The 72089-nt window shown below is 41.3% G+C and overlaps 1 protein-coding gene across 3 annotated transcripts; it reads right to left on the bottom strand.

Moving 5' to 3' along the window:
* Positions 1-2937: 2937 nt before the first annotated feature.
* Positions 2938-52527, bottom strand: MTMR9 (myotubularin related protein 9). Of its 3 annotated transcripts, none has more exons than XM_017963645.4 (10): positions 51994-52527; positions 42434-42542; positions 36433-36558; positions 31802-31975; positions 30442-30659; positions 27172-27333; positions 21285-21426; positions 19395-19615; positions 15997-16148; positions 2938-3430 (listed from the first exon to the last, which is right to left on the bottom strand). In XM_017963645.4, exons 1-10 carry the CDS (start codon positions 52173-52175, stop codon positions 3342-3344), a joined length of 1575 nt encoding a protein of 524 aa, XP_017819134.3. In that variant the 5' UTR covers positions 52176-52527; the 3' UTR covers positions 2938-3341. The 3 variants fall into 3 exon arrangements, with proteins under 3 accessions (XP_017819134.3, XP_002756817.3, XP_008977285.3); XM_002756771.7 differs by lacking the exon at positions 2938-3430 and adding an exon at positions 7552-12958; XM_008979037.5 differs by lacking the exons at positions 2938-3430; positions 36433-36558 and adding an exon at positions 7552-12958.
* Positions 52528-72089: the final 19562 nt, after the last annotated feature.

Raw genomic sequence — 72089 nt, forward strand, 5'->3', positions numbered from 1 at the left:
CTTGCACAGGGAGCATATAGTATCCTAGTACCTAGACACTCTATGGCCCTACTCTAAAAACAGTCATGGTGGCGTCAGGGGTCCCAAGGCATTATCAGTTCAGATGCTATATCTAACAGCCCTCAAAAGAGCTATAGAATCCCTTATAAGCAGAAATATTCCAAAGAACTTTAAGGACATATTTCCTCACTTTTCTGGCATTGGAGACTGTAGGGAACCAGCCCTACATCACCTGTGGTAGCCTGAGTTCAGTGGGACAAAGGAATGAGAAAAAGACAGGTTAAGAGAGGAACGTGGGACCAGGGGGCCATCACTTTATTACTCTGGAGGAGACAGTAAAGGCACCGAATTCTGATCCACAGTATTCACTGGTTACAGTCACTTTGATCAACAGGGTCCGGGTGGAGTGACAGTGGGGAGAGGGTAATCAGTGAGTGAATCAGTGAGCCAGAACTGGTGTGTCATCCTAAGGATTGATAACAGTGCCAGTTTGGGAGTTTCACAAAACAAGAACATTTGGTTATCTTTAGCTTAGTATCTATGTACAGCTGGTGGAACACGGGCCTTACAAGGAGCCTACAATTCTGGCTACGTCATAATGCTATGAAAGGGTTTTATGTCCTTGAGCACAATGTTTACGGTAACAGAGCCTAGGTCACTCTACACCAGAACGGGAGGCATGGAGAGGCCTTCCTCCCCAGAGGCCTCCTGCAGCCTTCCAGGGTTTATTGTTCCTGAATTCTTTTATACATATAACCAGGTTATGTAGGCACTCTGAAAGTCCTTTCTCCTTTGCTGCTTTTCCCAGCGAGAGATTATCAGAAGCACTTACCTACATCAATTCATGGACAGTCACTAATGATTTGGCTGGCTGGCCGGGAAATTGTAAAGAACAAGATTGGAAGGATAATGTGAAGGAAGACTAGAGAAGTATTTAAATATACCTTTCAGACTTGGCATAGAGTGTGAAGATTTTATAGTCCTGTGTGAATATTCACCAAAGGGAATCTAATACAAAGGAGGTTTTCAATAATCAGGTGGACACACTGACACATCCTACCGATCACAGAGCCAAACCATCAGTCAGCCTCTTTCTTCAGTCACCCCAGGTCCTAGTTAATGGAACAAAATACTAAGTAGCCATGCTGCAGGGATGGAGGCTATGCACAGACTCAGCAACACAGTCTTCCTCTTGGCAAGACCAATCTGGCTACTGCCACTGCTGACTACCCAACCTGTCAACACCAGAATCTAATAATGCTGACGTCTTGATATGGCACTCTTTTCTGAGGGTGGGAAGCAGCCAGCCACCTGCTGGTAGGTTGATTACACTGTACCTCTTTTTATCATGAAGAAGTGATTTGTCCTCACCAAATGTATACATTCTGTATACAGATATGCATTCCTTGTCTAATACTTCTGCTATATGAGGATAGAATATCATTCACTACCATGGCATTTCTTACGAGTTTGTGTCCTCCCCTAACTTCACATGTTGAAGTCCTAACTCCCAGAATGTAACCTTATTTGGAAATAGGGTTACTGCAGATGTAATCAGTTGAGATGAGGTCATTAGGGCGGGATCTAATCCAAGAAGACTAGGAAATAAAAGGGGAAATTTGGACAGAGAGACGTGTACAGGTGGAGTCTGCCATGTGTAGATGAAGGTAGCGATCAGGGTAGTGCTTCTACAGGTCAAGGAATGCCACAGACTGCCAGCAAAGTACCAGAAGCTAGGCAAGAAATACGGTCTTGATTAATGTGACTTTTTTTTTTTTTTTTCCAATCAGTTTGAGCTTATGAGGTTGCTCAGGTTAGCCTTGAACTCATGACCTCGCCTTCGCAAGCGCCATGACCTCCAGCGGGAGCCACTTTGGACCCCCCTAATGTGACTTTTTAATAAATCCTGAACTTGAGTATTGTTGGTCCTCAACTTTGTTCTTCTCCTTCAAAATTTGTTGGCTAATATGGGGTTTGCTTCTCATAAACGTCAGAATCAGTTTGTCACTATCCACAAAATAACATTTTGATTGAGATTGCGTGGAATCTAGATCAAGCTGGGAAGCACTGATATCTTGACAGTATTGATTTTTCCCATCCATGGACATAGACTATCTCTTTATTTAGTTCTTCTCTGATTTCCTTAATCAGAGCTTTGTAGCTTTCTTCATTTCGATTTTGTGCATATTTTGTTAGATTTATAACTGAGTACTTAATTTCAGGGAGCTGCTAATGTAAATGACATTTTTACATGTCATATTTCACTTGTTCATTGCTGACAGATAGGAAAGCTGTAACTGCTTATTCGTTCTAGGAGATTATGGTTGTTCCTTTCAGACCTTCTGCACAGAAAATCATTTCATCTGTGAACAAAGAGTGTTTTGTTTCTTCCTTCCCAATTTGCATACCTTTTATTTTCTGTTTCTGTCTTATTGCATTAGTTAGAACTGCCCACAAAATGTTGAAAGGAGTGGTGAGAGTGGACGTTCTTGTCTTGTTCCTGATATTAGCAGTCACGCTTCTCAACATTATGTTAGAATTTTTTTTAGATGTTCTTTATAAAATTGAGGGTTACACTCTATTCCTAGTTGCTAAGAGTTTTAGCATAAAGTGTTGGATTTTGTGAAATGCTTTTTCTTCATTTACTGATATGATCATGTGGTTTTTATTTAGTCTGCTGATATTATGGACTACATTAACTACTATTTAAATGTGAAATCAGCCTTGGATACATGGGACATCATTGTTTCTTCCATTCCATCATTTGCTGCTCGGACTGAAAAGTGGTTACACTTAATGTAATCACTGTTATGGACTTACTTGTGCTATTGTTACTTGTTTTCTGTATGTTTTGTGACTTTCTTACCCCTCATTTTCCCCATGACTATCTTTTGTGTTTATTTATTTTTTATAGTGATATCTTTTGATTCCCTTCTCATTTCTTCTTGTTTTCCATAAATATTTTCCTTGTTACCATAAGCATTACATACGACAACCTAAAGTTTAAACAATCTAAACTGATTCCCAGTTAACTTCAACAGCATAGAAAAACTTATGCCTATACAGCTGTCCCACACCGTTATTGATGTCCCAAATCCTTATACATTGAGTGTTCAGTAACATAGATTTATTTTTATGTCTTTATCTTTTAATTCCTTAGAAAATAAAAAGCAGAGTTACAAGCCAAAATTACAATAATATTATTTTTGTTTTGGTTTTTGTTTATATTTGCCATTGTATTTACTTTACCACTGTCTTCGTCTATTTTTCTTCTACTATAACAGAGTACCACCGACTGGATAATTTATAACAAAACTTATCTGGCTCAAGGTTCTGGAAGCTCAGAAGTCCAAGAGCACAGGGTCAGCATCTGGTGAGGGCCTTTGTGCTGCATCATCCCGTGGCAAAAGGTGGAAAGACAAGAGAGTGTCTGAGACAGAAAAGAGATCAGGGCTGAACTTCAGAATCTTTTTTATCAGGAACCCACTCCCATGATAACTCACTCACTCCCATGATAGTGGCATTAATCCATACATGATGGCAGAGCCTTCATGACCTAATCATCTCTTAAAGGTTCCACTTCTTAATGCCATCACAATGGCAATGAAATTTCAACATGCATTTTAGAAGGGACATTCAAACCACAGCCACCAGAAATATATTTCTTCACTCAGGTTTGAGTTATTGTCTACCATCCTTTCGTTTCACCTTTAAGGACTCCCTTTAGCATTTCTGTCTGGTATGGCAAATCTAGTGGTAACAAGCTCCCTAACAATAGATTTACAATTGATTTATGATTTTAACTCCTATGGAAAATAAAAAGTTATGAACTGAAGTTACAATAATACTGGTTTTTATATTGCCCTAGAATGTATCTGTCCTGGAGATATTAATTTCTTCATATGGGTTCAAGTTAATATCTAGCGTTCTTTCATCTCCCTGAGGGACTCCCTTTAGAATTTGTCAGGCACATCTCGCAGTAACAAGCTCACTAAGCTTTTGGTTTTAATCTAGGCATGTCTTAATTTCTCCCTTATTTTTTGGAGGACAGTTTTTCTGAATACATAATTCTCAGTTGACAGGTTTTAAAATTTTCTTTCAACATTTAAAATATATCATCCTATTGTCTTCTGGTCTCCATGTTTTCTGATTAAAAATTAGTTGATAATCTCAGTTAGGAACGATTGTATGTGATGAGTTGATTCTCTTGCTACTTTGAAAGTTCTTTTTGATTTTTGATAGTTTTCATATAATGTGTCTTGGTGTGAATCTCTGAGTTTATGGTATTAGAAGTTGAGTAGAAGCTTCTTGGATTTGTAGACTTACATATTTCATCAAATCTGGGATGTTTTCAGCCCTTATTTTTAAAATATTTTTTTGCTTTTTTCTCAGACTGACTCTCACATACCATATGTTGGTCCACTTAACGGTAACCTACAAGTTTTTTAGTCTATTCACATTTTTAAATTTTTTATGTTCCTCAGACTGGATAATTTCAGTAGTTCTATCTTCAAATTTGCTGATTCTTTCTTCTCCCTAATCAAAAACTCTATTGAAGGCTGGGAGCAGTGGCTCACACCGGTAATCCTAACACTTTGGGAGGCTGAGGTGGGTGGATCACAAGGTCAGGAGTTTGAGACCAGCCTGGCCAACATGGTAAAACCTTGTCTCTACTAAAAATGTAAAAATTAGCTGGGTGTGGTGCAATGAGCTGAGATCACACCACTGCACTGGGCGAGAGAGCAAGACTATCTCGGAGGGAAAAAAAAAAGCAAAAAAACCCCACCACCTCTACTAAACCCTTCCAGGGATTTTTCATCTCAGTGTTGCACTTTTCAGCTCCAAAATTTCTACCTGGTTCTTTTTTATAATTTTTATCTTTATTGATATTCTCATTTTGTTCAAACATCATTTCTCTGGTTTCACTTAGTTGTCTTTTAACTCTTTGAGCATATTTAAGATAATTGTTTAGTCTTTGTCTCGTAAGTCAGAAGTCTCCAATCCCTTAAGGATAGTTCCTTTCAATTAATTTTATTCCTGTGAATGAGCTACATTTCTTTTTCTTTGCATGCTTTGTGATATTTTTGTTAAAAATTGAACATCTGAATATTATAATGTGCAACGGAAATTAGACTTTCACCCTTCCCTAGGGTTTATTATAATTATTGAAAGATGTAGTCGTCTATACATTCAGTTACTTTTCAGTAATACTAATTATTACTATTATCAAAGGCTATAGTAGTTCATGTTTATTTTCTAAATTATTTTTGCAGATTGTATTCTTTGTCAAGTGTGGTCACTGAAGTCATTGTTCGTGTGCAGTTAGTTTTGAGAAAAATTTCCTTTAATTGCAGAAGCTTTATAAAACACACAGACACACACACACACTTCTTCCAGTCATTATAGATCAGTTTTGTACTGGGATCCTCCTTCAACACTTATCCAGGCTTGCACCAAACCTCGGAATCAACCATAAGTAAAAAGCTTATGGTCTGCTCAGGACTTTTCTGAGCACATGTTTTGCCCTGTGGCCTTCTAAGCTCCCCTGCACATTAGTTATTTTGAATGTCTTAATTTCCCAAAGAATCTCCCCCAGCTTTTCTTCCCAAGCTTTAGGTGATCTATTATTTTGACTGTAAAGTTTGGCCCCAGTTGTCTGCAGGTTTTCAGTTCTCCTTAGAGCATTTTTGAGCAATGCCCCAAATGCATATTTCCAGCTTGGGTTCTGAGTTAGAAGGAACAGAGATGAGCACATTTTGTCAGTTCCTCAAGAAGTTCCCTAGACAGGTTAAAACAGACATAAGCAATACTCTGTGAGTAAAGTCTGATCTGTGAATAAAGCTTGATCTGAACCAGACACTAGAGTTCCACACTGAGAAAACAGGCTGGAACTGCCTCAAGACTGCCTCTATGCTAGAGCTGATGGGGCAAGACCAGGTAAAAAACGCCACAAAGCCTCCTCAAGTTTTCAAGTAGTCTTTTTGTTGATTTGCTTGGTTGCCGTAAACCTCTGACTGTTTTCCAGAGTTCTAACAGTTTGACAATTTCTGCTTGTTTTTTTGTTTCTGTGTGGGAACAAGCAGTTGAATCTGCCTGTTCCACCATTTTGCTGATGTCACTCTATATACATTCCTGATTAAAAATACTTGAAAGTTGAAAAGTAGATGTATTAAAATTCACCTTAAAACATATATATACATATTATATAATGTGTGCGCGTGTACACACACACACACACACACACACACACTCCTGGGCTCAAGCAATCCTCCTGCCTCAGCCTCCCAAAGAGGACTACAGTCATGCAACCCCATGCCCAGCTAATTCTTTTTAATTTTGGAGAGATGGGGTCTTGCTGTGTTGTTCAGGCTGGTCTGGAACTCCTGGCCTCAAGTGATCCTCCTGCCTTAGTCTCCAAAGCACTGGGATTATAGGAATTAACCAACATGCCTTAAAATATTTAAAGTATTTTTTAATTGTGGTAAAAAAAAAACAAGTGTAATATAAAATTTACCATCTTACCCATTTTAAGTGTAAAGTTCAGTAGTGTTAAGTGCAGGAGGCTGGTGAGGGAGGATCACTTGAGCCCATGAGTTCCAAGATACAGTGAGCTATGATCATGCCATTGCATGCCAGCCTGGACAGCAGACATCTGACTTAAAAAAAAAGAAAGATGAAAGAACAAAGAAGAAGAAGAGGAAGAAGCAGAGGAAGAGGAGGAGGAAGAGGAAGGAGGAGGAGGAAAGCAGATCACTTATTTTGTTTTTAGGTTTGTCTGATGCTTCCTCATAATTAGATTCAGGTTGTGCTTTTTCACTCCAAAAGTGGTGCTGTTTCTGGATGGATCATCTCAGAAGGCACATGATGTTGGTATGTCCCATTACTAATGATAACTTTTTCTTAGATTAAGGGTGGTATCTACCAGTTCCTTTCACTACAAAGTTAGTATTTTCTCCTTTGTAACTAGTAAGTATTTTGTGGAAAGCTACTGGAGACTATATTCTGTTCTTCACAAACTTCCACCTTCTAGTTTTGCCATTCACTGATGGGCATTGTCTAAGTCAATGATTACTGTGATAATTTGCCAAATAGTGGCTTTCTAATTCCAGTTTCTTTCTACATTTAATAGCTGGCATCCTACTCTAAGAAAGAGCCTTCCTTTTACCCTCATTGATTCATCTGTGTATGTTAATGAATACCAATTCAGTAAGATACAGAATACATACTCCTAATTCATACCTGTGAAGTATGTGGAAGAGTCACAATGTCTGCAGCTAATTCAGATATTTCAGCAAAATAACAATAGTGTAGACACACACACACACACACACACACACACACACACACGGTACGAAAGCAAATGTGGAAAATGTTACCAATCATTCAATCTAGGTGAACAGTACATGGGAAATCAGTGTACTATTTTGCAACCTTTTTGCAGATCTCAATTTTTTCACAATAGAAGGTAAAAAGTGTATAGCAGTTTTAATTGAAACACCATCCAAACCTTCACCAATATTTACAGAAACAAAATTAAAATAAGCCCACAGATTTATCAGCACAAATATATTCCAATTTTATTACCATTGTCTATAGAAATGTAACAGTAGCCATCTCTGCAACTGTCCTCTGAGGCAAGGGAACACCACACATGAATATCACACACTAAGAACAGTACCACATTCGACAAGACTGTTTCTTGATTCAGTAAATTCAGTTGACAAACCGGCCAACTCAAGGTGAATGATTACAGTCATAGGATATAGGTGAAATTATCACTTAGTGAATATTCCAAACAATATTAAAATGTTACACAGACTTACAAAAGTTCAGCTTTTTTCCCTAAGACTATATATGTATGTGTGTGTAGACAGGTTCACAATATAGAAACCTGTACCTACAGCACTCTTGAAGTTTTAGCAAATCATACATTATAGACACATTCGCCATACAGTGCAATTTTATTGTGTAAGCCATGAGTTAATAGTGCACTTAAATCCAAGAGTCACATTCAAATATATCACGAGTACAGTCCAAATGCCCGGCTACTGAAGAAATACACATTCTTTTTTTTTTTTTTTTTTTAAATAAACTAAGTTCTGCAAGTACAACATTTTTTGTGTAGATGGTATTAGATCGATACGGTTTTTAAACAATGAGATTTAGGGCGTATTTGGTAGAATAATTCACCTCTCCAAAGAAATGTACATTTTAGAAGTGAAGCAAATGTCTTGGCCAAACAGACACAGGCAGTGTTGTACAGCTCAGTTTTGTTACACATCACAAATACAGTTACTCCGTAGACCTGCAGACAGTCGAAGAGAAGGGCTCTAGAACTCAGTAGTCTCATCAGAATTACTCTGCAGGACAGTGTAGTGTTTGCAGTGAGCCCCACCATCTTCCATTAAATTGGGTGCAAACTACTGTTCCACAGTGTAGTTCAAGAGCTAGGACGTCGGGTTTCTTAAAAAGGACTTAGTAAGTTCAGACATTTCAAAACCCAGTCCTAGAATTTCAGAGGGTCTCTTCTGGGACTACTGGTTTAAAGGAAGATGCTGTGGACAGCGGATTATAAAGACCAAGTGAAGGTAGACGTAGTTTTATTCAAGAAAATAAAGAAAACTGATACTATAAGAAAATTATAGTATATATCTCATCATCTGAGAATACATATAAATGGAGAAATCAGTCTTACAATATTTTTTAAGATGATGGGTAACATAAAAATACCATCTGGTAATAACTTAGAATACCAGGTCTGGAGGAGAACAGGCCTGGCCCATGTGAAATAAGCAGTAGCTTACCTACGTGGTCTTGGGGTATAGCACAAACCTGGGAGCTCTCTGAACCTCTTCAGTTCTGAGGGTTGCCCAATTTAAAAAAACAAACTGTATTAGATGTACTGAATGACTTCATTCTCTAATAAATTTCAAAGCTTCCAGAATAGAGGATAGACTACTGTTAACTATTGCCCATTTTGGGTCCAGGAAATACCCTTCTGATAAAGAGTGTCCATAATACCCTTGTGCTGTTTTCATTCATTCTGTCTAGAAGTAGGCAAATACCAAAACCTTTCTCTCAGATTAAGGTCTGACAATAACTGAACCTGATGACCTACTTCTGACTGATTATTAGGACAGCTATTCCTGAAACCAGATAACTACAAGAGTTATGCCTTTAAGCAGGTTTTTCAAAGTGCAACTAAACATTATTCCTGTTTTTCACTTGAAGAAAGTAAATTATGGTCAAATCTTTTCCATGATACTGATTTTTTATTTAACATAAACCAAATACTGACTGAATCAAAGACTAAAATCTCATGAAATTTCATCCTTTAAAACAAAAAGCAATACAATCCCACCTCTAAAGGCCTCAAAGTTCAAAGAAATGTTTTAAAATTCCCCACATGGGACTTGACATGAATGTCTATTATTGTCCCCCCAAGTCTTCTCATAAATCACTTTAAAATCTTGCTTGGAGATCCTAAGTTTTCTTGGAAACAAAATACATTTATAGATTGTTTTAAACCTACCAAATGTTACTATTTCTGCTTGTTTCTTCCCATTTAATAAAATCAAAATAAAAACTTGGGCCAAATAAATACTTATTGAAAAGTCCTGCCACCAAAAAAGCTTCAGGTTTTGAAAACTGTATAATCAGCCATCAACGCTCTTCTGATTTAAAAAAAAAGTATTTATTTGAATCTAAGGATCCTTATATGTTCGATAGAGGATTGTGGTGATCCCTTGTATTTTAAAAATATCCTTTGTGGGGCCTACATTATGTGTCTCCAAATAAAAACCAGCTTTCACTCTACATGAATAGAGAAGAAGCTGAATGTGCAGGAATCTGGTTCTCTCTCGTGTGATTATCACCGGCTCCCCGGGGCAATCTGCCTGCTCACTCACCATTCTCTTCATTAAAGTGTTTAATACCACATTTATCAAAGGCAGCTCTCCAAGTGCAATGTCTGACAAGTGTCTTCTCGTGAGTGTATCCATGTTATTTACTCTTATCCAAGAAAGGACAAACTTAACAGTACTACTAAAAACCCTCTTCCAATCGTACTGATAATGTACTTTTTTTTTGAGACGGAGTTTCACTCTTGTTACCCAGGCTCACTGCAACCTCCGCCTCCTGGGTTCAAGCAATTCTCCTGCCTCAGCCTCCCAAGTAGCTGGGACTATAGGCGCGTGCCACCATGCCCAGCTAATTTTTGTATTCTTAGTAGAGACAGGGTTTCACCATGTTGACCAGGATGGTCTCAATCTCTTGACCTCGTGATCCACCCGCCTCAGCCTCCCAAAGTGCTGGGATCCACTGCGTCCGGCCTGATAATGTACTTATTTTTGACAGAGTTTTTGGCTTTGCGAAAACTCCAGTATTTGCATTACCAAATGACACTTCTGAAGATGCAGTGACACCAAAGTTTATTTTTACAACCTGCAAACAGACCTGAAGTTTGGACAGCCTCTATTTATAAATTAATACTAAAATGCAAACTTGCCAAAACAGTATAGATTATTGTCTCAGTAAGACAGAGAAGACGAAGTGCAAATTCCGTGCTATGATTATACTCTGGCTCGCACAGCAAATGTTCATCAGGAAGATGGGTCTAACTTGATGGCACAGAAAGCGCTCCATGACCAAGCCTAATACAAACTCCCTCACAAGTTTCCACCCATGGAAGTCCTATGGGCCTATCAATATAAGCAGTAGGAATCACTTCCGGTTTTTTCTTTAGAGACAGGGTCTCGCTCTGTTGCTGAGGCTGGAGTGCACTGATGTGATCATGGCTCACTGCGGCCTCAACCTCCTGGGCTCAAGGGATCCTTCTGCCTCAGCCTCCCTAGTGGCTGAGACTACAGGCACACACACAGCTAATGGGAGTCACTTCTAAAGAAAACTCTCTAGATGGTTTTCCTTACATGCCTGTTAGCTGAGAAGAAAAAGGCTCCTTCACATACAATCTCGAGACAAAAAGAGGAGAAAACAAAAGGGTGAGCTGTATTAACAGACATAGCAAGCAATTCTGAGGGACACAAAAAAGCGAGGCTGTTTCTTTTTTTTACAAAACTAAGACGGACACTTCACACAATGCAGAGATATAAGAACACCTCTTATGCTCCTTGCCATGGGGTTTTAATGCCTCAAGGTTCATAACTACAGCAAAGAAATAAGTCAAGAATAAACTGAGCTTAAAGAAGGCAGCAGGCAAATTCTCCCAAAGAGACTGTGGACTATGGGCTGCTGTCCAGCCTTTGCTACGAGGCTGAGGAAGCAGAAGAAAGATAAAACTTGGGCAACTGGTGATGAAAAAAGTATTTGCCATTTTCAAAGGCTCTCAATGTGGCCACAGATTTTACTAGTCTATTTAAAAAAAATTACGTTTTTAGCTTAACACACAGCTCTAAAGCAGGGTTCAGTGTGGTGTGTTCTTTACCAAAATGGTTATATACAGATGGTACAGAAATGGTTTTAAAGATTACTCATGACTATCCTTTTAAAGAAAAACTAGAATTGGTCGTATTTATTAAAATGAGCAATGTCACCTAACAGAAATGTAGGTGCGAAATACCAAACCACAAATATTTAGAGTTGCAGACATAAACTAGCAGAGCATGAACACGGCCATCACTGTTTCTGTAACACTGAAACACTCCAATCTGTCCTGAAGTTGGAAACACAGAGTTACTTCATGTTTATAAACTTCCCCCTTCACTTAAGCTGTATTTGCTTAACACATAATGGACAAATCAATAGAGTCAAAATAAATCTGCAAAAGGCTCAGGTTAACATGAGAATTTTAACGTTAGTATTAGTAAACTCTTAGAATACTTACAAACTAAAACCACACACGCAGTAAAACACACATACACACATAAACCAGTGCAGTAAGAACTTTAGACAAGGGCAGTGCATCACCTCTGGTTTAAGAAAACCGTATGTGTAGCTTGATTATAACAAATTAACTCTATTCTAGATGATGATTTAATTTTACAACCAGCATTTGATACACATTGTCTATGTATGGTCAAAACCTAAAATAAAAACAATTCAACAGTAGCAATTCTCAACCAGTAACAAATTCCTACTTTACTTCTGTATTGCACATACTTTTAGTGTCTACCTGAAAATAAATTTCACTCTTCTCAATGTAAATATCAGAGGGCCGCACCTGTTGCGCTTGAAGAAATAATTTACCTTCAACAACAGATTTTCCTTTCTTGACAAACAAGAATGAGAACAGATTCAGCTTCGTTAGTCCAAAACGATTTTGAAGAAAATAGGTATTTTATGTGGCAAAGACACTGGAAATGGTATGTTAAACACAAAATTCTTGCTTTATCAGTCACTACTATTTTGAGAAACATTTCTATGCTCAGAGTGTTTAAAAGTCTGACCCTTTTTTTAAACCACCAAATAGTCCCTAGAGAGATTAACTGTCTCCTTGACTGCTCTAGAATGCTGTTTAGGGAGTGGACACAGAAAAAAAGCTTTGGATAAAATGGCGTGAACACAAATGGCATTAAATAGGTCATCTATTTCACGTAAAAATAAAATGACTAGCACCTCCTTCCTGCTCCAAGTGACAGGACCTAACAGGCCACATGAAACATGAGTTATGATAGTTTCATTATTCATACAGTATTGAGAAATCCGTTACATTAGAGGGGACCCACGTCTAAAGCCTTCACTTCAAGGCTACCGTATAAAAGTGAATTGAAGGGCACAAGGAGAGAGAGGTGGACACAGGCCCAGGAAGGTCCTTGCGAAGGGTGTGAGGAGACCTTTCAGGGACTCTCTTGCATCTCATCCTCTGTTTCCAGTTCTGCCAACTGCCTTCTAAGGATATTGACTTTTGCTTGTAATTCCTTATTATATTCAATGATGTTAACCATTTCTTCATATGCTTCATCCAAATACTTAGAGGATCTATTCCAACGTAGGAAAATACCTATTGAATCCAGGAATGGAAAACAGAAGAAGAAAGGTATATACAATGGATTAAAATTATATTTGTGGATAATATAATTTATGTATTATACATCCTTTTTCTTTTTTGAGATGGAGTCTTGCTCATCGCCCAGGCTGGAGTGCAACAGCACAATCTCGGCTCACTGCAACCACTACCTCCTGGGTTCAAGCAATTCTCCTGCCTCAGCCTTCCGAATAGCTGGGACTACAGACATGTACCACCACACGCGACTAATTTTTTACATTTATAGTAGAGACAGGGTTTCACCATATTGGTCAGGCTGGTCTCAAACTCCTGACCTTGTGATCTGCCCACCTCGGCCTCCCAAATACATTATTTTGTCTTGTTTCCACAACTCACATCTGTGTCTTATTATACTCTAAAATATACAGGAATCTTGAGGTACTGAAAATAATGCAACTGAACACAATATCTGAAAAGTCACTACTTGTATGCACCTGCTCATTGATTCTTTGGAAATATCCCACGAAATTATCAAGTAGATCCAAATACCATTCTATGATATATTCAGGAAAACAAGTTGATAATTTACAATGTCATAAACTTTCCGATTTCCCAATACAAATCCTTTATTTTTATAATTATAGAATTTTACTCAGACATGTAAGATCTCTTAAATGTGTGAAACCATTTTCACCAGGGAAGTGACAACTCCAGCACACAGGCTGTCATCTGAAAGCCTAAGCTGTAGCACATGTGCTCACAGACTCTCTCTCGGTTACTTCAGAGGCAATCTTTCCATACTGCAGCCAACCGCTTCTTTCCCAAATAATAACAATTATCCTTTTATTATGAACTAGAAGGAAATATGTTTCCACTCCGTAGCCCTATGTTAACTGTATCATACCAAAATAAGGCCTTACAGATACTCGAGTAAGGAGGCATGAAAACTTGCCAGGCCATACCGTGTCAGCAGATGGCAAGTGTACGAAGGTTTTATGATTCATTAAAACACTTTCTACAAACCAAACTGCCATGGGTCCTAATGAGCCATTCTATGCAGGTGCAAATGTCAGGCTCTATCAGAAAGGGGGAGCAGAACCACAGCCTAAAGCCTGACCCACCCATGCTGATTTTTCTATTATATGAACCTATATTCTCAATCCAGGAATTACTAAATATTAATGGTTATCTGTGATGTAAATGTAAACAGCAGAGAGACATTTTAAGGCCGAAGAGCAGTCTCATTCAATATATATGCCTACTGTAGGATTTTACCTAATAGAGAGCTTCTCCCAGCTCTAGGCTGAGGAGCATGGAACCCACACTGAAACTCCAGTGTGGCAGGAATTCTTCCACAGAACAACAAGGATTGCATCCCATCATCTGTCTCTAAGCTCCCAAGACTTGGTACAAAGCAGTGAAATCATCCGTCAGGCCACCCAGCTGCCAACGTGGCTTTTCTCCCGAACAGCTACTCTCATCAGTTATTAAACCTGACAGTCGCTTTTAGGTACATTGTCCCAGAAGTCTTGAATAGGAAGTACACCTGTAACCTCTCATTTAAGAGCTCACGAGCCCTACACTGTGACTGTGACAACAATCACGAAAGCAAGCAGAGAGAAGTTCTGAGCAGCCACTGTCGCTGCACAAAATCAAAGCACTAAAGCTCACACTTAGAACCGCAAGATCATCTAAGGCCATTTCCCCACAACGATAACTAGGGGACGCCTCAACAGATAAGATTAGAAGTGAACTGAGGTGGAAGGAAGCCACTAATGGCAGATAAGCCAAGAGGAACTAGATGTGACAGCTGACATCCAGAGAAGAGACAGAAACTGTCTCAGACTGGGAAGGCAAAGCAACTTGAGACCTGTTTCCACAAAGGGCAAATAGTTTTCTACACAGGAACTCCCTCTGAGAGCATAACATACTAGAACACGGCATAACAACTGGCATTAATGGTAATTCAGCCTAATTTATCAAAAAGTTACCGTTCTTATATGTACACTTTATGCGATTTAATATAAACATGAATAAATATGTGCCTACTATCTTCAAAATAACTTTAAAAAGTTAAATGGTATTTTATAGTCTATGTTTAATGAACAACTATACAGTTTAGATAGATTTTGGTTAATTTTGTTTTGAAAAAGTCTTGCTGTGTTGCCCAGGCTGGAGTGCAGTGGCATAATCTCTGCTCACTGCAACTTCCACCTCCTGGATTCAAGTGTTTCTCCTGCCCCAGCCTCCTGAGTAGCTGGAACTACAGGCCTGCACCACCACACCTGGCCAATTTTTATATTTTTAGTAGAGTTGGGGTTTCGCCATGTTGGCGAGGCTGGTCTTCAACTCCTGATCTCAAGTGATCCACCCACCTCAGTCTCCCAAAGTGCTGGGATTACAGGCCTGAGCCATCACACATGGCCAGATTTTGGTTATTTTTTTTTTATTAACAAGCTTCAATACTTAAAGGGATAAGCTTTAGTAGTTGGAAAAATCAGTATATATAAAAAACCTACTTTAGAATAGATTTAAAAATTAAGTATAGATTATTGTCCCATAAGAACAATGAAATATCTGCATTACTGCATTTTGGTATTTTGTGTCCATTTATAGAAACTTACTGGAATCCCAGCCATGTAACTCTTTAATAGCATTTAATACAAGAACCTATGCTAATGACTGCTTAATAAATGGATAGAAACCCTCCCTGAGGAGCTTACAATTTATTCATGTCCCAACTACCTACCAACTCTCTTAGGCAAAGAATAATATACTTTCTTATCTAGAAAAAATATCCAACATAAACAGCAATGTAAAGAAACACTGTCAATTTCTCAATGGGAACTGAAAAATAAAGTGTGGCTAGATAATTGATTTGAAAGAGAGAACCGTGCCACATTGAGAATGACAATTCACACGGGTCAGAAGATCACTCAGGCATCTTCATATGGTCCAGCTCACCATCTTCATATGTCACCAACAGCACAAACACACAGGCAGCTGGGTGCACACCTGACCATGAAGAAGTTTGCAAAGGATGCGTGGTTTACCTTCCCACAGCAGAAGACTCTGCGGAGCAACTGAAGGCCAGATGACGAGGTTGTTGGCTTCAAAGAGGGGATTGGTGTATTTACTCAGCTTACTGGGCTGATTGACCCAGGACCACAAAGACATTGTCTTCTGCTGTAGCTTCAACTTACATCTGACCAAGAAAGAACACTGCTGTTAAAGTCATTAATTTACAACAACCATTAATGAATGCTCCTCTTAACAGGACAATTTCTTCTCAGTATGAAAGAAGACAGAAACACAAGACTTGCAGTAGAGAAACAAAATGTTGAAAAATAAACAGGTTTGTCAAAAAGCTTAATCAGCATTAGAACTTAACAGCAACAAACCAAAAAGTATTTTACAGGCTTCCAAGAAGCTGGCAGGATGATAAAAGCAGAATCTGGTCACATCACATTTGGCCTTAAACCTTAACCCAGAGAACATTACTATACAAAAGTCCTTTGTTGAATTTGGAATTGTATTTTAATTTAAAAGAGTAAAGTATGAAAATACTTTCTAATCCTTTTGTTTGCTTCTGAGAAGCCTATAATAGAAATACAAAAATTGTACACATTTTTTTGACATTTATGTCCTACTTATGGTTTCTGTAAGAAAGGGCTTGTTGTAAGGAAACCCTGTTTTGAGACAGGGTCTTGTTCTGTCACCAGGCTAGAGTGCAGTAATGCCATCTCAGCTCACTGCAACCTCCGCCTCCCAGGTTCAAGCGATTCTGCCTTAGCCTCCCGAGTAGCTGGGTTTACAGGTGCATGCCACCACGCCCAGCTAATTTCTATATTTTTAGTAGAGATGGGGTTTTACCACGTTGGCCAGAATGGTCTCAATCTCTTGACTTCGTGATCCATCCGCCTTGGCCTCACAAAGTGCTGGGATTACAGGCACTTTGCCCACCACCTCGCCCAGCCACATTCTAATTGTTTTTAAGTTTTTTCTCATTTTAATTTCTCCCTAAGTTATTGGGGAACAGGTGGTGTTTGCCTACATGAGTAAGTTCTTTAGCCATCGGTGAGGTTTTGCTGCACCCATCACCCGAGCAGCGTACACTGCATCCTAATTCGTAGTCTTTTATCCCTCATCCCCCTCCCCACTTTCCCTCAAGTCCCCAAAGTCCACTGGATCCTTCTTATGCCCATATTAATATTAAAAATGGAGGTTGAGCCAAATCTCAAACAAAACTTAAAATTTTTTAGAGACTCAGCTTTTAGGGAAAATAAATTACATGTACATAAAATACAGATTGTCACAGAAGAAATATCAATGTGACTCGATATAAATACATATTTAATCTATATCCACATACAATGAACAGGCTTCATAATAATTCTAAAACTCTAACACTTTTTATCAACTAATAAACTGTTAAAGAAAGACAGTCAACTGACATGTTTTAGAAAAAAATACATTTTAACAAAGATTGAAAGATAGTCACCTTTCATCAACCTAAAAGATAGTACATTCAGTTCCCATAAGAATCCGTTTAAGCTGAAATTTTATTATAAACTCAGTTTGGTCTCTGAAACCACTTGATTATTTATGAGCTACATGTGACTTAGTGCACTGCTTTTACTCTAGCAATAAAAGTCATCCACATAATCACAGAGCCTATGTGGCACTGGGCTTTAACTGCTGGGGTAGCATGTCCATGCCATGTTCCCAGGAGCCAGGGACGGCAAGGACAGGATATTACTGCACCCACTGCCTCTGGCCCTGTGCCCCTGCCCATGGCCAGCCAACCACTGAGCTTGTTCTGGCCGAGCCTGACAGCACTTCAGAATCCTTCTCAATCAGTATTACTGGCAGCTCCTACCACTGGGAAGCAGAATGGGAATCTATTTGTGATCACTTTCTTGAAAGCTAGTCCTGAAGATATTAAGACCAAAAAGAAATCCATAGTCAGACACATTTCTTAAATATTGAATTAAAGTTATAGACACTGCTTCACTGAAGGGTGTCTTAAAGCTTCTGACGACTATGTGTTTGTGACCCTCTAAGAGGGACGGATATTATGCCACATTCGCCAAACTTCCTTGGCTACAGAAATTGCCAATCCCTCCTCCTGTCCCTCCCTGCCAGAGTACAGTCCAGGGCTTAATAGCGCATACTCTAGAAAACAGTGGCTGCCAGCCATGAGACAAGGAAGCCTGATGATTGTACCCACAGAGACTACAGGGCAAGCTCCCTATAAGATCATTCTGATGCAAATCTTCTAAATGAACCTATACACTTGATGGTGCCTGGCTGTGAGGTGAGCTTGTCACTCTGGGCCCAAGGACAGTTTCTAGGCATAACAAAGTCTAGAGCAGGAGGAGGGAGACCTGTAGTCTAAGCCAGGGATCCCCAAACCCCAGGCCATGGACCAGTAAGGGTCTGTGCCTGTTAGGAACCAGCCACACAGCAGGAGGTGAGCAGCGAGTGAGCGAGCATTACCACCTCCTGTCAGATCAGCAGCCGTGTTAGATTCTCACAGGAACACAAACCCTACTGTGAACTGCACATGCGAGGAATCTAGGGTGCACTTTTATGAGAATCTAAAGAGAGAATTATGAGAATTCTCCTTATGAGAATCTAATGCCTGATGATCTGAGCTGGAACAGATCCCCAAACCATCACCAGTCCCATACCAACCCAATCCATGGAAAAGCTGTCATCCACAAAACCGGTCCCTGGTGCCAAAATGGCTGGGGGCTGCTGCTCCAGGCCATACTTTTGATGACCAACTGGCTGTATGTCCTGGGAAAAGTCACTTAACTTCTCTGGATCTTACTTTCTTAATAAAATTAGAGGGAAGAGCTGAATTATAAATTAAGGCTTCTTCCTTGTGTAAGATACTATGATCCTATGTAAAGAAATTAACATTTAAGATGGTTGCACCATTTAATTCATGTATGGACTAATTTTAATCTAATGGGAAAGTCTAGGACATACCCTCACCTAGCATGAGACTGTCTCATAATAAGAATATACTTCAGGGAGGCCGAGGCGGGTAGATCATGAGGTCAAGAGATCGAGACCATCTTGGTCAACATGGTGAGACCCCGTCTCTACTAAAGATACAAAAAATTAGCTGGGCATGGTGGCGCGTGCCTGTAATCCCAGCTATTCAGGAGGCTGAGGCAGGAGAATTGCCTGAACCCAGGAGGCGGAGGTTGCGGTGAGCCGAGATTGCGCCATTGCACTCCAGCCTGGGTCACAAGAGCGAAACTCCGTCTCAAAAAAAAAAAAAAAAAAAAAGAATATACTTCAGGTCATTTAACTTATAATTAACTGTAGCCTCCACCTTCTTATAAATAATTCTAATAGAGAGCCAAATCGTGGTCTACTTTAGGAAGTAGCGAAAACAGCGAAACCGGAAAGGTCCCCGTGCGAGCAGTGTACCTACCTTTCACTTTCACTGTTGCCCAGAAATGTTCCAAATTGTGAGGCATAAGCATGCTCAAAGAGCATGATGAGGAAATTCTCATTAAATTCAAAAGAACAGGGAAACTGACGAAGGATCTGCCACACGCAGTCCAAGAAGAGAAGAAATACAGGAGCCTCCCACTTCTGCTTGGTGTTACAGTAGGCTGACTGTGCACAGCGCTGCTGGAACGGGTGACCAGCCTAGGGGGAAGATGGAAGTGTGACCGTCAAATCCTGGTGAGCTCACATGGCAGCGCATTCTACCGACGACACCACATACAATCATAATAGCGACACCACTACACACAATCACAGTGACAATCCTAGTACCTGGAACATCATATATTAGGGTAGCTGTTGTACAGATTAATGATTTCTTGGTATCAAACAGACAATTTCAGCAACTAAGGAAAAAAGACACTTCCAAATCCTTAATGAGGCTCTGCAGCTAAAGTGTGACCATAGGAACTGCAATTGCCCTTAGAATATCCTATGGAAGAATAATGAACTGAAGTCCTAATAAACTTACAAAATAAATCTTTCTAGGTCTGCAAAATTTGGAGAAAGTCAAAGAACATAAGCTCTCAGTACAAACAAACAAGAATCATCACCTTCTGTCGAACACTGGAGATCGTGTAATACACAAGCCTCCCCTAAGCAGAGACAGATATGAAATTCTGATCAACCTTATAACATCAGCTCTGACAGTAAATCCCTAATTACACATGAAAAGTTATTGCGTTGAAAGATCTTTATGAATACTATTCTACTGGAGATAAAGTTATCTTTACTCTCTTCTCCCAAAAAGAACAGCAAGAGTCTGCCATCTACTGACCAAAGTAAAGCTTCATTTGACTCCTGTTAAGAACCCAAATCACACTCTGCTAGGAATTTCACAGATCTGCTTTGTCTCTGGGTCCTTCTACTACTGTATGTGACAAAGGTAATGCCTTAGAAATGTTACAGTGGCTCACAGAATTTTGATATCCACTAAAATAACAATGTAACTAAGTCAGCCATTTATTTGTCTATTACGCATCATGAGGAATATAGCTCAACAGACTTTCACCAAATACAAAGCATAAACTTAGGATGGTCTGATTTAAATAGAGGTAAGGTCAGTTGTCAGGCAGAGTGGACGTGGTGTATGTAACAGCATGAGGACATAATAAATGTGAATTGTAACCAGAGGGGCCAGAAATTCTTTCTGCCAGAAACACGTCTGCTTTCAAGATATCTAAGCGTTTGTTTTCAAATACAATTATCTACCAGGTTACACAGTAAAACTGTATTCATAAGTAATCTCTGATTTGGAGGATATCAATCCCTCTTATGAGTGAGACCTTTATTTCAGGTAGTCATCCAACATTACATGATTCAGTTTTACCTGTGAAGGAAACTAAAGTTTCAGACTTCGTGAAAATAGGGGCAAGAAGCTCATCTTAAAAGCGGAGATGCTTCACCTGGGTGGGCATGAGGGCAGAGTGGAGCATGGGAAAAGGCAGAAAGGGCTAAAGTGCTTTCCCCGTAACTACAGCCCCACTCCTCCTTCCCCGACTGCTGACGTCTTTGATCTGTCGAGACCCAGCTTCTGGGAGACGGTACTATCTTCCACTTCATTCTTTGTATTTCTCCTGTGTGTGACAAAGCACAGCCAACCAGAGTTTGCCAAGGGAAGGAAGTGTCAAGTAAGGAATATAGGCAAAGAGAGATCCAGAAATGAGGAGAAGATACATTAAGTGGCCTGCAGAAAATTCAACCCACAATTTAGAAATGTTGATCAAAATTTCACACATTATGTCAGTACCAGACAAACCAGGATCACAGCATCAGTTAGTAGTTCCTCTGAGAATCAAACAGCTCTTCTCACCTGCAGCCACTCTCTCTCAATCAGGGCCTCAAAACCACGAATGGTCCTGCTTCTTGGCTCCAAGATGATCTGGGCCAGGGAGGTAACCTGGAGTGTGGAATCAGTTCCTTCTGTCCCATGAATCAGTACTGACGCTTCTTCCCTGAAAGGAAAGTCAGGGAAGAGGACAAATGGAAAAGGCCTGACATAGTCAATGAACTCTGTTTATAACGAACATTTATTGAGTATAAGATTTTAGTCTATTCAGTTTATTGAGTGCAACATTCTGCTCTGACTGGTAGCGTTTAGAATCTAAATGAGGCATATGATAGATAAGAGTTTCTCTTGGGAAAAAAATACGACTATAATGAACCCCAAATTTCACATGGCAAGACCTCTTTAAATTGTAACAAATTTCACATAACTTTTTAGCTGAATTTTTCTTTCCCTTTACAAAACCAAAAAGCAGCTCTTATCACAGAGGGCATTTACCCTTTGTGTTTTAATTGCTGGTTAAAGCCTTTTCTCAACCAACCTATAAACATACATTCAAATGATCTTTCTGACTTTGACTCTACCTTTCCACCATCAGCTGACTGTAAGAACACATTCATAAACTGTAGTGGATCTGGAAAACAAGACCTAGACCACACTCTCACACGACAACAGGAAGAAAGCAAACACAAAACTGTCCATCCAGAAAGTCAGTGGTAAAGACAGCACTGCATCATGAGACTCACGAGTGTCTGGGACCCCGTTATTCTAAAGAGAATGAAAGGAAACACCAAAACCCAATTTACTACATCTTCTCCCCTCTCCTTCTTCCACCTTTTCTGTTGAAACAATGAAGGAAATTTTAGAAACAAAAAAACAGCTTCACACAACAGCTTCAGGTTTGGTTACTACTGCCAGTTTTTTTCCATGTACATATATACTACACCCAGCTTTCACAGGAGGCAGTCTCCTCTGTTCTCACTCCTATTCCACACGCGTGCCCTTCCACGTTTGTACATCTTCAGAGCCAGGATATGAACAGTCTCAGGCACAGCTCGTTCACAGAGCTTCCTTCCGCTGCTCTTCAGATGCTGCATTTTCCACACATGGAAGGTGTGCAGCCATCCTGTGTCGAGCAAGTAGGCTGACACCCTTTTTCCAATGGCATGTTTTACTTTGCGTCTCTGCCTCATTTTGGTAATTTTCACAACATTTTTAAAGTTTTCATTATTATTACCACTGTTATCGTGATGTGTGACCAGTAATCTTTGATGTTACTACCGCGATTTGGGGGGCATCACAAACCCAGTTCATATCAGAAAGTGAACTGAATTGATAAATGCTGTGTGTGCGCTCACTGCTCCACTAACCAGCTGTTCCTCTGACTCTGTCTTTTCAGGGAGACTCTATTTCCTGGGTCACAACAATATTGAAATTAGGCCGGCCAATTAACGACCCTACAATGGCCTCTAAGTGTTCAAATGAAAGGAAGAGCAGCATGGCTCATTTTAGATCTAGAAATGATTAAGCTTAGTGAGGAAGGCATGTTGAAAGCTGAGACAGGCCAAGACCTGGGCCTCCTGCACCAGTTAACCAAGTTCCGAATGCAAAGAAACAGTTCTTGATGCAAATTCAGTGCTTCTCCAGCTAACACATAAATGAAACAGTGACACAGCGCTACTGCTCACATGGAGAAAGATTGAGTGGTCTGCGTAGAAGACCAAATCAGCTGCAATATTCCCTTAAGCCAAAGCCTAACTGAGAGCAAGGCCTTCATTCTCCTCCATTCTATAAAGTTCTGTGAAGGCTGAGAGAAGTGAGGACGCTGTAGAAGAAAAGCTGGAAACTAGCAGATGCTGATTCATGAGGTTGAAGGAAAGAAGCTATCTCTCTATAACATCCAAGTGCAAGGAGAAGCAGCAAGTGCTGCACACAGCAGCTGTAGAGTTACCCAGAAGATCTAGCAAAGACCACTGATAAAGGCAGCTACACTAAACAAGGACTTTCAATGTAGATGAAATGGCCTTATACTGAAAAAAGATGTCATCTAGAACTTTCATAGCTAGAGAGGAGCAATCAGTGCCTGGTTTCAAAGGACAGGCTAACTCTCTTCTTAGGGGGAAAATGCAGCTGGTGACTTTAAGCTGAAGCCAGCGATCCTTTGGAATTTTGCAAATCCTAGAGCCCTTAAGAGTTATGCTAAACGTACCCTGTCTGTGTTGTATAAATGGAACAATGAAGCCTGGATGACAGTACCTCTGTTTAAGGCAGAGTTTGCTAAATAGTTTAAGTCCACTGTTGAGACCTACTGCTCAGAAGAAAAGATTCCTTTCAAAACATTACTGCTCACCGACAACGCACCTGGTCACTTAAGGGCTCTGATGGAGAGGTACGAGGAGATGAATGCTGTTTTTGTGCCTGCTAAAACAACACCTATTCTGCAGGCCATGGATCAAAGAGTAATTTCCATTTTCAAGTTTTACTTAAAAAATATATTTCATCAGGCCATAGCTGCCTTAGCTAGCAATTCCTGTGATGGTTCTGGACAAAATAAATTGAAAACCTTCTGTAAAGAATTCACCTTTCTAGATACCATTAAAAACATCTGTGATTCACAGGAGGAAGTAAAAACATCAACGTTAACAGGATTTTGGAAGAAGTTGATTCTGGACCTCATGGATGCTTTGAGGGGTGTAAGACTTTACTGGAGAAGTCACTGCAGATGTTATGGAAATAGCAAAAGAACCAGAATTAGAAGTGGAACATGAAGGCAGAGAATGGTGGTTCATGCCTGTAACCCCAGCTCTTAGGGAGGCCAAGGCAGGAGGACTGCTTGAAACCAGGAGTTTGAGGTTACAATGAGCTGTGATTGTGCAACTACACTCCAGCTAGAGTGACAGAGGGCAAGACCCTGCCTCTTAAAAAAAAAAAAAAAAAAGACTGGATGCAGTGGGTCACAACCATAATCTCAGCTCTCTGGAAGGCTGAGGCAGGAGGACTTTGAGCTCAGGAGTTTGAGACCAGCCTGGGCAACAAAGAGAGATCTCATCTCCATTAAAAATTGAAAAAAAATTTAGCTGAGCATGGTGGGGTGCAGCTGTAGTCCTGGCTACTTGGAAGGCTGAGGTGGGAGAATCATTTAAGCCCAGGAGTTCCAGGCAGTAGTGAGCTGTGATCCCGCCACTATACTCTAGCCTGGGCAACAGAGCAAGACCCTGTCTCCTAAATAGAAGCCTGGTGATTTGACTGAGGTGCTGCAACTTCATAATAAAACTTGCGTGAATAAGGAGTTGCTTCTTATGAATGAGCAGGGAAAGTAGTATCCTGAGATGAAATCTACTCCAGGTGAAGATGCTATGAATATTGTTGAAATGACAAAAAAAAAAAAAGACTTAGAACAGTACATCAAGTTAGCTGATAAAGCAGTGGCAGAGCTTGAGAGGACTGACTCGAATTTTGCAAGCTCTCCTGTGGGAGAAATGCTATCAAATAGTATCACATGCGACAGGGAAACCTTTCATGAAAGGAAGAATCAATTGATGTGCAATCACCTTCTTTGCTGTCTTATTTAAGAAACTGCCATAGCGATCCAAACCTTCAGTAACCACCACCCTGATCAGTCAGGAGCCATCAATGGGGAGCAATCTACCAGGGTCAATAATCTCAAATACCAATAAAATTTTATTTATTTATTTATTCATTCATTCACTCACTCATTCATTCATTCATTCATTCGTTCATTGAGACAGAGTCTTGCTCTGTCGCCCAGACTGGAGTGCAGTGGTACAATCTCAGCTCACTGTAACCTCCGCCTCCTGGGTTCAAGCAATTCTCCTACCTCAGCCTCCCAAGTAGCTGGGACTACAGGCACATGCCACCATGCCTGGCTAATTTTTGTATTTTTAGTGGAGACAGGGTTTCACCATATCGGCCAGGCTAGTCTTGAACACCTGACCTCAGGTGATCCACCCACCTCGGTCTCCCAAAGTGCTGGGATTACAGGCATGAGCCACTGCACCCAGCCAAAGTGTTTTTAAATTAAGGTATCTACATCGCCTTTTTAGGCATGATACTATTGCACAATTAACAGGCTGCATTACAGTGTAAACCTAACTTTATATGCACTAGAAAACCAAATACTGATAATTAATGTGACTCGCTTTACTGCGTTACTTGCTTTACTGTGGTTTTCTGGAACAAACTGGCAACGTCTCCAAGGTAGGCCCGTGTATAACATTCTGTTCAGTGATGAGCTGCCATTTACTTCATCCTACAGCTGGACATTTAGGTTATGCCAATTTTTGTTACACTGCAGATGATGTACTTAGCTTGTTGTCTTCTGCTGAATCATTTCAGGGATCCGAATTTAAAAGTAATGGATTCCTCGAAGCCACTTACGGTTAGGTCAACCCCATTCTCAGGATAAATTCTAATGACTAGGCTGAAAGGGATGAGCATGTACCCTAAGTCTTCTGTATATATTGCGGATGTACCTTAATCATCTTGAGATATTCTAAATTTCATTCAATTCACTTAAAGTCTATTTTTAATGCTTTCAGTAATTAATTGTAAGGGCAAATTTTTGTGGAGGTATAAATAGTAGGCTAATATATATCAGAGAAAGGAACCCAAACATAGGAAAATAAACTAAAATCCTGAACCTTGCCAAGAGTCTGGAAGTCTCTGCCTTTGAGGCGACCAGCTCAAACTAAATGAAGGTGGAGATCATGAAAACAGTTCCGCACTCTGCACTGTGGGGTGTCTTCATCTGTATCACCGTGTTGTTACAGCTGAAAACCGAGACATTGTGGTGATACCTGTTTACTGCAATTCCTGCTTCGTAAGAAAACAGAAGCCTCCGTACTTACAATGTAAGGAGAACTCTGGTACACTTAGGTTAAAAAGAAACAAAACCCTCAGTATTAACAATATAGTTATGCATTTGTTATTTCTCTGCCACAGAACCTTGGTCTTTAATTCCCCATTTTATTAGCTAAATGGGCTTACCTAATGCCTAAAACAAAAAGAACAAGGATAGCCTGGCAATCTTGACGCCAAGGGACTCCACCTGTTCACAGTTCTGTCACTAACTTACCACATGATTTTAGCAACCCATTCTATTACAAATTTCTCTCCATCCATAACAAATTACATATATATTTCCCTCATACAGAAGCATCAGTAAAACAAATCAAAACCTCAAAGAAAAGTGCCATCTAGCCATGTGGTGATAAGCTTATACCTACCTACTGTTTCAGTGGAATCCCCTTCTTAAAAAGAGCATTCTAAGCTTCTGCAAGAATTTATGCCAATCCTTCTGCCTGTTCAAGTCTTCTGCCACAAGGCTCAAGGATTAGCAACCTTTAACTGAGTGAATAAACTAGAATCACTTCATATACTCAACATCACTACCATTAAGTTTTCTCAACTGGAGATCCAGATGTAATGGCACATATCAAGGAGTTTGAAATAAGACATCCCAGAGGTTACAAAGGATCGTTTTACTGTGCAACAATATTAAATGTTTTCTTTCATTCCTATTTCAAAAGTAAGGAGGTAAGCTTGTTCCTTTAAGAAAAAAATAAGAAAACTTCCTTTCATTCTTTTTCATAGTTTAAGAAAAAAATTGGCTAATTCATGATTTAAGAATGTTATAGAAAAAAAATAGGCCCATTAGTACTTAAAAATTTGTGTAACAGAAGACATGTAGATGTACATGGTTCACATCTATTTAGCGAACACTCTCTATGCAATGCCAGATGCTGCGTACGCACCTCATCAATAATGGGATGGTGCTGACTAGCCTACATGGTAATTTATTGCAGACTTTCGTATAATTTACAAATGTGTCTGGATAAACACAAAGTCTAGTTATCAGCGCACGTCCGCTCAGGAACGCTGAAACGCACTTTACCTGTCGATGCACTGAGCCACGAGGCAGGCAGCTGTCAGAATCTCTTTGATGTGAGTCAGCCAGTTAGAGGCCTCCAATTTACTGAGCCATCGGTCCATGTTATGTGTTTGGTCATTACAAGCTTCCACGAGTTTGATTAAGCTTTCCTGAAGAATGTGATACCTTTTAAAAATAAGAAAATAAAAAATAAAAAACCCAGAAAACAGAAAGATAAAGAAAACAAACCAAAGATTCAGCCTCCAACATATCCAAGAGCAAAAGTAGTTCAAAATACTATAAAAACATTAACCCTGCTATACAGTAATTTGAGGATTAAAGGTTGAAAAACTAATATTCACACATTGTTGCAAAGCTTAAAATGCCTGCCATGGTAACATATTCCTCATCTAAACAGATGAAACCCAGTTCACATAGGTGAACACCTGGCTAGAGGGGAGGCCAGAACCCTACATTTTGTGACAGGTCAGGAGACACAGCACCACTGACATTTGCAATTTTGTTCCCACCAATCTAACTCTAGAGACCCTGTGCCATCAACGGTCTTACCCAGCCCACCTCAGAGCCCACTGTTTCCTAGCTACAGCTCCCATTCACCCACCTGGAGACACTTACAAATGACTCTTTCACAGTGCAAACAAGAAACTGCAGGTGGAGGAAACTGTGTGAAAATAGGTCGATATGGGGAGAAATTAAATCTTTGAAGTCTTTGACTACAAGCCTATGTAGCAAATCTGTTCAGTGTGGCAACTGCTGATCCACACGCAGAGAAGCCGGCCTTGTGTTGATGAGACTACAGGGCTGGCTTAGAGAAAGAATGCTGGTGACAGGGACTCCTGCAGGCCTCCAAGAGCACAGCTTTCACTTACCAAACACAAGGGCTGGCTGTTCAAAAAAAAAAAAAAACTGACAAACCTTTAGCTAAAGGTTCTTTCACTAAAAAAAGAGAGAAAAACAACACAAATACATACAATCAGAAATGAAAGATGAGATATTACAATTGATATCACAGAAATGCAGGGATCATAAAAGACTACTGTAAACAATTACACATCAACAAATTGACTGGATAATCTAGAAGAAATGGATCCATTCCTGGAAGCATACAACCTACCAAGACGGAGTCATGAAGAAAGAAAATCTGAACAGACCAATGATGAGTAAGGAAACTGAAAAAAAAACCTCTCATCAAAGTAAAGCTCAGGTCCTGATGGCCTCATAGGCTACCTGATTTTAAAATATGCTACAAAGCTACAGTAATCACAACAGCTTGGTGCTGGCATAAAAACAGACACATCAACCAATGGAAGAGAATATAGAGCCCAGAGATAAATCCACGCATCTATGGTCAATTGATGTTTGAAAAAGGCGCCAAGAACTTACAATGGCAAAAGGAGTCTCTTCCATGAGTGGTGGTGGGAAAACTGGGTATGCACATGCAGAACAAACTAGACCCTTACCTCACATCACACTCAAAAATCAACTCAAAGTAGATTAAAGACTTAAACATAAGACCTGAAACTAAAACCATTAGAGGAAAACACAAGGAAAAAGCTTTTTGACATTGGTGTGGGCACAGATTTTTTTGGATATGACCTCTAAAGCACAGGCAACAAAAACAAAAATAGACAAATGAGAATGCATCAGACTAAAAAGTATTTGCAGAGCAAAAAGATCGACAGAGTAAAGAGACAACCTATGGAATGGGAGAACACGTCTGCAAACAATACACTGAATAAGGGGTTAATATCTAAGATTGTAAAAACTTTAACTCAATAGCAAAAAACAAATAACCTGATTAAAGGACGGGCAAGACCTGAATAGACATTTCTCAAAAGAAGACATACAAATGGCCAATGGGCATTTGAAAAAAAAAAAATGCTCTGCATCACTTATCATCAGAGAAATGAAATTCAATACCACAATGAGGTATCACCTCACACCTGTCAGAATGGCTATTACTAAAAAGACAAGATTAACAAGTGTTGAGAATATGGACAAAAGGGAATATGGACCACTGTACAATGCTGGTAGGAATGCAAATTAGTATGGCCACCGTGGAAAACAGTATGGAGGTTCCTCAAAAAATTAAAGATGAAACTGCAAGAAGATCCAGTAATCCCACTGCTGGGTAAATATTCTGAATATTCAAAATGAAATCAGGATCTCAAAGAGGTATCCCCACTCCCATGTTCACTGCAGCAGTTTAGCCAAGATACAGATTCAACCTAAGTGCCCATCAATGGATGAATGGATTAAGAAAATGTGGTATGATACACAATGAAATACAATTCAGCCTTAAAAAAGAGGGGAGGCTGGGCGCAGTGGCTCACGCATGTAGTTCCAACACTTTGGGAGGCTGAGGCAGGTGGATCACTTGAGGTCAGGAGTTTGAGACCAGACTGGCCAACATGGTGAAACCCTGTGTCTGCTAAAAATACAAAAATTAGCTAGGCGTGGTGGCGTGCACCTGTAGTCCCAGCTACTCAGGAGGCTGAGGCAGGAGAATCACTTGAACTCAGAAGGCGGAGGTTGCAGTGAACCGGGACTGTGCTACTGCACCCCAGCCTGCATGACAGAGCTAGACTCTATCTCAAAAAAATAAAATAAAAATAAGAAAGAGGGGAAACCTTTCATTTGCAACAGATGGATGAACCTGGAAGACATCATGCCATATGAAATAAGCCAGGCGCCCATGCACAGAAAGATAAACACTGCATTAACTCACTTAATATGTGGAATCTAAACAAGTTAAACTCATAGAAACAGAGAGTAGAATGGTGGTTGCCAGAGGAAGAGAAAGTGGCAGGAGGGGTTGGGGGAGGGGAGAGACAGATATGGGGAGATGCTGATCAAAGGTTACAAGGTTTCAGTTAGGAGGAGTTAGTTCTGCAGGTCTGCGTACAGCACGGTAACTGTAGTTACAAATAATACACTGTATGCTTGAAAATTACTAAGAGAATAGATATTACATGTTCTCACCATCCAAAAAAATGGTGATTATGTAGGGTGATAGGTTAATTCACTTAATCAGTTTACAGTGTATACGTACATATATCTAAACAGCACAGTGTACATCACAAATATGTCATTTTTACTTGTCAATTAAACCTTATAAAGCTGACAAAAAAAAATGAGAAGATGACTAGCCAATTACTGACCCTAAATTAACGCACAGGTTAATTTGAACACGTGTAATTTGTGAACAGCTAACACCTTGTCCACTATAATTAGCTTCTAATAAGAGTCCTTACTATCTCCAGAATCTTTTACCTCTCAATGGACTTATGAATTCGCCTCCATTGGGGATAATGGGCTTCTTGTTCAAAGCCACCTCCTTTGGCTCTGGCTTGCTGAGCCACGTTCAGGGATCGGGTGTCAATGATGTAACCACGACTCCCCGCCCTGAGGGTAGCATTGATCAGCTTCTCGTCTTCCTTGCACCTCCTCCCATTTGTGCCGGTGAGTGGCTGGCCACTCCGCATAATTACCTAGAAGCACAGTTAAGCTGAAAATTCAACAGCAGTTGCTTTTAAAGTTTCTGAAAACAGAAAGAAATTAGCTAGATTAAGAGTATCTCAAAAATAATCCTGTGACGCTTTGGAGATGGATTTGATCCATAAGCAAAGAATATTTGCATGTATTGACAACAATTGGCAACTATAAAAGATAAGCCTTGAGCTTTTACAGTTTCTCTGTCTCAAAACACTTTCACATAATAACTCATACCACCTCTTTAAGATCAAATATTGCAGTTCATTTAGTGTGTGGGTCAAACACCCGTAGACTTGGCCCTGTAATAAAGATAATAATGGCCTATGAGCCAGTACATCTTGACTTCAACTAAACATGCATAGAGTTGGCAGGTTTTAACAAGAATCATAGAAAGCGAAGGCACCAGTGGCAAAATTTAAAAGTTCAAACACTGCTCTCATTGTTTGGGAAATCATTTTCAATACCTCGAAAGCTGAGTGTCTGTTACGTATTCTCCAGCGGCCTCTACCATCCTGTTCAGTATTCCAGGCTTTAATTACTTGTTTCCAAACACTACCCTACCAACTATCTATCTGGAAATGTTTGCTTTCGAAACTTTTCTCAAGTAATCAGTGTCTGTTATACTAACCTCTTCGCTGGTGAATGGTTTACAGTTCTTTCCAGAGACCGCCATTATAAGGAAGTTATCTTAGCTCCTTGTTTAATCCAGTGTTTACTAGAGTTGTGACTAAACCACATGAGCATCGCTCTTCTACCTTTGAAAATAAATAGCTCTGCTCAATTTGCCTTTCACAAGGAAAGTTGGTAAGAAAAATTACATTATTCTGAGCAGAGAAATTTCTCGTTTTTCTACCAGAAGAATGTTGCCATAAGCATCAAACAGACACTAGTTTCCTTTGCCCAGTGTCTCTCGGGGCTTCTGCGAGGTCGAGCAGGATCATGGAAAGAATTCAGTCACATCCTCACCACAGAAAACACTCTACTCCTGATTCCCTAAGGCTGACATGAAGGAAGCCCTAGTGGTGGAGACCAGGACAATCATGTCAATGAACAGACAGACAGAAAAAAGGAACATTTCTACGAAAAGATCCCCCAGCCAAACCTTTCGGTACATCAAACAGCAGCGCTGTGCACTTACCCTCTTACTTTTTTGGTGATAATAGCTTAGTACTGGGAAGCGCCCTCCATGTCGAAACGTAGCCACCTTCCGAAGAGTTTCATCATCAATGGATTCAGGCACGATGACAATTGGTGGGTAAGTGGGACAGACAGCAAATTCCTTATTGACATAGCTTAGCCTCCACTGACTGGTCTGAAAAACACAGAATACTTCAAAGCTAAGCAACTATCTCAATGTCACAAAATAATCTGAGAAAATTTAAAAGACCTTAGAGATCAACTTTCACTGACAAAGAAGCCACTTCTCAGGAACTGAATAGGAGGCTATCTAGTTTACACGTAAATGGCTGCAGAGAAAAGGAGTTCTACGGTTCAGGGCCAGCTTCCTGCATTGCTAGGTATCAGCAATTCCTAGAAAGTTCTCTCTCATACTGAGCAAAACTTGTTGCTCTGTAACTTTCTGTACTGGTTTTTACCGAACTTTCAGACCACACGGGACAAGTTCCCTATTTCACATGGTATCCTATCAAATGTTTGAAAGATGCTTGTTTTTCCTTAGTGTTCTATTCTCCAAGTTAAATACGTTAAGCACACCCATAATTATCATGGCCAGCATCGTCCCACTTCTTCCTTTTCTGGGTCCCATTTGGTTTGTTAATGACCCTCTTGAAGCACACGTAAGACTGCAAGATTCCGGGTAATGCAGCCCCAGGACGGACAAGAACACAGCTACTATCTAGATCAAGCCCTTTGTTCTTTTCTGCCATTTAGAAAAGGAGAAAAAAGTACTAAGATTGGTAAAACCTTTCTTAAAACAGTAACAACTCACTACTAAGGAAGGCTAAGCTTAGGAGTCGATGAAATAATTGCAAACTCGATACACTAAGGACTATCAAATGACAACTTATTTTAAAAATCAGAACTGAAAACTGCTTCAAGACTGTCAAAAGGTTTTACAGCAAAAAAAAAAAATCAAATTATATGTAAATTTCAGCATGTTCTGTATATCTGAGCTGGCCTAACCTAACATAGTATGTTAGATGTACTCTGACAAGATTATCACTTTTTAAAAATGCTTTTATAACATAGAGTATCACATTTTTAATTTTTTTCACTTTTCAAATGTATTTATGTTACCAGTTTTAAAAACATAGTTTCTAGGCCAGGCACAGTGGCTCACACCTGTAATCCCAGCACTTTGGGAGGCCGAGGCAGGCAAATTGCTTGAGCCCAAGAGTTCAAGACCAGCCAGGGCAAAATGGCCAAACCACGTCTCCACCAAAAATGCAAAAATTAGCCAGGTGTAGTAGCACACCCTTATAATTCCAGATAGTTGGGATAGTGAGGTGAAAGAATCATATGAGCCCAGAGAGCTGAGGTTGCAGTGAGCTGTGACAGCGCCACTGCACCCAGCCTGGGCAATCAGAGTGAGATTCTGTTTCAAAAAAATAAATAAATAAACGCACAGTTTCTAAAGATTTATTATTTTTAGAAAAATGGAGTTACCTGTTCCTTGCTAGCCCATCCCAATTTGCTTTCCCCAAAGGCAATCATTTTCAGTATTTTTAGCTTTTTTGGTGTTTAACTTTAAATTTCTGTTTTCTTTTGTTTTGTTTGAGATGGAGTCTTACTCTGTCACCTAGGCTGGAACACAATGGCACAACCTTGTCTCACTGCAACCTCCGCCTCTCAAGTTCAGGCAATTCTTCTGCCTCAGTCTCCTGAGTAGCTGGGATTACAGGCACCCACCACAACGCCCAACTAATTTTTTGCATTTTTAGTAGAGATGGGGTTTCCCAACGTTGGCTAGGCTGCTCTCTAACTCCTGACATCAGGTGATACACCCACCTCAGCCTCCCAAAGCGCTGGGATTACAGGTGTGAGCCACCACGCCGACTTACCTTTAAATTTCTAAACAACACGATTACACTGTTATCTCTTGAATCTTCACCATGGTGTATTATTTCTTGATTTCCTACTCTGGAGAATGACAGGACTCTCCACTGATCTGCAGTGCCACTTGTGTCAGTCCAAATGTGCTGTGTTCTCTATCCCATCCCACTGGTCCACTTTAGTAACTTCTATAACTTTCAAAATAAGTTTGACACCTAGTAGGCTAAGTCTCCTCCTCTTACTTTTTTATTATTCAAAGAGTAACTTGGCTCCTCTTGGTCTTCTGGTCTTCCATGTAACTTTTATCAAATTCAGTGTAAACCAACTGGGGTTTTTAATAAGACTGTATTGACTTTATAAATCAGAGAGAATGAGTTACATCTTTAGAATATTAGGTCTCTCTATCCATGAGTATATTGTCTCCCCGCTTATTTAAGCTTTTAAACATTTTTCCATAAATTTTTATAATGCTCTCAATAAAGGTCTTACTCTCTTCTCTTAGATATATTCCTAGAAACCTCATTATCTTTTTGCACTTTAACTGCATGTCTTCAAATTGTGTTTGGTGTAGAGAAATCCCTATGATCTCAAGATTCTTTCCTTTTCCCATGTAGACAAGCATAGAATCAACATATAACAATTTCTCTGCCTTTATTTCAACCCTTATACCCTGTATTTTTCTTCCTTGTCTTACCGAGCTGACTAGGAACAGTAATAATGGACATTCTTGCCTCGTTCTTGAACCTAGAGGGAATAATACAAGATTTGCTTTCGGTGTGTTTCTGGTTTTGGTAGCCATCCTTTATCAGATTAGATGAATTCCCTCAAATCCAACTCTAAGAGCTTTTATCATGAATAGACATTGATCAATTTTTTTCCTCTATTAATCTAACACCATGCAGGTAATTTGTCTTTTCTCTAATTCTGTGATACTCTCTTTGCTTTATTGTTCAGTAGCTGAACAACATGTATAAAGATGTTTTTTATTATCTTGTATGGTATTTGCTGGGATACCTTGGCTTAAGGGTTCAATAACTTTTACTGATTCTGGAGAATTATCAACCACTATTTATTTGAATATTGTCTTTCTTCTATAGTCATCATCTTTTTTTTCTTTTTTTTTGAGAGACAGTGTGCTCTCTAATCCATGCTGGAGTGCCGCAGCATGATCACTGCAATCTCAACCTCCTAGGCTCGAGCACTTCTCCCATCTCAGACCCCCAAGTAAGTGGGACCACAGGCATATGTCATCACACCCAGCTAAATTTTTTCATAGAGATGGGGCTTTGCCATGTTCCCTAGGCTGGTCTCAAACTCCTGAGCTCAAGTGATCTGCCTGCCTCAGCCTCCCAAAGTGCTAGGATTACGGGTGTGAGCCACCATACCCAGTCTCCATCATCTTTTATCCTAAACTCCCATGTGATAAATATTGGATCTTCTTCCTTTATTATGCATGCATGTGTCTAACCTCTCTGTTTTACCATCTTCTTTCTCTGTTCTGCATTCTGAGTAATTACTTCGGATCTATATTCCAAATCACTTATTCTCCCTTTAGCTGTTTCTAATCAGCTACTTAACATTTTCCTTATGCCAGTACCATACTCTCTTGATTACTGTGGTTTTACAAGTTTTGTAATCAAATATGTAAATCCTTTTAACTACTGTTTTCTCAAAGCTGTTTTGACTTTCCATATAAACTTACACACTTAAATTTGCATTTCCATAAAACTTGTATCATCTTGTCCATTTCCACAAAAACACCTATTAGAATTTTAAGAGGGATTGCACTGACTCTATAGAACAATTCGGGGAGAACTGCCACTTCTATGAGCCAAATCCAGCCTGCTGCCTGTTTTTGCAAATAAAGTTTACTAGAACATAGCATCACCCATTCATTGATGTCTTGTCTGATTGCTGTTTTCATGCAACAGCAGCAGAGTTCTGTAGTTGTAATAGAGACCACATGACCCACAAAGCTTAAAACATCTATTATCTAATGGTCCTTCACATGTGTCAGCTAACTGCTGACCTTAACCATATTGTCTTCCAATTGATGTATACAATATATCTCTCCTTTTATTTAGATCTCCTGTAACTTCTTCCAACAATGTTTTATGTCTTTCAGTGCATAATCTTGAGTTTCTTGTTAAATTTATTCCTATTTTATTCACTGCCAGATTGCTTGTTGCCAATTCAATTAGTCTTTGTATACTGATCTTAGATCAACCAACTTGGCTAAACTTGCTTATTCTAGTCACTTTAGTACTTTCTGCTCTTATTTTTATTATTTTTTCTTTCTAGTTACTTTGCTCTTTTTTTCTAGCTTCTTAAGTTGGTGCTTAGATGAATGATTTGATTTTTCTTTCTTTTCTAGTAAAAAAATCTTAAAGCTGTAAGTTTATCTCTAACCCCTGCCTTAGCTATCTGTATTCCACAAATTTCAAAAGGTTACATTACCATTATCATTTAGTTCAAAATGTTTTTTAATTTCTTTGACACACAGATTATTTACAAGTGTTTTGTTTAATTTATAAATACTTGGGGGTATTCCTAGATATCTTAGTATTATTGATTATTAATTTAATTCCTTTTTGATCAGACATTATATTCTGGCTTCAATCCTTTTAAATGTATTAAGATTAGCAACGGAGAAGTCAACTTCACCTTATTATTCTTCAAAAGAAGTGATCATTTTCACAAGTCAAATAAGGTATTGGGTTACTTCTCATAACCCACAGTTCTGAAAAGTTAACTCACAGCTGAGGAATAGAGTTTAAACTCTTGCTCAGGAAGGAAGGAATGCCAGCCATCTTCTATCACTTCAAACATAGGACGGTAAAAGAAAGGATACATCAGAGTGATGGAGTCCAGGGTAGACAATGCCTGGGGGCAAAAAGAAAAGAAGACAAAAAAGGAACACCCACAATTGGAAACACATTCTCACTGAGAAATTAGTATTAAGCAAAGGTGGTCTAATAATGATGGGCACCCAGTATGTTTCTCTAACATTGTATTTATCGCTAGATACAATTACAGTTTTATCAAAGAAATTTCCATGCTTCCAGGAACTAATAAGGCATCTGACATGTAACACTCAAAAGTGTTGATGGGAGGAAAAAACAAACAAAAGATGTACATACCAATTCTAGAAGAAAAATCAAGTAACACCTCTTGACATCACTTAATAAAGTTTAATAAAAAGGTCCAAGTATTTCTGGGGATCAGTTTTTGGTTAGTAAGGTTTTGTCTCAAAATCCAGTTATAGCCTAAATAAACATATGTGAATTATTTGAAATCAGGGTTAGTAACTATAAAAAAAGGATATACAGCTTTGAGGTCTATAGTCAGATGGGAATCAGAATGCTGGACTAAAACTCCAAATGCTAGCTGTGCAGTAGGAAAGTAACGTAACCACTCCATGCCTCCGTTTCCTCAACTGTAAAATGGGGGAAATAACATACCTACTTCATAGGGTTGTTGGATAGTTAGAGATAATATATAACAGGCACAGAACAGTGTCTGGCACATAATAAAATCTAACTAATTCCAGCTTTTTATTTTAGACAGAGTTTTGTTCTTGCCACTCAGGCTGGAGTGTAACGGCACAATCTCAGCTCACTGCAACCTCTGACTTCTGGGTTCAAGTGATTCTCCTTCCTCAACCTTGTGAGTAGCTGGGCTTAGAGGCACCCACCACCATAACCAGCTAATTTTTTTGCATTTTTAGTAGAGATGTGATTTCACCACGTTGGCCAGGCTGGTCTCAAATTCCTGACCTCAGGTGATCTGCTCGCCTCAGCTTCCCAAAGTGCTGGGATTACAAGCATAAGCCACCATACCTGGCCAATTTCAGCTATTATACATGCTCTACATTCTTAGAAATTCCATCAGTGTTCATTTCCTCCCTTCCTAGACTGGTATGCCATTTGGCCAGATATCAGATCTTTATGCTGCAGGGATCCATTCTCGAATGGGGGCAATAACCCTATCAACCCCAAATGAACCTATATTTATCTGGAGCACTTGAATCCTGGGTAATAGACACAGGAAAACCTGAGTAGATGAGAGGAACAGACAGAACATTCTCTATCACCAGGCAGATTCATCCTTCTGACAGGGGTATGAGGGAAAAAAAGTATTTCTACAACTGGAAAATAAAAAAGGATACCATATCAATTAGCATAATTCGAACTGCAGGAATGATGGAGACATTCAGCTGGATGGGAGGAGAAGGCCCAACAGCATGCTCTCAGAATGCAGTTACCTCCCTCCAGGTTAGAGGAAGATCAGGCGTGCAAAAGGATAGGCCCATGACTACTTAATAATAGATCGGACATGTAGCTCAGCAGTTTAGCAAAAACAGCTCCAGCCAAAGTTATTTTTCTATCCATTTATAAAGCATGAAACCGTCTCCCCTACCTCACAAAATAAAATATGGAGAAGCAGGGCTGTATAATCCATCATACACACACACACACACACACACACACACACACGCACGTATTTTTTCCTACTTCTATATTGTCTTTGGCTGCCAATCATACCAAACAGAAGCAGAATGGCCAGTGTCCATGTCTGATCTAACTCAGAGCTGCCATCAATCAGCACCACCATTATTTTAAATGCAAGTCAGCAATCACTTTGACAGGCAAGAAGCACTCATATTTCATCTTGAGACCTTATGTCACTAGAGAGAGGTCTTTCCCTTTAAACCACATTAATGCTGAGAGAACTGAAAACATTTCAACCCCAAAGGCAGGTGAAGCACAGAAAAAGAAAAGCTTCACCAACTTATTGCAACAATTTAGGGAATTGAGCACTTGCCGGCTATTCTTCCAATGGGATTCTATGTGTGGCAGCAGAATATATTTGGGTAGATGGACTCTTGATTACAAAGGACAGCTCAGCTATGCTATGTGAGAAATTCAATTATTACTCATAAATCATGTCAAGATGTAGTCAGGGGAGGATGAAGGGGTAGCAGGAGGGACTGTGTGCCAGGAAAAGGATAAAGGACAGGTTAGCTATGTTATTCACTGTGCTATGGGAACATTCAACAAAGCAATCACATTCTGAGGTCAAATGAGCTCATAATTTATGGCTTCTTTTCAGTCATAAGGGCTCCTATATAATGAGTCAGTTTCTAAAGAACTTTGGGTAATGTATACAGCTACTTAAACAACTAATCAGCATCAGCAAGTGGGAATACACTTCCCCTTTCTCTTCACCACAGGGCCTCACTACAGGCAACATCTCTGACACAGACCAGCCAGTCATCTTACAGATCACTTGTCACAAAGAAATAAGAAAAATGTAGACTGGTCAGTGAAAATCCAACCTCCTAACAGAAAAAAAAAAAAAAAAAAGCCCCACAAAACCCACAAACACACACATGCTCAATGGAAGCAGGTAATCTTCCTGTGGCCAGATAGTGGGACACTATTTCAATTTAATAGTCTATAAACTACATGCATTCTCATTCACCTTAACAAATTATATCAAATCAACATCATGCATTACTTCCAGATGACAGATGTGTAAGACAAACAGCTCAGTTCATCTTCTCATTTCCTTAAAATTCAACAAAGGCAGAAAGAAATGTGTTATGTGCCATTTACTTGGTACTATAACAGTTTTTCTTCTATTTCTCTATTCCTGTTTTAAAAATCACTAAAATCCTTTCTGATTGCTGAATATTCAACATGGATGAATCTGGAGAACATCATCCTCAGCAAACTAACACAAGAACAGAAAATGAAACACCGCATATTCTCACTCATAGGTGGGTGATGAAAAATGAGAACACATGGACACAGAAAGGGGAGTACTAAACACTGGGGTCTATCGGGGGGAAAAGGGGAGGGCCAGTGGGAGGGGGAGGTGGGGAGGGATAGCCTGGGGAGAAATGCCAAATGTGGGTGAAGGGGAGAAGAAAAGCAAAGCACACTGCCATGTGTGTACCTACGCAACTGTCTTGCATGCTCTGCTCATGTACCCCAAAACCTAAAATCCAATAAAAATAAAAAAATAAAAAAAATCACTAAAATCCTACTTGACAGATTTTTAAGATTTTCTACCCATTTTAATAGCTAAGCTGATAGGACTTTTTGGACACAAAGTCCAGATTAGTTATATCAATATGGGGAAAAAAATCAATGTCCCTATAGTAGTCTAGAAAGTACTATAAACCTAAGATTAATTGATATAATTTAACGGCAATAATTAAAAATGAGGCAATTTAAAATTTCAGTGTATATCAAAATAGTTGGTTACCATGGAAAGAAAATAGTATGAGCTCTTCAATTAAACCACCCAAGTAGTATTTCTATTATTTGTAATCTAAACCAATATTCAATATTGTTTATATAAATATAAAGCAAACGCACCCTGTCTTAAGCTCACTGATACCTGAAAATTCAGGTTACTAAAAGCAAACAAAAAACTACAATCACTGGTGATAGTTACTTGCTTTAGAAAAGAAAGAACTTTTTGACAAGATGCAAGATGGCTGAATAGGATCAGCTCTGGAGCGCAGTTCCCAGCCAGAACGCAGAGGGTGAGTGATCACTGCATTTCCAAACGAGTTTTTACTGCCCACAGACCAGGAGATTCGCAGGCAGAAAAGTGTCACGAGTTTCCAGCACAGCTGATTCAGCCAGCACAGCTGCATAGAAAAACTCACACAAATCTGGGTGGCCGTCTGAACTGGTACCTAGAACACCTGGAAGACAGAGTCATCCATTCAACTGAAAAAAAAGGGAGCTGAACCAGGGAGCCAGCTGATTGGCTCAGCAGGTCCCACCTCCAAAAAGACCAGCAATCTGAAATGCTCTGGATTGAGAGTTTCACATTAAGCACAGCTGGACCTGGGACAGTCCAGATCTGTTGGGGGAAGGGTAGTCCACAATCACTGAGGCAGTCCACCATCACCTATGCAGTCTGCCATTACTGAGGCAGTCCGCCATTACCAAGGCAGTTCTAACTATACCTCTATAAACAAAATCACAAGGAAGTTTACACAGCAGCTGGGCAGAGACCATGATCAGCTCAGCAACGCCTCTGCTGGCAGACTGTGATTAGGCTACCTCCTTGCTGGGCAGACCATCTCTGAAAAAAGACAGCAGCACATCTGGAACTTACATATAAACCCCCACCTTCCCACGTCAGAGCACCTGGGGAAAAAATGGTGGTTATCAGTTCCACTGCAGCAGACTTAAACATACCTGCCCAGCAGCTGTGAACAGAACAACGGAGCTCACAGCTCAGCACCTGAGCACCTATTAGGGACACACTGTCTCTTCAAGTAGCTCCCTGACCCCTGTAAATCCAAAGAGACGCCTCACAAAGGAGAGCTCAGGTTGATATCTGGCGGGTATGCTTCTGGGACAAAGGTAACAGAAGAAGAAACTGGAAGCAACCCTTACTGTCCTGCAGCCACCAGAGGTGATTCTTACAACAGCCCTAAAAGATAGGTACTATTATCCTTGTTTTATACAAAGTATAAAACGAATCAGAGAGATGTTAAGTACTTTACCAATGGTCACAAGCTACCACGTGGTAAAATGAAGAGTCAAACTGTGCTATGATTTAATAACATATTAATACATGTAATAATGTATATATATATGTGATAATAATGTACAATATCATATTGTAATTTATTAATATTTCTATTCAAATTTTTAGGATTGCATTAATTACAAAAGATATACTAGTATATTCAAGAAGAAACAATTTCACTTCTAGCAGCTAACCTGGCAGAGAAGTGAAGAGTGCACTGGTTAACTCACTAGTGGTTTGCAGTGTCTCTAAGGAAGTCCTCAGAGGGCAGGTGGGAATAGTCGAGTCAATAAGGGCTTCCAGGTCTCCAAATCCATACCTACTCAATGTAATGTCACCAAAAGCAATTTTTTTTTTTTTTTTTGAGACAGGGTTTTGCTCTTGTTGCCCAAGCTGGAGTGCAATGGCGTGATCTCGGCTTACTGCAACCTCTGCTTCCTGGGTTCAAGCAATTTTCCTGCCTCAGCCTCTCAAGTAGCTGGGATTACAGGCATGTGCCACCACATCTGACTAATTTTTTATATTTTTAGTAGAAACAGGGTTTCATCACATTAGCCAGGATGGTCTTGAACTCCTGACCTCAGGTGATCTGCCCACCTCAGCCTCTAAGTGCTGGGATTACAGGAGTCAGCCACCACACCCAGCTGACCAAAAGCAATTCTAACTGTATCTATTTTATTGGTTTAGAATATCATATAAGATTTTACTCGAACAAACCTCAAGTAAAGGAAAGAAAAAAAAGTTTACAGTCCTAGGCACAGAGAAAGTAACAAGGTTTGTATAGTGAACATGAAATATCAAGCAAAACTTTACAATTTCTCCTAAGAATCTCTTCCCTAAATCTTCTGATGGTTTCCCCAAATAAGAACTCATACACTCAAGTGAAACAGTATCTGTTATTTAACCGATATGAACTCATAGAAATTCCATGAAGCCACTGGAAATGCAATTCCATGGAATTCCAAGCAATTCATGGAACTGGGGCTATTCATATAAAATCAGTAACACCAGACACTGCTGGAAGTCAAGAAAGCTTGATTACACTCATATAACAATGAACCAGGGTAAGGCTTTTCCTATCAGTCTTCAGTATTTGAGTCGGAGAACATGACTAAATTCCTAATGAAGAAATGTAAGAGCTACACTGAATCATAGTATAAAATTATGTTCCATTAGATTTTGCTTCCAAAATACTTACCTCAATGGAACTGGCTATATTCAAGCATTCCTCCATTCCAGGAATATCCAACTGAATAATTCGAAAATCTTTACATTTTATGATGATGGTACCCAGTGATCCCACAAATCTGTAAGAAATTGCAAATCACGTTTAGGAATACATGTTACTAACTTTAAATATATTATTATTTATTTGAAAAGAGGATGCAGTTGTAGTTACCATCTACATTAACTTTCTTCTCAATTATTCTAATTAAGGAAGAAGCAAGGCTGCATCATTAAAACGTGAGCCATACATTACTTACTATATATATATTATTTTAAATTTCGAATGTATAAAGTGATTCACATTAGGCTAATTGCTTTGATGGAGATTATTTGGGGCCTCATTTCAAAGAATAGGAAAAAGATCTGTAACTAATATATTAAGTGCTTGTAGAGAGATATTTCTGGAGCAAAGGAAAATAGTTCATTTCAGATTTCATTTACTTCCAAGTGATACATACTATGTATCAATTTATAAAAAGTATATTTGACAAAATATAACATCCATTTCTGATTTAAAAACATGAAAAACCAAAAATTTCTCAGCAAACTTGGAATAGAAGGGAACTTCCTTGACCTGATAAGAACATTTACAAAAAAAAACAACAAAAAAAAACCCTAAATAGCACACTTAATGGTGAAGGACTGAATTATTTCTCTCTCAAACCATGAATAACACAAAGATGTTCACTCTCATCACTTCCATTCACCATTGTACTGAAGGTCATAGCTAGTGCAGTAAGGTAAAAAGAATAAAAACAGATTGAAAAGGAAGAAGTAAAACTGTCTTTACTTGCAGATGATGACTGTGTAATGTACCCAGAATTTTCTTTTTATTGTCAATTCTTTCCCAAATTCATCTAGTGATACAACCTAATTCCAAACAAAATCACAGCAGACTTTTATGTAGAAACTGAAAAAGTGTTTCTAAAATTCATACAGAAATGCAAATGTCTTCAAACAGCCAAAACAACGCTGAGTAAGAACCAAGTTGGATGGCTAACACTACATAATTTCAAGGCTTACTATAAAGTTACAGTAATTAAGACAGTGTGATAATGACATGATGATAAAAAGATCAACTGAACAGAAAAAAAAGAGTCCAGAAACAGATCCACTTACACGTGAACAAAGACAGAAAGACAATTCACTGAAGACAAGTCAGTCTTTTTAACAAATGATGCTGGAACCATGGATACCCTTTTGTTTTTTGTTTTTTAAGAATTTGAATCTCTATCATGAACCGTACAAAAACTAACTCAAAATGGGATTGTTTACCTAAATGTAAAACCTAAAGTTATAAAACTGCAGAAGAAAACATGAGAGAAAATATTGTGACCTTAGAGGTGAGACAATGGTTTCTTAGAGACACTAAAATCCCAATTTCTACAAGAACAAAATGACAAATTGGACACCTTCAAAATGTAAAACATCTGCTTGAAGGACAAGGTTAAAGGGCATGAAAAGGTTAAGCCACCGGGCATTCCTGTAAGCTGTTGAGGACTTCATCAACGGGCTACACTACATTTATTGTTAAAATGTTTCTTCCTTCAACAATAAATTAACCTTAGCTTACGGTAACTTTTTTACTTTATAAACTTTTTAATCTCTAACTTTTTGTCTCTTTTGTAATGACACTAGGCTGAAAATAAAAACACACTATACAGCTGTACAAAAATATTTTCCTTCTTTATATTCTCATTCTATAAGCTTTTTTCGATTAAAAAAGTTTATTTGGTAATCTTTCTTGTTAAAACCTTAGACACAAACACGCACGTTAGCCTAGGCCTACACAGGGTCAGGACCATCAGTATCACTGTCTTCCACCTCCACAGCTTGCCCCACTGGGAGGTCTTCAGGGGAAATATTAGTAACATGCAAGGAGCCGTCATCATGACGGTGCCTTCTGGATAACTCTTGATGGACTTGCCTGAGTCTGTTTTACAGTTAACGTTCTTCAAGAATTAAAAGGAGTACAGTCTAAAATAACAATAACATGTCTAGTGTAGTAAATACATAAACCAGTAACAAAGTTGTTTATGGTCATTTATAAATATTATGTGAAGTATGCAATTGTATGTGCTATACTGTACATACAACACAGCATACATAAACGACCGGCACCCCAGGTTTGTTTATACCAACATCACCACAAACACAATGTCACTGGGCAAGAGAAGCTTTTCAGGTCCATTACAATCTTATGGGACTACCATCATATATATAATAAATCACATGACTGTATGTATATACAAGCATACACTCTCAAAACTCAGTAGGAAAGCAAATTATTCATTACAAATGGGCAAAACATAGGAACGGTCACTTAGCAAAAAAAAAAAAAAAAAAAAACACATATGGATGGCAAATAAGCACATGAAAAGATGCCCTACACCGTTAGTCATCAGGGAAATGCAAAGTTAAACCGCAATAAGGTATCACTTATCTATTGGAATGGCTAAAACGTCAAAGACAGACCACAGCAAGTGAGGACAAGAATGTGGAGGAACTAGAACTCTCACACACTGCTTATAGGAATGTAAAACTGTAAATACAAGCACTTTGGAAAACAGTTTGGGCAGCTTCTTAAAAAGTAAAACATATACCCACATCTGATCCAGCCATTCCACTGGCAAGTAAATGGCTTGCCACCCAAGAGAAAAGAAACCACATGTTCATACAAAGACTTGCATAAGAATGTGAAAAACAGCTGTATTTAACAGCCTCAAACTGGAAACAACCCACGTTTCCATCACCAGGTGAATATATGAACTATGGAGTACTACACAGTGGACTAGTACTCCGCAATAAGAATAAACTATTAATATATACAACATGGACAAATCTCAAACCAGAGTACTGCATGATTCATGTTGTATTGACGTAAATTTCTAGATAACGCAAACTCAACTGTGACTACTTGGAAAAGAAGGAAGGGATTACAAAAGGGCACCAGAAAACTTTTGGGGGTGATAAATTCATTATCTTGAACTTACAGCGACAGTATCAGCATGTGCACATACATCAAAAAACATCAAAGTTTACACTTCAAAGATGTTTAGTGTTATGTGTTGACTGTACTTCAATAAAGCTGTTTCAAAAATCACTGTCACTCTGCCTGAGCTGGAGGCAAAAGACACATAACCAAATTATCAGTGAAAAGAATGTGCAAGACATATGGTTATTCTTTTGAAAATTTTCACATCATCTACTCTTGCCATACTAACTCATTTTGTAAAGTGAATTTTGTTTCGTTAGTCTGGCAGGTTGTACTTAGTTGTTATAAAGTATAGTGAATGGCTAGAGGAGTTAAAAATAATTGTTACCTTATATCAGAACAAATATGCTATAAACTATCAAGGTATTCTCCATTTATTTGATGTTTCTAGTCAATTACTATTACTTATAGAACAGTAGGCCATGAAAAATATTTTCTAAAAGCGTAAGAGCTCCCTCCACAAAATTCCTATGATTCGCATCAATTGTCAGATTCAGTTCTACTTTATCATTTTCTCCTTATTGTCCCATCCATGCCCTGTATATACTCCTATCAGAGCATTTAAAACACTTTACTAAACTTTCTAGGTTACATGTTTATTTCTTATAATGGCTCCTAGTTGTTTTCAGGTAGAAGCCATGTTTGATTAATTTGTATATCCCCAGCTCCTAGTACAGCACCTAAAATATACACAATCTTGAAGCTCCATTAAGGGACTTAAAGGAGGATCTAAATAATGTACCATGTCAATTTGACTCCAATTAATCTATAAATCCAAAACAATTCATTTTTTAAAAATCCTACGAAACCTGTATAAAGTCTGTGGTCTAGTGAGCAGCACTGCACCAATGTCAGTGTCCTAATTTTGATAACACTATAGTCATAAAACATGTCACCATTAGGGGAAGCTGCGTGGAGGATTCTAAAACCTCCATGCACAATTTTTTGCAACAGCCTGTGAATCTTCAATTATTATTAAAGACTTAAAAATCCCATGAATATAGCAAGTTTTCCAAAACTGCATGGAAACATAAGGGTCGAAACAGTGTTGTCAGCTTTAAAAAAAAAAAAAAGGAAAGTGGGGCAACTAGCACTATTTGATATCTGGATATATCACAAAGCCATAGGAGAAAATATGAGACGACTAAAGAACAGATTAATGAACCAACAGATTACAACAGAGTGCTGAGAAATAGACCGTACATAAGGATAACTTGATATAAATCAGGCAAGGCTGCGATGTCAGGTGATGGGATTAAGAAAACTGGCTTCCTTGCTCTATGGAGAAAAATAGGTTCCTATCATAGTTGAAACAAAGATAGAATCCAAATGAATTAAAGACCTAAAAATGAACAGTAAAACTATGAAGCTACTATGGAAGAAAGTGTAGGGGAACATCCTGGTGATTTGGGGACGGGGAAGGAGTTCTTACGACAATCCATATACCATAAAGCAAAACATTGGCAAGTTTTGCATTAAAATTAAAGACTTCTGTTCAACAAAGGACATCACAGATAAAATAACAGATGAATGACAAACTAGGAGAAGATATTCATAACGCCTAAATAAAGAATGAGTACCCACAGAGTACACAAGGAACCTGCAAATCAACATGAGAAAGACAATAAACCCAATGTTTATAAGAAGACCACAGAAATTAGGCCATTCACAGAAAGGAAAAAAAAAATTAAGTATATTGCTCACAAGCATATATGATTAAACTCACTAATAATTAGTAAAATTCCAATGAAAATAAAGCAATAACTATTTCACAATCTTCAGACTGGAAAAATTAGAAAGACAATACCAAATGTTGGTAAGAAAGTGGAGAAGAGGTACCTTTCCTGCACCATAATGGGAAGGCAATCTGCAGTCATCATTCTGGAAAGCAGTCAGTTTGTGCAATCAGTTATGCACCTACTTTACGGCTGAATCCCATCCTAGGTGCAGTCTCAGAGGAATTATGGCACAAGATTATATCAGGGGACATGAATGAGTATGTTTAACAGAGTTGTTTGTGATAGGGAGTTGGAGGTTACCTAAAAGATCTGTCAAGAAAGCTTTTCTAGATACTTTGGAATTCTGTGCTACTGTCAGAAGCAGTGAAGTGGTTGTACACACAGCAATACGCAGAGACTTTGAAACAGTACTGAAACAACATAGGAGCGGAACAAGATCTACAACATACTCCCTGTTAGGCAAATTAAACGCACACATGCATGTGTGCACACACCCATGCACAACTAACAGGGTTGTCTACAGGGATTGTTGATAAGGCAGGAAATGGGAGTGAAAATTATGGATGAAGAAAATAAAAAACAGAGGAAACCTTTTAAGGAATCAATCATGAAAACGATGAGTCATCAACTGGGTAGAATTAACTCAATTTTCTGAGGTCCATTAAAAAAACCAGGGGCCGGGCGCAGTGGCTCACGCCTGTAATCCCAGCACTTTGGGAGGCCGAGGCAGGTGGATCACGAGGTCAAGAGATCGAGACCATCCTGGTCAACAAGGTGAAACCCCGTCTCTAATAAAAATACAAAAATTAGCTGGGCATTGTGGCAGGCACCTGGAAATCCCAGCTCCTCGGGAGGCTGAGGCAGGAGAATTGCCTGAACCCAGGAGGTGGAGCTTGTGGTGAGCAGAGATCACACCATTGCACTCCAGCCTGGGTAACAAGAGCGAAACTCTGTCTCAAAAACAAAACAGGTATAACTGTAAAACTTGTTGTACAACCTTATATGTTGAAAGGATCAGATAAAATGATGTTAGCAATGTATATGAAAGCATTCCACAGACTTGTAAAGCATTATTCAACACAACTTTCTACGAGGTTCAGAGAGGTAGAGCAGCTTGCCCAAAGGCACTTGTTTAGTAAGAGGCAGAACCGAAGGAGTCAGCCTTAATGACTTTCTCTCTCACCTCGTTTACAATTCACCAGCAAGGCAAGGCAGCTCAACCTTCAAAAACACATCCCAAATCAGATTCCTAGTGACTACACTACTGCTTTTTTTTAAAGACAGAGTCAGGCTCTGTCACCCAGGCTGGAGTGCAGTGGCATGATCTTGGCTCACTGTAACCTCTGCCTTCCGGGTTCAAGCAATTTTCCTGCTGCAGCCCCCTGAGTAACTGGGATTACAGGCGTGAGCCACCACGCCCAGCTATTTTTTATATTTTTCATAGAGATAAGTTTTCACCATATTGGCCAGGCTGGTCTCGAACTCCTGCCCTCAGCTGATCTGCCCGCCTCAGCCTCTCAAAGTGCTGGGATTACAGGCATGAGCCACCACGCCCAGCCCACCATCACCTTTTATGTGAATTACTCTACTCTAACTGGGCCTGCTACTTCCACTCTTGCCCCTGTACAGTATATTTTCTGCCAGCAGCCAGAACCATCTTCTAAAACATCTATCAGCTGCTGCTTCCTAGCTTTCACCTCTTCAAGGGCTCCCACTGAAACCGCTACAATGGCCTGCAGGCTCTCCAGGGTCCGGCCAAGGCTTATCCCTCCAGCCAACGTCTCTACCACAGACTTCCCCTACTCTCTACTTCCTGCCCTGCAGCCACACTGGCCTCTTTGTTCTTCTCTGCACATGCCAATCACGTTCCCCATCTCAAGTCCTTGCATTCGCTGTTCCCTCCGGCTGGAATGCTCTTCCTCCAGATACTCTTATTTCTAGCATACTCATTTCGTTGCTGTCTCTAGTCAGACACCACCTGCCTTCTCTGAAACGCTTTCTAAAGACACTGCCTCCTGGTGCTCTCTATCCTCTCATCTTCTATTATTTTCCTTCCTGGCACTTATTACCTGACATCATCATACTTATTTCTGTCTGGACTTACTGGATTGTCCATTTCCCCGGCCAGTACCTAAGCACCTTGTCTTAGCGACCACTGCAGCCGCACAGCTCAGACAGTGCACATGGAAAACAGACGGATGTCAAGATTTCTTGAAAGCACAAATTTAACAAACTCTGATCTGATCCCTCCCCAATGCTCTTTCCAGTACACCACACTGTTTCCCAGAAAAAGGATAAATGTGTGTACAGTTCATCATTCTCTCCTAACAAAGTCAAAGGTTCACGTCTCATCTGCCTTCTTCTTCACTCACTACAAGGCCCAGCACCTTGTAAATGCAAGGTAAACAGGAGGAAATGAATGAATGAACAGTAACCACCATAAAAGGTAAATCAGAAAGAAAAGACAGGTGATGGTCATGGAGAGGCTAATTTGTATTCAATGGCATTGCTGACCATTTGTTGGTCAATCCTTTTATTTCCTATGTAGCTGTATGCCCAAGTCACAATTAGAAGTTTCAAAGGAGATAAAAAGGAATTTCAGTTGTGGAATTAACAGAAGAATCTCTGAAGGAGATGGAGGACGAAACAGTTAAACCGAACACTCATAGACGAGTAACAAGCTCACTGCCTGTGAACTCCTGAAAGATAAGAGCTGTAAAATATTTTATTCATCTCAGGGTCCTAAAAACCTCACAAAATGTCCAGAACATAAAGGCATTTGGCGAATGTTTAACAAAGTTGGGAGAAGTAAGGCATTCCCGCAGAGGGAAGAAGTCAATAAAATACACAGATGACAGAAAACAGGACATACACAAGCACCAGGAAATGGTGAGGACTGGCTGGTAAAAAAGGGATTCATGGAAGGAAGTGCAAGAAGGGCTCGTTAAAAGAAATGGCAAGAAATAAAGAGAGAAAGTAGTTTAGGGCCAGGACACAGAATGCCATGAATGACCAAGGGATTTAGATTTTCAATAAGAGCCCACTCAAGACCTTTTTTTTTAGACGGAATTTCGCTTTTGTTGCCCAGGCTGAAGTGTAGTGGCGGAATCTCGGCTCACTGCAGCCTCCACCTCCCCGGTTCAACCGATTTTTCTGCCTCAGCCTCCTGAGTAGCTGAGATTACAGGCGCCCCCACCATGCCTGGCTGATTTTTGGTATTTTTAGTAGACATGGGGTTTCATCATTTTGTCCAAGTTGGTCTCTAACTCCTGACCTCAGGTGATCTGCCAGCCTTGGTCTCCCAGCGTGTTGGGATTACAGGCGTGAGCCACCGTGCCTGGCCCACTTAAGACTTCATACAGCAAAAGGGGACTTGAGACTAATAAGAGCCTCCTGCGCAAATCAATCATTCAATCCACCACTGCTTCACCCGAACTTCTTGCAATTCTATCATTAGAAATTATTATTTTAGGCCCAGCACAGTGGCTCATGCCTGTAATCCTAGCACTGTGGGAGGTCAACGCAGGCGGATCACGGGCCAAGAGTTCCAGACCAGCCTGGCCAATATGGTGAAACCCCGTCTGTATTAAAAAAATACAAAAAATTAGCCGGGCATGGTGGCGCGTGCCTGTAATGCCAGCTACTCAGGAGGCTGAGGCAGGAGAATTACCTGAACCCAGGAGGCGGAGGTTGCCGTGAGCCGAGATCGCGCCATTGTATTCCAGCCTGGGTAACAAGAGCGAAACTCAGTCTAAAAAAAAAAAAAAAAGTTTAGCCAGCCGTGGTGGCGCGCACCTGTAATTGCAGCTACTCAGGAGGCTGAGGCAGAAGAACTGCTGGAAACCAGGAGGCGGAGGTTGCAGTGGGCCAAGATTATGCCACTGTACTCCAGCCCGGGCAACAGAGCTAGACTACACCTCAGTAAAAAAAGAAGAAGAAGAAGAAGAAGAAGAAGAAAAGAAATGATTATTTTAAGGCATACCCTCTCTAGGAATCTTCCTAATACCCAAATCCTCCTGTGAAGCAACAGAAACGTTGTTATCATTCACTTACCCTTCAGAGTAAACTGGATAATCAGTTTGCCCTCTCCTGACTAGAGAGAAGCCACTAGGGAGATGGGAATTTTGAATACAGATCAAAGTATAACTTTTTGACTTCGAGGAACTCCCTTGGAAAGATAAAAGTCTGGAGTGCAAAAAGGATAAAGAGGTTAACTGGCCCCTGCCTTTCCTTGAGAGCCAACCCTGTTCTTTCAGGAAGCAGAACTGGGTAAAGATGAAGGGAATATATCAGAACCTCCCTTAGTGAGAATAAAATTGATGACCCAGAAGAAACATGATAAACTGAATATTTTTCAGAAATTTAAAAAATGGTTTTGCGGTATGAAGACACTCATAGCTTTGTATTCGGATCCGTTTTCATCAAAAATGGTAAAGACTTTATCTAAAGCACATCCAACCACAACTTCATGAACAGCAATTGACAATACCGATTCAAGGAATACGACAGGGCCAGAAAAAATTATAGAGACAATGCAGAAAATCCACCCAAATGGTGTTAAGACCCAGAAACGATCATCTGAAAACTCCATCTAGGTTTAATGGAAACCGGGTCTTCCATCTGGACGGCTTTCTGCTTGGTAAAACTCAATTCCTGATTCTAGGCCACAGAGGGCTGCCCCATCTTGCCTGCCAGCTGGGCGGCAGGATGGGCTGAAAACGCCAGGAAGTGCTCCCCGGGGCGCCCACAGGGGACCCCCCGGGTCCCCTGCGGGGCTGGGGTGGGACGGGCACTCACCGCTTGTCGATGGCGTCGATGTTTGAATGGAGGAGCCACAGCTCCTCCGTGTTGTCCTGCCGGGAGGACAGGATGAGGTGGTGGCCCGTCAGACACAGGGTGCCCTCGACGGCCGGGTAGAAAGGCCGGTGCAGCACCACATTGTCCACCCGCGGGGTCTTAATCAGCTCCGCAAACTCCATGCTCCCCCCGCGGCCGGAGCCAGGGAACCGAGTCTGGGAGGTGCGAGGCGGTTACCCCGCCGCAGGGAGATAAGCGGAACTACCCGGCGCGGGGCTGGCCCGTGGGGCGGGGCTGCCGGACGGTGAAGTTGGGCCCGTCCCAGAAAGGGTGGGCGCGGCGAGGCCTGCAGTCGCTGGCACCGGCCGCGGGAGACAGCAGCTGGGGCTGGGTTAGGCCCGGGCGCTTCTCTAGCACCGCCCGGTCCGCTAGGCCAGGACTCGGCCACAGAGAACGCCTTTCCACAGGCCCAGGGACCGCCACTGCCGCTGGGCACCCGGTCCCGCCTGGGCAGGCAGAGGGAAGAAGGAGGATGCCGCCTAGGGGCCCACTTCCACGCCCTGGCCGCTAGGGACTCCTGGCGGAAGTGGCTACTTGCTGCTGGAGCTCATAGCAACTCTGGGCGGAAGCAACCGATCTCGAAACTCGGAAGACGCGGTCGTAGCCGGAAGTCGCTACCTTCTAGGTACTCTAGAAATGCCTCCGAAACCACAGCCAGAACGGAAGATTTGAGTTCCTACGAGAAAAAAGCTTGTCTTTTGCCTTCACGCCCTCCCGCTGCCCTTCTCACCCACCTAAAAATATTCCTCAGCAGAAAAGACCGAAGAAGAAAGGACGACGGGGGGAGGTCCCTGCCTTGCTTCCCTATTCTTGAGTAGAGCTCCCCTCCAGAAGCTCTTCAGAGTGTGGGGCTCCTGTTAATTGTGACAGTTGTTATGCGTTAGCTATGAAGAGATGGGAAGTATAGGATGGAGGTGGTGACTGTGACCTTGGGGAATCCTCCAGGGGTCAGGGAGGGACACAGGGTCGCTCCACAGGCTCCCCGAGAGCGCCGCGCCACGACGTGTGACCTAGAGCAAAAAAGAGGAAAAACAAGAATACCTGTGAGAGGAAGCCAAGTAGCTGTAGATGCAGTGCACAGAAGAGCAAGTTACTTGACTTGGTGGAGGCCACCCAGTTACCCTGCAGCAGAGCCTGGGCTTCAGCCTGCAGCTATGAAACCCAGCGCATCGGTCACCACCGCACAGCCTCCCCGTCAGACGCCCTCATTACGCCAAACATTGATCCAAATAATTACTCCTTTGCTTGTTCCTTTCCAACCGCCCACTTGAAACTGACATTTTTATTCAAAAATAGGAAATAGAAGAGCAATATGTTTGAGTGCTGGTCTGCTGTGCCTTCATTGACCTTTGAAATCCTCACCATCTAGTACCTAAGCCCAGCAAGTTGAACAAAATCTCACAGAATTCACGAAGTAAATTGCCACAACCTCATCAGGTCATCCAACACTGGTCCATGCTTTTGATTTTGCCCTTCTTAAAATGTTCCCTTCTTAAAATAAAACACTTTCTAGAATTGTTTTAAATGACATAAGTAAATGCCTGCCAACTTGGTGTCTTTATTGCACAGTTACTTCAGACTGGATAATAGTAGCTATTTTTTATAGTTTTACAGTTTAATTGCTTTCATCCAAATGGATGGAATCACTTCCTTTGTAATATGTAAAGTGTTTTAATTCATTTTTATATTAGCATTCCTGACAGCATAGGTATCCACCCCCTGAAGTTCCCATTCTATAGTACAAAATTGCACATAAGTATTTTTTTTGTTCCATAATGGTCCCCCACAGCCAAGTGTATACTGGGACCATGCATACTGGGAGTCAGCTTTATTTTACAACAGAGCTTCACTTTACCCCTCCAGCAATTAATCGATTCTGGGTATTTATTAAGAACTTTAAATTTAATGCAAAGGCTGTTAGGTACCACCAGCCCAGCTCTGGCAAAGGACTGCTGGCATTGTTTATCAACACCTTCATCCAGATACACTGCCATCCTAATCCCAGCTCGTACTTGGGCCCTTGAAAAAAATGACCTGTCATTCCAGGGAGGAACTCTCTTTGAATTAATGAATCTGGATGACTTATAAGACTTCAAAAGTGTGGAAATGACAAAGGTTAAAATGACAGGATGAGCAGTAAACCTTCTCCAGTCCTATCAGAACAACTTTTTGAGGTTGCATTCCCACAGAAACCCATTAGGGCCCCAATGTACACATACACTTTATACTGAAAGAAGCCAAAATTCTGGTCAGGCCCTGGGAACCTTGAAGTCATCAGTGCAACCACATCCTGGAAATTAACCCTCACACGATCACATAAGTTATGCAGTGAACCAAACTGCATCATTGAGAAAACCTCTATGCTTTTCATGGAAACCATTCCTAGTTGAGGGTACATTTTTCACAGTCTAAGTACTGTGAACGTGGGCCCACTAACTGAGTCCACATTTTCCCTTGGCCACTTTAGCAGGGACCTTAGCCACTCGGGAAAGTGAAAACAAGCTATCCCACATGTTCACCATGGAAAACCATTTTTGTCTTGAAAGACAAGGAGGCTTTTCCCTATGCGGCATCAGTTCCTACTATGTTTACCAGCCAACTGGACTGGAACCTGCACACTTGCTTTTTAGCCTCTGAAATCAATGTAGCTCCCAGCCGGGAGCAGTGACTCACGCCTGTAATCTCAGCACTTTGGGAGGCCAAGGTGGGCGGATCACCTGAGATCAGGAGTTTGAGATCAGCCTGGCCAATGTGGTGAAAACCCATCTCTACTAAAAATACAAAAAATTAGCCAGGCATGGTGGCACACACCAGCTACTCCGGAAGCTGAGACGGAAGAATTGCTTGAACCCTGAAGACAGAGGTTGCAGTGAGCCAACACTGTGCCACTGCACTCCAGCCTGGGTGACAGAGAGACTCTGTCTCAAAATATATATAAATATATATATATGTAGCTCCCAACAACTGATCCCTCATTACTCATTATGCCTTTAACTCCCACCGCCAGGCACAAAGGAGCCATGCAACTCATATGCCTTTTGGTCAGGCTAGGAATAACAGTGGGAGTAGAAATGGGAGTTAGCGGGCTTGCAGCTTCCCTATCCTATTACCGATGCTTGTCCAAGGATTCTGTGGAAAGCTCGGATGACATTGCCCAAAGTATCGTCACCATACAAAATCAAACAGACTCCTTGGCAGCAGTTGCTTTACAAAACAGAAGGGGCCTGGATTTCCTAACTGCTGGAAAAGGCGACTTATGTCTTTTTCTAGAGGAAGAATGTTGTTTTTATGTCAACCAATTCAGATTAACAAGGGATGCCACAGGGAAATTAGCTGACCAGGCTTCTAAGATATGACAACAGCTATCTGAGTCATGGGCCTCCTGATCAAAAATCCTAAGTAGGAGTTGATGGCTCCTCCCTCTGGCTGGCTCGTTATTAATCATTATACTTGCCTTGGTTTTTGGACCAAGTTCGTTAAATCAATTAACTAAATTTATTTCCTCTGGCCGAGAGACCATCAAGCTTCAGATAATCATGCAACAAAGTTTCCAGCCAGTTCCAAGTGAAGATTCCACTCCTGGCCATCAAGAAGCTGCCTGTCTCCACTAGACAGAGCCGGGTGAGAGTTCCGTAATCCCAAATAGGCAGGGAACACACCCCAAGTCAGCATGAAGTAGTTACAGAAGAAAGACCAGTGGTCCCTCTGTCTCCCATCAAGATTTATGGGGATCGTGTTTCACAGAGGGGAAATGAGGCAGGAGAATACAGTCTGGAACCCAAGGCTGATTCTTACCTCCTAGAACTGGATCATAAGGGAAACCCCAACTCTCCACACCGAAATAACAAAAGAAGTAGAGGCTACTCCCTTTGCACCACATTGCAAATGAAAAATGGAAAGTACCTCTGATTGGTTCCCTCCTGCAATCAATCAGACAAGGCTTGTTGCAAGACAAGCCTTCTTGTGTAACTTTGTAACTTCACTTCAGTCTCTGATTGGTCACCTCCCATGACCAATCAGACTTGTTAAGGGTCACTTCTTCATTTACATAGAGTGTAACCAAGTAACCAATGGGAAACCTCTAGATGGTATTTAAACCCCAGGCCTGCACTATGGCTCACACCTGTAATCACAGCATTTTTGGAGGCCAAAGCTGGCTGATCACGAGGTCAGGCGTCAGACTAGCCTGGCCAATATGGTGGAACCTCATCACTACTAAAAATACAAAAATTAGCTGGAAGGCTACTGGAGAGGCTCAGGCAGGAGAATTGCTTGAACTTGGCGGGGGTGGAGGTTGCAGTGAGCGGAGATGCACCACGGCACTCCAGCCTGGGTGATAGAACAAGAAGACTCCACCTCGAAAAAAAAAAAAGAAAAAAAAATTATACCCTAGAAAATCCTGTAACCAGTGCTATTGAGCAAGCTTGAGCTTGCTCCCACTCTGTGGCGTGTACTTTTGTTTCAATAAATCTATGCTTTTGTTGATTCATTCTTTTGTTGCTTTGTGAGTTTGTCCAATTCTTTGTTCAAATGCTAAGAACCTGGACGATTTGTAGTCAAGACTCTCGACCCGTACCAATAATATTTTTACACCTGAGAGTCCAGTCTAAAAACAGGAATCAACAGAGTAGGGAAAATGAGGGGGATAATTTGTAAAGCTATTTTTTTAACTGGAATTTTTGACTTTCTTCCTTTATGTGGATCATTATAACAATTACCAATTGTGGAAGGAAGAATTTAATTCCAGAGTGAAGAATCAGGGAAGGTTTCAGGGAGAAGATATCTTTTGAAAACAGGACGTTGAGGGATGAGGTTCATACTGTGAAAGGAAAGTTGCTGACAGAGATATCCAGTTTAGTGATACCTGCTAGAGGTGGGAATGCATTTTTCAGTAATTCCATTACCTTCTTCTTGTGGTTTCTTTATGTGGGGGGCGGGCACGTGAAAACCTGGTTTCATTAAGTTGAAAATGTTTCATTTTCTATAACTCCATGAACTTTTTTGCCCATGAAAGAAAATTGTCAGTATCATGCTGGATTATTGTAACAAAATGATTTAAAAATTTCAGCTCCTTGTGTTGAAGCTCAAAGCATAGAAAGCTCTTGAGATCTGAGGACAACAGAAATTCAATTGTAAGGAATGGAGCGTAAAGGTGAGGTAGGGGACTGAGAGCACAATATGTCGCTGCTTTATATGAACAGTAGATGGCGGTGGAGTTTAACAGTAATGGGATAAGCTTCCGTCCTATTAAAATAATTCAATGAAGCTATAGTCAAAACATATTCTTGTCCAAACTGTCAGGACATAAGGATCTTAGAGAATTCTGATAACCCAATGATGACAGTGGCATTTGCAACGCATGTAAAAGACTTACTCAACACCTTACCGATGTTATCCTTATGATCACTGTGTGAGATAACAAATGGCATTGATATGTAATCATCCACATGTCATTCCCCCAAATGGCCAGCCATTGTCAGTCAGTGCCTACCTGGTCGTCATCACTGTGGGGAACGGGAACGACAGGTTCGACATGGCCATTGCCCGCAGGGAGTCATGCTAATTTGGGAAGGCTAACACATGCCACACTAGGGGAGAAAATACAAAAATCAGTGTTGAGTTTTGAAGTGCAGAGTTCTGTTCCTGGTTTTGTGTAACCCTCCTAGGCTGTGAGTACTTAGCAGAAATTGCGGCCTTTTGAAGGTGGTTTGAACAAAGCAGGCTGACCATTTCCAAAACTAGCAGGAACATCTAAGGCAGAGAAGACGTGGCCTGTGTGGCGCCTAAGGAACAGCCGTCCTCCGTGTGCTTAGTCCTTTTGTACTGACAGTCAGCAGCTGAAACCAACCCCGTAACCTCATTCCAGGTCTTTCTTCTGTCTTCCCTGCGTCTCCCCCAAGCAAACCTATCACCAAATGGATAATTCTATCTTTTCCTGTCTCTGAATCCCTCCACTTCTCTTCATGCCCAAGGCCACTGTGTTAGCTCCGACTACCATCATTTCTCATCTACTTAACAGGAGAAATATTTTAATTGGTTTTCTTCCTCCTAGTGGGGTTCTCCTTCAACTCATTTATCCATTTGGAAGCTCTTTGCTTGTCTTTGAGCTAAATCTTTTTTTCTCTTTCTTTCTTCCCTCCTTCTCTTCCTCCCTCCCTTCCTTCCTTCCCTTAACATATAAGGCCCTTTGTGATTTAGTCTTTTAGGCAGAGATCACCATCACGGGTCTCATCTCGGCTATTCTTTCCCTGTCCAGCCGTCTCTAATCTCCACCCATACTCAGTTTTCATGCCAGCTATCCTTAAATAGCTTGCCGTTTCCTCCCGAGACTCTGCACCCAGCTATAACCTCGTTACTACATGGAAGCATGGAACAGGGACCAGCATCATTGGCATCCCCTGGCATCTTTGTTAGAAATGTCTCACTCTGAACCTACTGAATCAAAATCTACATTTTAATAAGATTCTTAGACAATTTATACATACATTAAATTTGAGAAAGCAGTGCTTTAAATGATCTTTGTGTTCTTCCTGCCGGGTATATACTCACTTTGCTCCCAGCAACTTGTCTCTTGACCTGTTAATGCCACCATCCTTCAGCTCTCCTCTCAGAGGTCACTGCCTATGGGACGCCTTCCGTGAGTTCCCCTAACAAATGTGGGTTTCACATGTTTGCTTCACGTGTTTGCTTCACGTGTGCTTCCCCTTCACCATACATAAGCTTCATAGCACCATATAATAATAGCTCATACTAGAGTGTTTACTCTGTGTTCTAGACGTTGGCTAAATGTCTCTCATGTATTCCTTCTACAGTGCTCTGAAGTTGATCTTAGGGTGCATTGTGTCTCTTCCCCCTGCCCCAGATTCATGTGTTGATGTCCCAACCCTCAGTACCTCCAGAGGTGACTATATTTGGAGACAGGGTCTTTAAAGAGTAAGTTAAATGAGATAATTGCAGTGTCTCTGATCCAATATGACTGGTGACCTTATACTAAGAGGAAATTTGGACACAGACACATATAAGCGAGAAGAGAGGATGCAGGAGAATCCAACCATGCCAACACTTTGATCTCAGACTTCTGGCCTCCAGAACTATAAGAGAAATTCGTTGTTTAAACCACCCAGGCGTTGATCCTTTGTTATGGCAGCCCTAGCAAACTGATAGAGTTAGTTATTATTCTCCTTTTATTGAGGCATAGAGAATTTAGGAACCTTTCCAAGGTCAGATGGCAATAAGTGGTCCAGCTCTAGACTCAAGCAGTCAAATGTAGACCCCATGATCTTTACCACCATGCTGTGTTGCCAGCCATGCACACTGAGTCCAGCTGGGTTACTGGTCCCCACCGAAATCTCATCTTGAACTGTAGTTCCCATAACCTCCAGGTGTCATGCGAGGGACCCAGTGGGAGGTAATTGAGTCATGGTGGCAGTTACCCCCCTGCTGCTGTTCTTGTGACAGTAAGTTCTCATAAGGTCTGATGGCTTTATAAGGGGCTTTTCCCCGTTTCGCTTGGCACTTCTACTTGCTGCTGCCATGTGAAGAAGGATGTGTTTGCTTCCCCTTCTGCCATGATTGCAAGTTTCCTGAGGCCTCCCCAGCCATGCTGAACTGTGAGTTAATTAAACTTTTTTTTTTTTTTTGTAAACTACTCAATCTCAGGTATGTCTTTATTAGCAGCATGAGAACAGACTAATTCAGTGACTCTCTCTAATTTTACTGATGCAGGGCAGGCAAGCCCAGAAATTGGGACTTAGTCCAGGATGGTTCTTGGCTTTGCCCATGGAAGATTTCATGGGTGAGTCGGTGATGTTCAGCAGTAACTTTTATTGAAACAGCAGTGCACAGCAATAGCAGAGACACTGCTCTTAGCAGAGCAGGCTACTCCACAGGCAGTGTGCTCAGAGTAGCAGCTCAGGGGCAGCTCTGCAGTCATATTTACACCTACCATTTTTTTTTTGAGGCGGAGTCTTGCTCTGTCACCCAGGCTGGAGTGCAATGGCACTGTCTCAGCTCACTGCAACCTCTACCTCCTGGGTTCAAGTGATTCTCCTGCCTCAGCCTCCCAAGTAGCTGGGATTACAGGTGCATGGCACCATGCCCTGCTAGCTTTGGTATTCTTAGTAGAGACAGGGTTTTGCCACGTTGGCAGGTCTCGAACTCCTGACCTTAGGTGATCTGCCCTCCTCGGCCTCCCAAAGTGCTGGGATTACAGGCGTAATTGGGTCTCTCTCCACCAGACCCAATTATATGTAATGATAATTATATGTAATTGGGTCTGGTGGAGAGAGGCTGAAGCCACTAGGGCTGTCCAGGTGTCTGTCTCTCTCCCCCCCCCACCCCGCCCCGCCTTCCTCCCTCCCTCCCTTCCTCCCTCTTTCCTTCTCTCTCTCTCTCTGCAGTCTCAGGGCCTCCCTTCATGGTCTCCTTGGAAGCTGGTTTGGTATTTCTGCTAGCATGGTGGCCTCAGGGCAGTGAGGCTGCCTACATAGCAGAATTCGAGGGCAACGTGAAATCTGGGTCATCTTTCATGACTTAGACTCAGATGCCACATAATGTCACTTCGAATGTGCTCTGCTAATCTAAACAGTCATGAAAGCCCACCCAATGTCAAGAAGACATAGATCCCACTTCTCAATAGGAGCAGCGGCTGAGAATTTATACTACAGGGCCCCTGTTGAGGGTGGGGAACTTGTCTATACCAATCAACCTCCCCCGTGCACACGGGCAACTGGAAAGAAGAGTAAAAAGAGCGCGTGGAGGGTCAGCACGCTTTTCCGGCAAAGCGCTTTTCTGCTCAGAGCCAGAATGAAATGAACTGAGAACATGCAATTCCATATAATTGGGTATAATTAAAATACAGAGACACATCTAAAATAAAGGCCTAATTAAGAAGCAGGATAACTAGGTGGGAATGTCAACAATGATAATTCAGTGATTACTGTTAGGGTTTATGTTATTGTCATTGACCCTAAATCAGGGTCAATGTCCAGAGAATTAGTGTAACCACCTCAGTCTGCTCTCAAGCCTTGATCACACCTCCCTAGATTCACATTTCTTATTTCTCTGCACTATTTAAGTGAAGCTTTCAATTTCATTTTATTTTGAGACAAGGTCTCGCTCTATTGCCCAGGTTAGAGTGCAGTGGCATAATCACAGCTCATTGTAGCCTCAATCTCCTGGGCTCAAGTGATTCTCCCATCTCAGCCCCTTGAGTAGCTGAGACTACAGGCATGTGCCACTACACCTGGCTTTTCTTTTCTTTCTTTTTTTTTTTGAGATGGAGTTTCGCTCTTGTTACCCACGCTGGAGTGCAATGGCACGATCTCCACTCACTGCAACCTCCACCTCCTGGGTTCAAGCAATTCTCCTGCCTCAGCCTCCTGAGTAGCTGGGATTACAGGCACGTGCCACCACGCCCAGCTAAATTTTGTATTTTTAGTAGAGATGGGGTTTCACCATGTTGACCAGGATGGTCTAGATCTCTTGACCTCGTGATCCACCTGCCTCGGCCTCCCAAAGTGCTGGGATTACAGGCTTGAGCCACCATGCCTGGCCTTTTCTTTTTTTTTTTTAAGGGAGGAGTCTCACTATGTTGCCCAGGTTGGTCTCAAACTCTGGGGCTCAAGCGAGTCTCCCATCTCAGCCCCTGGAGTAGCTGAGAGTACAGGCATGTGCCTCTATGCCTGGCCTTTTTTTTTTCCTTTTTTTGAGAGAGGAGTCTCACTATGTTTCCCAGGCTGCTCTCAAACTCTGGGGCTCAAGTGAGCCTCCCAGAATCCTGGGATTGTAAGCACAAGCCACTGTGCCAGGCCTACATATAATTATAAATGTAGTATATAGTTACATTTTCAATCTTTTTACTTTTTAACTGGACTGTGACACGCCTTCCACATGCCCACCTTACTTACTTTCTCCCCCTTTGGTGTTCTCTTCTTTTCCTGCTCTGCTTTTCTCAGAGATGGTCACCTTAAGAGGAGGTGACAGATCTGCAGGTACCACCCGACCCATAACTCAGTGATTCCAAAGAGAAGATCATACCTTCCTAATGGAGACGTCTGGTGATCATCACCATAGCCAAGGGATAGCAGCGCAGCACCCGGTCGTGCTGAGCTCCAGAGCCGACACAATGAGTGGTGCACTCCCCCGGGAGGCGCTCTTTCCCAGCACCCTTAACTTGAATCTAAGCATGAGGAAGCCATTAGTCAGGTCCTTATGGAGGGTTGTTGGGGGGAGACTTTCTTCAGCCTGGAGGCCTGGGCTTTCCTAATAATCCAATGCCAGGTAAAACAAAAGCGAGAAGGCAGGAGGACAACTCTAGACTAAAAGAGGCTAAAGTGATGTAACCACCAAATGTGAGACATAAAACCTCATAAATTCCCAGTCAGGGAAAACATGCCACAAAAGACATCTGGGGAGGAAGCCAGGAGATGACATGACTGAGTTACGTTGATTTTCTTAGACAGAATAATTATGACCTGGTTATGGAAGAACATGTCCTTTCTCTCCAGAGTCATGCGCTGAAACGTTTGAAGATTAACTGTCATAATATCTGCAGGTTATTTCCAATTGTTATGAAAACATGAGTATACATGTTTATTATATGTACTATGTGTGTGATGTGTTATGTGTGTGTGTGTGTGTATATACACACTGTATTGGGATGTTCTTGCATTGCTATAAACACCTGAGACTGTGGAATTTAGTGCCACCATCTCCTTGGCTCCTGGGGAGATTTCAGGAATCTTACAATCATGGTAGAAGACAGAGGTGGGGGCAGGCACGTCACATGGCGAAAGCAGGAGCAAGAGAGACAGGTGAGGTGCCACACACTTTTACATGAGAACGAACTCACTATCACCAGCATCAAGGCGTGGGGGTAAGCCATTCATGAGAAATTCACCTCCATGATCCTCACCTTCCATCAGGCCTCACCTTCAACATGAGGGATTACAATTCAACATGAGATTTGGGTGGGGACACCTATCCAAACCATCTCTCTCTCTCTCTCATACACACACACACACACAGAGAACAAAAACGTGGCAAGTTGTTGACAATTGGTTAATCTGAGTCAAGGGTTTAAACATGTTTATTGTACTATCGTTTCAACTTTTCTGTAGTCTGAAATGTTTTCAAAAGTAAGATTTTAAAACCAAATTACGAAAAGACGTATCAAATTTTGACCTGACAGCTAAACACCCAATAATAGACATGAGTGGAGGTTTGGCACCACACGTGGTCTGGAGTGGCAGGGTTGGTAAACTGATTTTAATGGGGCTGACCCCGGGAAGCATAGTCGCCTACCAGTTTGAGGATAATTGGATCCCTAAGATCACCAAAAGACTTGGCAACAGCAACTGCTGCTGTGGACTTTATTGTTCTGTTGTTTTTTGTTTTTTGTAATTTTTTTTTTTTTTTGGTAATGAATGAGAGGTTCTTATGTTGCCCAGGTTGGCCTTGAACTCATAGCCTCGCCTCCTCAAGCGCCAGGACAACTGGCCTGAGCCACTGTGGCTCCGTGTTCTGTTGTTAAGGGGTTACCTGTAGGAGTTCAAATGTGAATTGTTGAATCACACATTCATGATTTAAAGTCTGTGCACTGTCATCTTGTCAAGAAGAACTTTTATGCATCTGAAATGTTCAAATCCTGAAATTCCACCTTTTGACTGTGGTTTCCTTTTCCTGAGTTTCATTCAGAATAAATCTGCCCTTCTCAGGTACACTTCCAGTCTCCACAGTCCGTCCTTAACATCACTCCCTTCCCCGCCCAGGCTCCATCTACAGGCTAGTCATTTTCATTATGGTCCTTTAAGCACTCATAACTCTTTTACTTGCATGAAGGCAAGGTCTGGGGTTCATTTATCTTTGCAGCTGGTACACAATAAGCATTTGATACATATGCCTGCATGGAGTTGAAGTTGATCTTCCAATTTTTTTTATTTTGAGTTGGAGTTTTGCTGTTGTTACCCAGGCTGGAGTGCAATGGCACAATCTCGGCTCACCGCAACCTCCGCCTCCTGGGTTCAGGCAATTCTCCTGCCTCAGCCTCCCGAATAGCTGGGACTACAGCCACGTACCACCATGCCCAGCTAATTTTTGTATTTTTAGTAGAGACGGGGTTTCACCATGTTGACCAGGATGGTCTCGATCTCTTGACCTCGTGATCCACCCTCCTCAGCCTCCCAAAGTGCTGGGATTACAGGCGTGAGCCACTGCGCCCGACCGATCTTCCAATTTAACCACTCGTTTTGCAGGTGAGAAGACAGATTCAGAGATATGAAATGACTTAGTTAAGAGCACATAGCTAGTTAGTGGCAGGACAGGGACTGAAATCCTTCTTTAAAAAAATTTAACCCTCAGGTCCTTTTTTCTCTTTTTTACTGCCAATGCTTCCTTGCTCGTTACTTGCTTAGTCTAGCTCAGTTTTTACTTTAGAGATGGATTGGCGAGAAAGATGCATTGCTTGGCCAAGCTTGAATTCGAGTCTTGAAACTTCTTGTAGGCCCATCTGTGCACTTCCTTGTAAAATTCAATTTTGGTAAAGAGCCCTGCTAAGTCCGTTTAGTGAGGAACACCCAATCTTCGAAACCCAATCAAGTTCCTCATCCTCCACCATTTCACAGGTGACGTGTGGTCACTCTTGCCCGCCTTGAGCAACAATCCTCTTACATTCGTTCAACCAGAATCCCTCATGTGCCTGATGCTTCCTCTTAGTAATTTTCACCCCACTAACCACCCCCCGACCCCGCCCACTTGCCCAGGCTGTGTCTGGAGTGGAGCTTAATCTCTCTCCGCCACTGCAAGAGGCTCCTGCAGCGGTTCTTTCATCTATCACAATGGCTGAATAAAGTCTTCCTTACTGTGCGTTCACCGGTGGCATTGCATGGATTTTTTTCTTTAACGGTGAGTGAGTAACGGGAAGAATGAAGAGTCAGCGAACTGCCCCACAGGCTGGCCTCTGGTGTGTTTTCCACAACTTCCCATCCCCAGGGAGTGGAGGAGCATGTGACCAGACACCAGGAGAGGAGTACCTTGCTCGGCTGGCTTTCCGCTGCATTTCAGTCAGTTCCTCCCTGATGAGAAGTCTTTAGTCACTGGAATCACTTTCACTTTCTCCTTGGTTTCAGAAGTAACGGTGCATGTGTGTATCTCTCTCTCTCTCTCTGTGTGTGTAACCTCCAGGTTTTCACTCTGAATGATGACTGTTTCTCATAACTTCGAATTTAGAGCATCTCCTGGCCTAAGGCTTCAGCAGGCGCTCCGTCAGCATCAGTGTCAAAAACAAGCAGAGCCAGACGCTAGTTAAATTGGTCTGGACGGGTCTTAATCAGTAATGCCTATTGCAGTAAGAAAAAGAGTCCAGCACGAACTGAACTCAACTTTGATTGGTACACAGGGCATTTGAAAGGGAGAATGGGGCAGTACAGAGGACAACTAGAGGGGCTTGGTAGATTCTGGGAAGTGAAAAATTGCAAAGGCTTAGTGTCAATGCTGTTAGATCCTCTGTGTCTGCACCAGGAGATGGGGCCCTGTTCTTACTAATTGTTATATTTCTTTTTTTTTAAGTTTTAATTTTGTTTTGAGAGCAAGTTTCTTGTTGTCCAGGCTGGAGTGCAATGGCACGGTCTCAGCTCACTGCAGCCTCTGCCTCCCAGGTTTAAGCAATTATCCTGCCTCAGCCTCCTGAGTACCGGGGATTACAGGCATGAACCACCACACCTGGCTAATTTTTATATTTTTAATAGAGAAGGGGCTTCACTATGTTTGTCACGCTGGTCTTGAACTCCTGACCTCAGGTGATCTGCCCGTCTTGGCCTCCCAAAGTGCTGGGATTACAGGCAGGAGCCACGGTGCCTGGCCAATTGTTCCATTTCAAGGGAAGCACTTTCAGGTCCTTGAGAAAGACTCTTCTGAGTCATAGCACACACCTATACCTCTCAAAGATGGAGGAAGAATTCACAGTTATAAGCCCTTTTTGGTAAATGCTCTAAGAAAGAGAGGCAAGGGACCTATGTCAGACATTGGATAGAACAAACAGTAAGCTCATTTGGCAGCCTTAAATTTTTGTTTCTTTTGTTTGTTTTTTCAAGGAGGCACTTTAAGGGGAACTAGGGACATCTTAGGGTTGTGGTCTTGAGCTACGAGAAGCTGCGTTGGCGTTTGTTCAAGTCTTTTAATTTGCCTATGTCTGAAACGCGGGAGGCAGGGCCTGCGGGTGCCGGGTTGCTTCCCACCGTCTCTGGGACTGCTTGGGCTCCGGAGCCTCCTCCTGATCGTCAGCGCCCCCTTGGGGTGACTTTGGCAGTGACAGCTCATCATTACTGACTCTGGGCAGTGTGTTTTAAACTGTGGGGTGAAAAGCATTCACATCAGGACATCCTGGGTAGCTGTGGGGGAACATGCAGATTCCTGAACCCTGACCCCAACCAGTGAATCAGAACCTCTAGGAGCCATCCTGGCATGGGGCTCACACCTGTAATCCTAGCACTTCAGGAGGCTGAGGTGGGCAGATCACTTGAGGTCAGGAGTTTGAGACTAGACTGGCCAACATGGTGAAACCCTATCTCTACAAAAAAGTTAAACAATAAAAATAAATTAGCTGGGCATGGTGGTGCATGCCTGTAGTCCCAGCTACTCAGGGGGTGGAGTTGGGAGGATTGCCTGAGCCTGGTAGGCAGAGGTTGCAGTGAGCTGAGATTGTGCCTCTGCACTCCAGCTGGGGCAACAGAGTGAGACCCTGTCTCAAAAAAAAAAGGAACCTCTGGGAGGCTAAGCTTTTCTGCAAGCTCCCCAGTTGCTCCTGAAGCTGTGACTGCCACTCTGCGTCTATACAGTGACCGCTCAATGAATAGTGCCCAGCAGGCAGATGATGGAGAATGGAGTGGGGGTCGTGGCCAATAGTTATTGAGTATTTACTAGATGCCAGGCCTCTTACGTACCATGTCTGTCTCCTGTGACTATTGTAACAAACCACCCCAAACTTGGTAGCTTAAAACAATGCACATTTATCCTCTTACAGTTCTGGGATTCAGGAGTCTGAAATTATTTTCATTAGACCAAAATCAAAGTATGGATGGGGCCACACCCTCTGCAGAGGCTCTTCCTGAGCCACATGGCTTGCTCTCCTTGGCTCATGGCCCCTTCCTCCATGTTCAAATCCCATTGCTTCAGTAGTCATGTTGCCTTTTTCCTTGGGCAGCCAATTCTCCCTTGGCCTCCCTCTTATAAGGAGAGTTATAATTGAATGCAGAGTCCACTCAGCTTACCCACGATGAGCTCCCCATTTCAAGATCCTCCACCTATTCACAACTGCAAACTGCCTTTTCAAATACAAGATAATATTCACGGGTTCCGGGGAGTAGGACCCAGACATCTCCGGGGTCATTTTCCAGCCCATCACATATGCCTTATTCTGTTTAATGCTCAAAACAATGCCACGAGGTGGTTAGTATCATTTCCATTATTCAGACGAGGGAACTGAGACTCAAAGAGGTTACGACGACTTTTTCCCGGCCACACAGCTGGTGGGGGAGCAAAGATTTAAACCCAAGGCCGTTTGGTTCTAAGACCTGCCATCTTTCCACTGCATGGGAGTGTACCATGGTGACTTTTAGAGAAGCCCCACCAGTCACAGTCTGTGAGTCTTTCAGGTAGCTGAAATGGTCACTACAGTGTTTCCATGGAATGCCATTCTCAGTTTCATTCCTGGATACAGACAACAAGTCTTCAGCTTCTGCATTTGAGTGGGTTATTTGGAAAGCAAGTATAGACATACGAGTTGATGTCAGCTTCCTGCCAAATTCTTGGAACAGCTTGGGAAAACACAAAATGATTAGCAAACAGCTCTCCTGCCCAGGCTGGAGTGCAGGAATGCAGTGGTGCAAACATAGTTCACTGCAGCCTCGAACTCCTAGGCTCAAGCAATTCTCCTCCCTCAGCTTCCCAAGTAGCTGAAACTGTGGGCATGCATCATTATGCTCTGCTAATTTTAAAATTTTTGTTGTAGTGTCAGAGTCTTGTTATATTGTTCAGGCTGGTCTCAAACTCCTGGGCTCTAGCGATCCCCCTGCCTCAGCCTCCCACTGTGCTGGGATTACAGATGCACACCAGGGCACCCAGCCCAAGCCTCAGCCCATTCTTCACATAAGAGCAACCATTTAATTAGAGGTCCTATTATGGTCTGCATTTTAAGTAAAAAAGAGTACTTGGGGAAAACATCAAGGCATGGGCCTTGAAGACAGCTTGGAAAAGCCTTCCTCTTCTCGTTAGACAACACCTCTGAAGCTGCTCTGATTCTGCACAGAACCATGTCACAAAGGATGGGAAGAAATAGTGTGATCACTACTGTAAAAGCAATCGAAGCATGTAGTCATTGGAAGGTCTACAATTAGGACTAGGGAAACCCCCTGACAATGCTGTGTAGTTATGAGCAAGATGGAGATAAATAAACAAGGCAGACTTTATAGGAGAGAAGCAGAATATCAGAAAAGAATATCTAGGCTTTGCTGCAGGAAAAAGTAAAAATAGAATATTAGGACTTCTATCACATAGATATAAGTTATTTCTAATATTTGGATGGAAATAAAACACAGTGTCCTCAAAAAGTAGACAGAGCAAACTTTTCTGATCAAAGGGTAGGAAGGGATGAAAGAAAAAGGCTGCTATTACCTTTAAACAGTGGATAGTCTTCATTTAGTGTTCTGTCATGTCTAAAGAGGCTGTCTGGAGCCAGGCATGGTGGTGTGAACACCTGTAGTCCCAGCTACTCAGGAGGCTGAGACAGGAGTATTGTTTGACGGCAGGAGTTCAAGGCTGTACTGCTCTGTGATCTCGCCTGTGAATAGCCACTGCAGTCCAGCCTGGGCAACATATCGAGACCCCCACTCTGAAAGCAAATGTATCATACTTTAAATCTCTCTATAACAAAGTAGGTTTTGAAGTCCTACACAATGGCTTACCTATTTAACACATATTTGATACATCAAAGAATTAGGATAGTTCTTTGAAGCTGATTGCAATGGGATTTATCCTGGCATACTAAATTTCTGTCTTTAAATGGGATGAGATTTGCTGATCAACTACTCTATACTTACTCTTATCAGCAGCCCTGAATTACCTTTATGTGGACCCAGACTCAGTCCCAAATCCTTAAGTCTTCCCATCCTTCTGATCTTTCACTTATTTTCAGGTCCCACCTTACTTGGAAGAACCATGAAGAGCAAATGGAAGGTCCTTGTGCCTGAAGCTCAGCGGGAAAAAGCTCGGATATGAGGCAGGGGAAATGCAGCGAACAAAGCACTGGGAAGAACAGAATAAAAGTCGCTTTGCACCTTTTGTATCAAAAGGGAGCAGGTCTGGGATGGATAGAAGACATTCATCAAAACTGTGAAAGCCATCTCTTTATGACTTGATCTTTGCTTTTGTGTCATTTTGCCCCTAAAGCCGAACTCATGCGAGCGCCTAACATAACAGCCATTCAGGGCCCATTGTACCTTTCCTTATGCTGTTAGAATCTGCAGAAATGAAATGTAGCCCAACCTCAAACTAATCAGAAAAATAAGTTCCAGCTGAGATAGAGCTCGAAGTATTAAAAAAAAAAATTGTAACCTTCCATTTTTAGCAATATGGCAGACTTAGGAACCATAATGAGAGTTTTGATTTTAAAAATCCTATAATTGTCTAAATATTTTTAAGCAACAAATTATTAAACACATAGGTGGCCTGGCAAAAAAGTAAAAGAAAAATCCTTAAAGACCACAAAGAATGGAATATATGAACTCAGAAAGATAAGCACGGACATGGAAACAGTTGCTGCTTAAGGGAACTCTGCCAGTTTCTGGGACCTGGCGATTCCATCGACATGGTTTAGTTGAGGAGAAAAGGAGATGAAATCTAGTGCCCACACAGGTGAGAAGTCTCACTGCAGACCTTTCTCTTTTACATAAGACTGGGACCCTGAAAGTCACACAATGGGTAATATGAAAAAAGAAATACCACCTTTCTTAAGGAGTTGGTAAGGAAACTTGCCTACCTTGATTTTGCCTCTGAGTGAAGGGGAGAAAGCATGTTTAAGAATTTGTATTTTATCATCACAGAAGTTTAGAGTCAGAATATCTACTCTCCAAGAGTTCTGGAAACACCAAATTGACAACGTAATTTAAAGACATCCTGTAGTGTGTGCAGTGGTTCATGCCTGCAGTCCCAGCACTTTAGTAGCTGAGGCAGGAGAGTCACTAGAGCTAGCAGTTCAAGACCAGCCTGGGCAACCCACTGTCTATAAAAATTTTTTTTAAATTAGTCAGGTGTCATGGTGCGCAGCTCTAGTCCCAGCTATTCAGGAGGCTGAGGCAGGAGGATCGCTTGAGCCCAGGAATTCATGGTTGCAGTGAGCTATGATTGTGCCACTGCACTACAGCCTAATGACAGGGCAAGACCCTGTCTTTAAAACAACAGCAACAACAACAAAAAACCTAAAAAAAAACAAACAAAAAAGATATTCTACATTGCTAATGTATCCAGTATCTGCAAAAGCAACTGTCAATCTTCTGTTGAGGAATACATCTTAAGTTAAAAAATTACTACACGTGTTCCACAGAACAGAATTTCACAACAGCGAGTTATAAGACACAAGAGGAAACCATCATTTGAGCAGGAATTGCGAGGAAGAACAAACAGTAGGAATGCATTCAAAAAGACGGGCTATTGAAATAAAAAATAAAATAAATATTTAAATATGTCTAAAGAAATAAAAGGGACTGTGAGATCTTGGAACAAATATGCATTTTGCAAGTTTTACAAACAGTAACTACCATCTGTCGTGACCTATACTTAACTAATGGCACCCAAACAGAAAACTACAGAACACCTGATAGCCTGAAAACAAAGACTGCTAAGATCTGGCTTCAAAGTCATGCTTTGACAACTGCCAACCTAAATAACAGAGAGAGGCTTTCTAATGGAAAATGATATTCATCTGGGAATGGGCATTGCAATGGGAATATGTGTGTCATAATAAACTATGTGCCTATTCAGGAGGTAAAAGAAGACAAAGATTTCTTGAAGAAAAATGAGGAGGGCTGCATAATTGTTTCAAGATAATTATGTTTGGCTACAAGGAGCAATAATAAGGGTGATGCCAGTCCGAAGATAGACAGGCAGCTGCTGGGCAATGTCCTTGCAGAAGTATATTTTTTATGCAAGGTTGTGATTCTTGCAGTCTCTTGTGATAACTCCTGTTATCAGGCATGGGAACCCTCCCTTCATGGCCTTCCCTGGGTCTACTGTTCAGGTTTTTAACACAAGCAACTGCATATTGATTCTGACAACTTTTACACAGTGTAACATTTAGAATCATTTTGACAAACAACCTAATTCCACATTAAAAATCCTTCCCCTGAGATCCTCAGACAATCTGGTATTGGACTGTCTACTCTGCATTCCATAAAATTTTGACAAGGCCTATGGATTAGTCTATTCTCGCATTCCTGTAAAGAAATGCCTGGGAGCCGTGGTGGCTCTGGCCAGTTGTCCTGGTGCTTGAGGAGGCAAGGCTATGAGTTCAAGGCCAACCTAAGCAACATAAGAAGCTCTCATTCATTAACAACAACAACAAAAAAAAGTATGGCCGGGTGCGGTGTCTCACTCCTGTAATCCCAGCACTTTCGGAGGCCGAGGCAGGGGATCACAAGGTCAAGAGATGGAGACCATCCTGGTCAACATGGTGAAACCCCGTCTCTACTAAAAATACAAAAAATTATCTGGGCATGGTGGCGCGTGCCTGTAATCCCAGCTACTCAGGAGGCTGAGGCAGGAGAATTGCCTGAACCCAGGAGGCAGAGGTTGCAGTGATGAGCTGAGATCACACCATTGCACTCCTGCCTGGGTAACAAGAGCGAAACTCCATCTCAAAAAAAAAAAAAAAGAAAGAAAGAAATGCCTGAGGCTGCATAATTTATAAAGAAAAGATTGGCTTCACACTCATGGTTCCAGACTGTCCAGGAAGCATAATGGCTTCTGCTTCTGGGGAGGCCTCAGAA

The sequence above is a fragment of the Callithrix jacchus genome, chromosome 13 (genome assembly GCF_049354715.1).
Source record: "Callithrix jacchus isolate 240 chromosome 13, calJac240_pri, whole genome shotgun sequence".
In the NCBI taxonomy this organism is placed as follows: Eukaryota; Metazoa; Chordata; class Mammalia; order Primates; family Cebidae; genus Callithrix; species Callithrix jacchus.

Coding starts and splice junctions, on each gene's coding strand:
- MTMR9 (XM_002756771.7), bottom strand. CDS start 52,175: ATGGAGTTTGCGGAGCTGATTAAGACCCCGCGGGTGGACAATGTGGTG. Junction 42,543..51,993: donor ATCGACGCCATCGACAAGCG/GTGAGTGCCCGT, acceptor AATTTCTTACAG/ATTTGTGGGATCACTGGGTA. Junction 19,616..21,284: donor TTGAGAGAGAGTGGCTGCAG/GTGAGAAGAGCT, acceptor TCTTCCCCCTAG/GCTGGTCACCCGTTCCAGCA.